Below are 72,089 nucleotides of genomic sequence, written 5' to 3'. Positions count from 1 at the left end.
GGATTTACACCAAATTTGCAAAAGCATGCTTTCGGGACCAGGCCGCCGCTCCTGACGCAAACTTGGTGTAAATCCGTCCAGCGGTTCGGGCTGTAGCCGTGCGCAAAGTTTTTTCCCATTCAGTCTATGGGAAAAAAAAAGTTTTGGGACCCCCCTATAACTTTTCCCCCCCTGGACGAATCCTCACCAAACTTTGCATAAAAATTCAGAGTGGGCCATATACTATTTTTGCAAAGTTTGGTGAGGATTCGTCATGGGGGAGCAAAGTTATAAGCCGCCCAAAAAGTGCTCTTCCTATGGAAACACCAACTTAACCATAACTACATGGCCTCTACCGCGGCCATGTAATATATATATATATATATACATATATATATATATATATATATATGCCACGGTAGTGGCCATGCAGTTATGGATAAGTTGCTGTTTCCATAGGAAGAGCACTTTTTGGGTGGCTTATAACTTCGCTCCCCCTGGACGAATCCTCACCAAACTTTGCAAAAAAAGTATATGGCCCACTCCAAATTATTTTGCAAAGTTTGTAGAGGATTTGTCCAGGGGGGGAAAAGTTATAGGGGGGGTCCCACATTTTTTTTTTCCCATAGACTGAATGGGAAAAAAACTTTGCTTGCGCTTACACCTCAAACCGCTGGACGGATTTTCACCAAATTTGAACCCAAAAGCGTACTTTTGCAAATTTGATGAAAATCCGTCCAGTAGTTTTTTTTTTAGATGACCAAAAAGTAGGTCAAAAAAATTAGTGATATCTGTGTTCGGTCCGCGGACACACTTCCCTGTTCGCTCCGCGGACAGTGTCCTGATTGGCCGAGCGGCTAACGTCATGTCCGCGGACATGCGACGGGTTCGACGATTGGACGGCGTGGAGCGTGAAGCACGTCAGATTTTCGGTGGCGCCCACCATCTTGTATTCGCGGACGTCCACGGACAGCGCGGTGAAACTTGTTTCAAAATTTGGATTTAGTAGAGTGTGTTGGTGTGTAGGAGTGTTTGGGGAGGGTGGGAGAGTATGAGATAGGTTGAAAGTTGTGTTTTTTTATGTGGTATACGTTCTTGTTGTGTTCGATTTGTCTGCGGACATCACGGGAGTTCTGAAATGTTCTAAATAAACTGAATGGGGGTGTTCTGAGGACTCAATATTTGTCCGTTTTGTTCGGAAGCAAGCTGAAACTGTTCTAAGAACACTCGCGGTGTCCGGAAATGTTCGTAAATAAACAAAATGGGGGTGTCCTGGGGACGCTGTCCGTATTGTTCTCTGGCAAGTTGAATGTGTTCTAAGAACACTCGCGGTGTCCTGAAATGTTTGCAAATAAACAAAATGGGGGTGTTCTGAGGACGCTGTCCGTTGCTGTCCGTATTGTTCTCTGGCAAGCTGAATGTGTTCTAAGAACACTTGTGTCCTGAAATGTTTGCAAATAAATAAAATGGGGGTGTTCTGAGAACGCTGTCCGTATTGTTCGTTGTGAAGTTGAAAATGTTCTAAGAACTCTCGCGGTCTCCTGAAATGTTCGTAGGGGGTGTCCTGAAGACGCTGTCCGTATTGTTCGATGGCAAGCTGAATGTGTTCTAAGAACACTCTCGGTGTCCTGAAATGTTCGCACATAAACAAAATGGGGGTGTTCTGAGGACGCTGTTGCTGTCCGTATTGTTCTCTGGCAAGTTGAATGTGTTCTAAGAACACTTGCGGTGTCCTGAAATGTTCGCAAATAAACAAAATGGGGGTGTTCTGAGGACGCTGTCCGTATTGTTTGATGGCAAGTTGAATGTGTTCTAAGAACATTCTCGGTGTACTGAAATGTTCGTAAATAAACAAAATGGGGGTTTTCTGAGGACGCGGTCGCTGTCCGTATTGTTCTCTGGCAAGTTGAATGTGTTCTAAGAACACTTGCGGTGTCCTGAAATGTTCGCAAATAAACAAAATGGGGATGTTCTGAGGACACTCTCCGTATTGTTCGTTGTCAAGTTGATTGTGTTCTAAGAACACTTGTGGTGTCCTGAAATGTTCGTAGGGGGTGTCCTGAAGACGCTGTCCGTATCGTTTGTTGTCAAGTTGATTGTGTTCTAAGAACACTTGTGGTGTCCTGAAATGTTCGTAGGGGGTGTCCTGAAGACGCTGTCCGTATTGTTCGTTGTCAAGTTGATTGTGTTCTAAGAACACTCGTGGTGTCCTGAAATGTTCGTAGGGGGTGTCCTGAAGACGCTGTCCGTATTGTTCGTTGTGAAGTTGAAAATGTTCTAAGAACTCTCGCGGTGTCCTGAAATGTTCGTAGTGGGTGTCCTGAAGACGCTGTCTGTATTGCTTGCTGGAAACTTGAAAGTGTTCTAAGAACACTGATAATGTCCGCGGACATTAAAAGTTTCCATAGGCCATAGTTGAAATGTTTGACTCTATGGGTGTGATATGCTGCAGTGGTTGTGGCCAGGGCATAGAGTGTTGGGTGCATGACCAAATGGTCATGCACCCAACACTCTATGCCCTGGCCACAACCACTGCAGCATATCACACTTATAGTTGCTTATAACTTTGGGTCAAAAACAAATGTATAAGGAACAAAGTTATAAGATATTATGGGTGTGATATGATGCGATGGTTGTGGTGGCCATGGCATAGAGTGTATAATATACTTACTGTTTGGTTTAGTAACTGGAGTACATGTATTTCTTGTTAATTTCTGTGATAAAAGAAAATAGCATGTTAGTATTAGTATTTTGTAATGACGTATTACATTGTATAATCAACATTTTTTTTTGGGACCCTCATATTTAATAGATTACAAGCCAGAGTACTGTGCAATTTCCTCAGTTTCTGTGTTTGTTTCTAAAATCATTGGGTCGGTGGGAGAAAAAAAAAATCCATGTTGGATTTAAAAAAAAAAACTTTTTCTGTTATGCTACAGTTTATTTGTTTGTTTTCAGTGTTCATTTGTTGTTTCTGGCTAATGCTTTATACATTGGGTTGTTGCGTTTTTTTTGGAGCAGTAACATATTATTTATTTGTTTGGATATTATGAAATTTGGGAGCAGTTAGATACCAGTAGGCGTATTCTAACTGTCTATTTTTTGCTCTAATTTAGTGGTATTCATTTATCTGATTAGTGGTTGTAGAATCTTTGGGCAGTTAGATAGATTTTGGAATATTCTAACAGTTTATATTTTTTACTACAAGTTTACTTAAAGTTTAAGTACAGTTTAGGTATAAAATTCTGGTTTTAAGAACATTAAATAAGCATTTGTAAGATTTGCTGGTAATCTCTGCTTTAGAGTAATGGTACTATCATTACATTCAAACCATCCACATTTCTTTTTTATATATGCAGTGTAGTGCCCTTAATTGGTTGTGGTAGATTATACCTATTGTTGTGAAGGTTTTCTTACCAAGTGATATTTGACCATGTGTGAATCCAGTCAGCTTGCAGTTGTTTTTGGTACCATCTGCATTGTAACGTAGAAGCATTAGTATTACGTATTTACTGTGTGTTTGTATTACTAACGTGGAGCGATTATCTGAATTGCAGGTAGAACATAATCTACCATGGTTTGCATTTTGTACAAGTTGCTGAAATGGAATTGATTCACAATTAGGTATTGATACATACACGAAGCGCTCATTGGGGATTTGTTCTTGTGTCACATTGTTGCAGAGAGTGCATGTATGTTTCCACATGTATGAAATCTGCAAGATTTCATTTATAGGTATGTTTTTGTTTTCCAGTACTTGTAGTAAGTACATTAGAAATTCTTGTGGATCTTCCTGTGAGTTTATAGTGAATTTCACCATTCCAGCACAGTAGTCCAATTGTTGTCTTATTCCATGAACACTATACGTGTTGTCAGGATTGTTTGTTGCATTTCTATGAAGTACTAACATTTGCAAACACAATTGGTCTGTACTGTGTAAGTAAATGTTGTCAACAATTGGTGGTAATTGAAATAGAATATTCATTGCTACATTTGTGTAGCAACTTACACCAATTTCATTTCTAAGTTTAAATGGACCAGGTAGTTCTGTATCTGAGTGATTTTCTTTTATTTTGTCTTCCTTCTTTGACGAAGTACCTGGTTTACTTTCCCTAATTGGTTCTTTTTTGCTTATGGTACTTGATGAAGTTTTAGATTCTTTTACTCTCTTTGGAGGATTTGCAGTGACATCCTGTTGCATTTCTGTTTGATTTAGTTTTCTTTTAGAACATTTTCGTTTTTGTGGAACAGGATTTGTTTCTAGATGGGGGGTGTATAGTGAACGAAGTCCATTGCATTCTAAAATGCAAGGAATATCACTGTTTACTTTTCTTGCATCAAAGTTGATTAGAAATAGACCGTCAAGTATACGTAAGCATGATAGTGCTATGTAGCTCATGCCCTCTTTAAAGACTGTGTTACCAATGTCTATCATTGCTTTGTCTAGGGTAAGACCTTGTGATTTATGAATGGTGACTGCGTATGCAAGAGTTAGAGAAAATTGTTCTCTGCATACATACATGTCTTTGAAGAGAAGGAATCGATCTGTTGAGCCTCCTATCCTTTTTACTTCTGAAAGTTTGTCAAAGAGAATATTGACAAACTGAATGTTGTTGTCACGTGGGTATGTTTGAAAGCCAACAACTGTACCCAGTACTCCATTAACTAGTCCTTGCTCCACGTCAAGGTTACGTTTAAGCATTAGTCTGCAATTAAAGGATAATTTTAATATCTTTTCCAAGCCTGCTGTGTTTGAGATTGATTTTTCTAAACTATTTAGTCTTGTTGTGGCTTGGTCACACATGGGTAGTGTCATACCATGTACATCTAGTTTGTCTGTGGCGCTAATTTCCATTATTGGTTGCATTTCTTTACTTAACATTATATCATTGAATTTGAAACAGCTTGCAAGAGTTGGCATTAAGGCCTTACAATTGACATTTTTGTGGGCTAATTGTTCCATAACATCTGTAGCACATGCATTATCACCATAAAGTGCATGAATGTGCCGGGTTTTCAATATTGTTTCTGCTTCTTTAGAAAGTATACCAACTCTGATATTTTTTAAGATGTTGGCATAAGTGAGAACTGCAGATTGCCGCATGTTTTCTGTTAATTCTCTGTATTGGAAATGTTGCCAAAGGTTGACATTTCCAATACTGCCAACAGTTTCACGGCAGAGTTTGTGTCCTAAAGTTTTAAAAATAGGCTAACCTTTTACTGGTGACAATTGAAGAAGATCTCCGAAAACAATAATGTGTTTTCCTGCAAAGAGCTCTTCATAGTTTGTTTTGAGTACTTCTTGTAATCTTAGGTGAATCAAAGCTAACATTAGGTTGGAGACCATGCTCACTTCATCTATTAGTAGCATTTTCATTTGTTTCAATACTCTGCGTAGTTCCATTGCAGCTTCTGCGGAAAGTTTGTAATGGTCTAATTTGTTCTGGTGTTCTACTGGCAATAGTAGTAATCGGTGTAAAGTGACGCCACCTATGTTGTAGGCAGCTAAACCTGTGGGGGCAGTGACAACAGCTGACAGTTTGTTGTTTGTCAATTGTTGAAGGAACATACTGATGATTTTGATTAGGAATGTTTTGCCAGAACCAGCTTCACCACTGACGTACAATAGTATAGGTTTATAATTATAGCAGGAACATTCTTTATTTTCATGTTGTACACCATGTGCAATTTGTTTTGTTACTTCTTGAAAAATGCTACGTTGTTCATTGTTTAGTTTTGATTGTAGTATAGTTAAGTCTTCTTTATCTTCATACTGACACATGGTGTTTTCTACTTCTATCATAGCTAATTCTGCCTCATTTATTATTAGTCGTTCTCCCAGTGGTTCTTGGCTTCCTGTTACAGAAGGTTGACTACTGTCGGGAGTGTCCTTATCTAGTTGTGCCTGGAGTCCTTCTTCGTGTTGCTGTTCATTGTGCAACATTGTTTTTTATTGTATAAAGTTTACATCAGTTGTAGTGCTTTCATTTGCTTTGAAAGCATCTTCATATGAGTCATAGTTATCTAGTATTTCTTCTTCTTTTCTCCATGGTTTAAAGAGTTGTAGCAGGGACATGTAATATACTTCTTTATGTTGAGGAGTCTTTAATGACAATTTGATATGATTAATTAAATTTGGTTTAGTGAGTTTAATTAAGCTGCCTTCACAGTTTGTCACTCTGTATTTGCCTTTTTTTCATCAGGTTTTATATTATTTTTGTATGTGTAGTTTTGGGCTATGTGGTATAGACACATGGTTTCCAAGGTATTACCTCTGTTTGGGTAGTATGTGTCGAATAAATTGTTTTTTAAAATGTCTTGGCTGTTGGGATCACGTTTGGCTATTGTTTCTATATCTTCGTATGATTTTAGAACTCTTTTTCTAGATTTAGCTGGACCAAGACTTAGCCATACTATATTTTCAGATTTACCATACAATGTAGTACTAGTTAAACGATCAGCTGCTTCATATGATCCACATTCTCGTTGGGAGAGCATTTTTATGCCCAAGCTGTATAATTTCTGAGACACTGTTTTATCTGATGACAGGTCATTCCAGAGGTCTTGGAGCTCTGTCTTTTCTGTTTTGGTTAAGTATGCTGTGACATATTGTGCAACTGCAGTAGAATTGTCCTCAATGTACTGCACATCTATGTTTGCATTCCATAAGTGGGCAATAATTGCATTATAATCATTGATACATTTTTCTTCTTCTTTTCTTTTTATGCAATATGTATTTTTAGGTGACTTACCTTTAACACTATGTCTAACTGAAGACATGAGGTTGTTCACTTGACCTGTATTTGTAACCGGTCTAGGGAAACCAAATCGGCATTTGGTGTAGTATTTCCCTTTGTTTTTGTATTTGCGACAACAATATTTTCCACATTTGTGTCTTTGAAATTGTAAAATGTGTACATGAAGATCACTATTTGTGGCTTATGATGGAATTTCACAAGTGACATATTTTTCAATAAACTTTAAAACAGTGGCATCACTGTCTTGACCAAATTTAGGAGCATCTTTAATCCATAGAAGCATGTGGATATGTGGTGCTCCTCTGGCTTGGTATTCTTTTAGAGTGTTGCACTTCTCCAAGGGGAGGAACAGTTTTATTACAAATAAAATGTAGCATAGCAATGAAGCGATGGTGAAGATATCTTGAAACATTAAGAGGATCCAAAGAACAAAGTTCTCCTGGTGTTAGTATAGCTATGTTTGTTTTGTTTTTGTTTGATATGAGTAGGAAATCATGTAAATCTTCCCATGCATATTCTGCACAACTTAATGTAACAAACCAAGTGGGTGGGCCAACATTTCTGATCATACAACGTACATCTCAATGACGTAGAAACCAGTACTCTTTAGTACCACGCATATTTGCTAATAGTTTTGTAATATTTGATTGTAAAACCTCATCCTTTTGTTGCACATTTTGTAATAATTGTGTAGCTGTCATATTTTGAAAGTGTGATCCTGATTTTAACATGTGTGCAACTCTGTAACATAAAGTTGCTAGTTCACTTTAAAAGAGTAGGTGGAATATGTAGTCCACATTTTGTCTAAATCTGGGATCTTCAGAATACATCCGTAACGAGCGGTATTCTGAAGCTGATATTTGAATAGGTCTATCATCATACCTTCCTCCTTTGCAGGTAGGAAAGAGTAGAGGAAAAGCATGTGCTTCTATACTTTTTTCCCATATGCTGATTGGTGATCCTTTTGTTTGACACATTTGATATGTTTCCAGTGCATCTTCTATGGTGTCATTAGAGTGCATAGGATGAATTGTATAATGGTCTAAAGTATTTGATATTGTAGCAGGATCTAGTAGCTAAAATTGACCAGCTTCTTGTGTTTCTTGAATTATTTCAGTTGTATCTTTCAAGTTTTCTTCAATATTAATTTCTTTGTAATATTCATTATTCTCTTTAAGATATTGCAAGGCTTGTCTAACTTCATGTAAATCTACCAGCTGTTGCCATATTTATTTGTCTTTTGTAGGTACTCCATTTACTAAGATAATTAAAGATTGCTGCATTGGACGTTGCACTCCTAGAGTATGCACATTTTCTTTTAGATCTAATGGTAAATAAACTACTTTTCCACAAATGCCTTTTACCAATTCAGAGGGAGGTAATTTTGCTGTTTTTGGTTGAAGGCGTATTATTGCTTGAAATGGGTGTACTGTTTGAATTATGATGCTCTCATATAAATTAAGTTATTGTAGGGGTTTTGGTAGTGGGTATAATTCCAAATTATTTGTGATAGCACGTGAAGGAGTTTGGTTGTTGTCAAGTTTTGTAGTGCAGTAACTGCAAAGTATTAAGGGGTCAGTTATTTCATATTTGTTTTCTGCCACAAGGTAGAGAGCTAATTCAAACCATTTAGAATCTTCATTGTCTTCTATTTTGTATGATAGGTGTACAGTTTTTGTGTTATTTTTATAAAAAGTTCTGCGGCAACATACACATACATGGTTTGGTACTTCAGCAGATGTACTTTTAAATTTTAGTATTTCTTTTTTGTATGTATTTAGCAAAAGGTTGCCATGTGTAGAATTGTTGCTAATTTGGTTTAAAGCTATTTCATTATGTAAATGGGTTTCACTTCCAAAATATTTTTTCTGGATATAGTCAATTTTTTCAAGTAGGTCTTTTTCTGTACCATGTAGAAGAATGTTATTTAAATTTGCTAGTGCTAAAGCAGAACTTTTAGCATAATACAGTTTATAGACTAGATTTCTTGTACTTGAATGATGTGTTGATATCCTTTTGATATCATGGAAGGTGTTTTTACAAGTAGGTCCTGTAATGAAGGCCAATGAATGTCCTTGTAGTCCTGTGTATTTGCGCACTGGACAGGTATCCATATTTTGCAGTAGTTTAATTTTCATTTTGTCTTTGCTTTTTACATATTCTCAGGTTTGGACTGTATGGTAACACCAGGTTCCCCGACCCCCTCCTCACCTGAACTGGTATGAGTTGTAGAGGATTCTTCCGATTTGTCTGAGGAGAGTCCTTTCCTTCTTTGTCGCCAAGTTTCGCTGATCTCTTTCTGGTAAATCCTTCCCTTCTGCTTGTAGTTGCAGGTATGGGCTCCACCGGAAGCCACTTTGCCAGAAACGTGGGTAAATCTGGCAGCGGGGACCCCAGGGAGCCCACCCCAAACCAGGGAAAAAGCTTGTCGAAAAAACCCTGGCAAGTTGTAACGGCGTATACCTGCTGAAGACTTCAATTCCCAGGATGCACTGTGATGCGGATGCGAGTATTCGCAGGAGTTCGGCGAAATGGAACAGCAACAGTACAGCAAAGATTGTCAGGCGGAGAATCCAAGAGAGGGAGAGGTCAGGCGAAGGTAAGCATAGCACAAGGCTAAATAAACAGGGAAGCACGGAACAGGTAGAAAGTACGAGACACAGGGAACTACGTACTGGAAAGAAGTCAGAAGGAGGGAAGGGCAGGAAAGCCGGGAAAGGAGAAGGAAGGGATCCCGTCTGAAAACGGGAAGAAAAACAAACGCACCGGAGCGTTAGGAAAAACCTTCCCGTAGCACTGGAAAGTTGCAACGCATGCGCGTTAGCTTCTTCCGGGTTTTTATAGGCTGGAAGACTAGAATGTGCCTGATGTTTACAAGGGCGGTGTCCGTCTACCATTTCCACCTTCTCCATACCCGCCAGGGTCGGCTGCTCATGACAGTATGACCCCTCTTCAGTGCTCTCCCTCCCGATTTTCCCGGATGGAGATAATGAAACTTCCGAAGCAATTTAGGAGCAGAAATGTTCCTAAGTGGTTCCCATGTGCATTCGGTCTTTGGATACCCTTTCCAAAAGACCAGGTACTGCAGAACTCCCTTCTTGTATCTGGAGTCGAGAATGCCGGATACTTCATATTCCTTTGTAGAATCCGGGGTCTTCTGCGGTGGTCTTTGTATCTTTCTAGAATGGGGATCTTCACGGTAGGCTTTAAGAAGCGACGTATGGAAGACTGGATGAACCCTCTTGAGACTTGATGGGAGATTTAGCTTGAATGCTACTGGATTGATCTTAGCTGTTATCCGGAAGGGACCCAGAAATCTGGGTGCAAACTTTCCTGGACGAACCCATCTGGGTAAGTATTTAGTAGACAACCATACGCGGTCTCCTATCTCCCACTGAGGGTTTGGGCTCCTTTTGGGATCCGCCCATCTCTTGCAGTCTTGTCGGGCCTTCTTGAGATTAGTTAACGTATCCCGATGCAATCTTTGTATCGTGTCCAGTAATTGATCCACTGAAGGTGTATTGGTAGGAGGCAAACCAGACAGTGGTATATGCTTGGGTTCCTATCCGTAAGTGCACTTAAAGGGACTCATTCCAATGGATGTATGGATGGCATTGTTATATGAGAATTCAGCCAGCGGCAAAAGATGGAGCCAGTTATCTTGTTCCTGGTTACAAAAACACCTAACATACTGTTCTAAGGTGGCGTTTAGACGTTCTGTTTGTCCGTTGCTTTCTGGATGGAATCCTGAAGAAAGTGCTCTCTTTATTCCTAACATGTTGCACAGAACGGTCCAGAACTTGGACGTAAATTGTGTCCCTCTGTCGGAGACGATAATGTTGGGGAGCCCATGCAGCCTCACTATGTCCTTCAAGAAAACTTCTGCGGTAACACTGGCAGTAGGGAGTCCTTTAAGTGGAGAAAAGTGAGCCAGTTTACTAAAGGAGTCCACTGTGACCATTATGGCGGTGTATCCACATGAGTCTGGTAAATCCACAATGAAATCCGTAGAAATGTGTTGCCATGGACCACCTGGAGGTGCTTCTTGTTGAAGAAGACCCAAAGGTTTATGGCAGGAGTATTTACTCTGAGCGCACACTGGACAAGTCGCTACATATTCCTTTACATCTTTGATCAGAGAAGGCCACCAAAAATGACGGGATGTAAGTTCTATCGTGGCCTCTCTGACCCTTATGTCCTGCTGACGGAATATCATGGCACCATGAAACCGCCTGTGTTTGTAGGTCTCGGGTAGGTAAAACAAGGCATCGTTTTTGAAGAGAAAACCTGGTTAAGACTTGTTTCCGTGCTGGGGTTTCTTTGTTGTCCTGCCTGTACCTTCTGTAGAAAAGAGTTGATTGTGTTGATGAATGTCTTTCCTGCTAGTATGAGTTCCTGTTCGTGTGGCTCTTCTGCTTCTTCGCAAAAGCTGCGTGAAAGGGCATCTGCTAGAGTATTCTCTTTCCCTGGAAGATAGGTGATAGAAAAATCAAACTGTGAAAAGTAGTAGGCCCATCTGGCATGTCTTGAATTACGACACTCCATCTGTTGTAAGACCTTAAGGTTTCGATGATCGGTGCGAACTAGAAAGGGAACCACGGAACCCTGGAGAAGATGTCTCCATTCTTTGCAGGCCTGGCGAATAGCTAGCAGCTCCTTTTCTAGGACTGAATAGTTCCTTTCACTTGGACTTAACGTCCATGAGTAATAGGAGACAGGGTGTTCCAAATCATCTTCTTCCTTCTGTAGAAGAGCAGCCCCAATCGCACCTTGGGAGGCATCGGTCTCCACGATAAACGGTCTGGTCTGGTCCGGTTGTCTCAAAATAGGAGCGCTTACGAATGCCTCTTTCAATACTTGGAAGGCTTGTTCGGTGCTTGTGTCCCAAATAAATTTGACTCCTTTCTTTAGCAAATTCGTTATGGGTAGAACAATCATTGAGAAGTTCGGTATGAATTTTCTATAGAAGTTCGCAAGGCCTAGGAATCTTTGTACTTCCTTCACGTTGGAGAGTACGGACCACTGGGTGATTGCTTTAGTCTTAGCTGGGTCCATCTGTACATTGTCAGCGGATAAAACAAAACCCAAATAAGGTACCGTGGTTGCTTCAAAGACGCACTTTTCGGGCTTAGCTAATAGACTGTGTCTTCTTAATCTGTGTAGAACCTCTATAACCAACGTGCGATGTTCGTCCAGGTTTGTAGAATACACTAATATATCGTCTAAGTAGACTACTACTGAAGAGAATAGCATATCTGCAAACACATTGTCCATAAAACGCTGGAATTGAGCAGGTGCATTGACTAAACCAAATGGCATAACCCTATATTCATAATGACCTAGTGGTGTCCGGAAAGCAGTCTTCCACTCGTCCCCTTCACGGAGACGTAAGAGGTGGTAAGCCCCTCTCAGGTCTAGTTTCGTGAATATTCGAGCTCCCTGAACCGCTTCTAAGATGTCCTTAATTAGGGGCATAGGGTATCTGTCCCGCACCGTAAGACTGTTCAGGCCTCTGTAGTCTATACAGGGTCTTAACTCAGTCGTCCCTTTTTTGGACACAAAAATAAGTGAAGCTCCAGCTGATGACGACGACTCTCTGATGAGACCATTCTTTAAATTGGTTGCAAGATACTCCTTTAGGGCTTCTTTCTCGGGTAAGGACAAAGGAAACATTCTTCCAAAGGGAACGACTGCGTCTGGAATCAGGTCGATCTTGCAATCTTCCTTGCGATGAGGAGGTAGTAGGCGGGGTTGTGTGTCAGTGAACACATCTACAAACTCTTGATAGGGTGCTGGAATCATGTGAATACCATTAGAAGGGTGTAGTGCTGCTTGTACGCACCTTGAACTTTCTGCAGTAAGACAATGTTGTTCACAATACTGAGATCTGAAGTCCACTGTGTTAAGACTCCAATCGATATACGGGTTGTGTTTCCTCAACCAGGGTATGCCTAGTATCACTGGAAAATGTGCCACCCTGATCAAATCGAAAGTTAGATATTCTTGATGGGAAGCCATTGTGATCTTAAGATCCTGAGTTTCATGACTGATGGGACCGGAGGTTAATGGGCTACCATCTACCCCTTCTACGGTTATAGGTCGTTTCTTGGGGTGTCTAGGAATCTGCTGGTCCAGAGCCCATTTATCGTCCACGAAGTTGCCGGCAGCTCCGCAATCAACCATGGCTAGACATGTCACCTGTTCATGTTCGACCCACTCGATCTGAACCTTGATAACCAGTAAACAGTTATTGTTCAAAACCGGAGGCTGTGCTGGGTGACAGGGATTTACGTTATTCACCCCTTCTCTTTCCCTGTTTAAGGTTGGGGTCTTTCGTTTCCCTGTCTTCTGAGAGGGATTTCCGTACAGTCCCGTAACAGATGACCATTTGAACCACAATACATGCATAACCCAAGGTCCTTCCGTCTCTTGCGTTCACTGGTGGAAAGCGGTCCTCTTGTGGTGGATCCAATTTGCATCGGCTCTTCCATGGATCCTTTTTCAGGTATTGAGGAGGGGTTTGGACCTGGAACGAAGGTTCTTGGTCTTCTTCTTTCTGCTTTCCTTTCGGCCATGCGAAACTCTATTTGTAGAGCTAGTGAAATCAATTCTTGAAAGGTATTTGGTCTGGCTATTCTCGCCAGTTCATCCTTGATATCCTCACGGAGTCCTCTTCTGAAGATAGTTTGTTGAGCCGTCTCTGGCCATCCAGCTTCGGCAGCTATCCTTTGAAAACCCGTGACGTATGTCTGGACATCAAAAGAACCTTGGCGGATGTCCAACAGGTTTTCATATGCCGAATACCCTACTTCGGGTCTTTCAAATCTGTCCCGGAATCTTTGGACAAAACCGGAATAATCAGTGAGAATCGGATCTGCACTTGTCACCAGAGGAGTGGCCCATGCAAGGGCATTTCCTGTCAAATTGGAAACCAGGAATCCCACCTTTGTTTTATCTAAATCATAGGTTCTAGGCCGAAAGGTAAACTGGATAATACAAGCGTCCAAGAATTCTTTGATCTTTTTGGGATTTCCGTCGTATTTCCCACAAGGTAATGGAATGGGAGGCAATTCTCCACGATAGTTATCTTGTTGTGGGACATGCTGCCCTGCTTGTTGTATTTGTTGGACAGTTTGTCTGAGTGCGGAATTATCCGCTCTCAGGGACTGCACTTCTGTGGTCAGAGCCTGAATGGCATTTACCATTTCCTGAAACTGTTCAAGGGAGGCCATTTTTGGGCGTTGCAATCTCTCAGGTTTGGACTGTATGGTAACACCAGGTGCCCCGACCCCCTCCTCACCTGAACTGGTATGAGTTGTAGAGGATTCTTCCGATTTGTCTGAGGAGAGTCCTTTCCTTCTTTGTCGCCAAGTTTCGCTGATCTCCTTCTGGTAAATCCTTCCCTTCTGCTTGTAGTTTCAGGTATGGGCTCCACCGGAAGCCACTTTGCCAGAAACGTGGGTAAATCTGGCAGCGGGGACCCCAGGGAGCCCACCCCAAACCAGGGAAAAAGCTTGTCGAAAAAACCCTGGCAAGTTGTAACGGCGTATACCAGCTGAAGACTTCAATTCCCAGGATGCACTGTGAGGCGGATGCGAGTATTCGCAGGAGTTCGGCGAAATGGAACAGCAACAGTACAGCAAAGATTGTCAGGCGGAGAATCCAACAGAGGGAGAGGTCAGGCGAAGGTAAGCATAGCACAAGGCTAAATAAACAGGGAAGCACGGAACAGGTAGAAAGTACGAGACACAGGGAACTACGTACTGGAAAGAAGTCAGAAGGAGGGAAGGACAGGAAAGCCGGGAAAGGAGAAGGAAGGGATCCCGTCTGAAAACGGGAAGAAAAACAAACGCACCGGAGCGTTAGGAAAAACTTTCCCGTAGCACTGGAAAGTTGCAACGCATGCGCGTTAGCTTCTTCCGGGTTTTTATAGGCTGGAAGACTAGAATGTGCCTGATGTTTACAAGGGCGGTGTCCGTCTACCATTTCCACCTTCTCCATACCCACCAGGGTCGGCTGCTCATGACACATATTGATTGAGGAATTGGCTTAAAGACTTGAAAAATTGTTTGGGAATGTTACACATTGACGTGCATGGCCATTTGTACACTAGACATTCTGATTCAGTTGAATGGAGGGGTACTAAGTTTTCAGGGCATATTTTTGTAAGGAGTACTTCTTGTTCCATTATGGTATTATTCACTTTTTCATAACCTCAACCACTGCTATGTATGGCAATTGCATTTGTTTGCTTTTGTTTGTACGCTTCTTTATTAAAGTTTGGCTCTGTGCTCGTAGTGTGATTCCATTCACCTCTGCAGATACTTAAGAAGTTCTTTCTGTTGGCATTTCGTTTATTGAGAAGTCTTTTTTGTAATTTAGTTATTAGTTTTGTTAGTGGTTTCATTTTGTTTAACACTAAAATAAATAACTTTCTTTTGAGAAGAATTGCACTGTCTATCAACGCTTCTAAGATTAATTTCCTACGATAGGTTTTAAGCATTGAACCTGATTTCTCTCCTGTTTTTATAAGATTTTGAAGGACTTTGTGACGGTACATTTTGGCAAAAATATTTTTCTTGGTATGCTTACTTTGCATTAAATTAAAATTTAAAGAAGCAGCTTTATCTGTAGTGATAGCTGATTTTCTGTTAATTGTTTTTTGGTTTGTTTTACATTTTGATAGAGGAGGCAAAGTTTTTGTACTTGGAACTACTTGTGTTTCACTAAATGACTGTATTAGCTGTTTTGTTTCAACTTTTTTGACAAATTCTGCTAGAGATGGATGCTTATGTTGGACACTTTTATTTTCATTTGCTCTACTTCTGCGTTGATTTCTACAGACTTGACTTTTGGTAGGCATTCTTTAGGGTCTGTTGAAAAAAATAAAGATGGTATGGGTTGGGGTGTTCTGCAATGTATGTGTGCTGTGTGCATGAGTGTTTGAGTAAGATGATAAAGATGTATGTAATGGTGTGTGATTGTGCATTGGGAACTACAACTAGTAGGGATGGGTATTCTTGAATTTATGTGCTACTAAACTGGGGTTCAGATGACAGAAAATAGTAGCTAGTGGTGTGGAGAAGTACAAATAGTAAATCTAATGTATACAATTAAAACAGTTGTTTGTTCTATAATATCAAAATTCTAGTGGTTGAGTTGGGTAAAATGTGTGTCCAAAAATAGGAATTTGTGGGCCATTCTGGCTGTAAATCACTGTTTGAGACATGGGGATTTTTGGACAGAATGGTGCACAATCTTTATTTTTAGGCACAGAAATAGCATGTTTTAACTTTGCAGTATGTTTGAGTAATAATACAAATATTATGATCATATTATACTTACTTTTTTTCTAAAATGAACAGGTTATTTCTTAGTTCTTCTTTGTTCTTCAAATTCGGCTGCTTCTTTTCAGGAGAATGGCCTTCACTGCAATTGTAAAATAAACAAATTAGTAATTTTGTTTGTATATAGCACTGTTTTTAATTTAGATATTGATTTTCTTAATTGAAATCCTCAGCGCCTTCCTCAAAACCATTAAAACTATCTTATTTACATAAAATGCATTGCACCAGTTCAATACATATGATATGTTGTTAATGAACACATTGTATTGCAATGACTAACTGTAGCAAACAAAATATCTTTACTATGTCTTGTGAAATTCATAATGTACCACTGAATACCACTATTTCTGTAACTAAGCTGTTCTAGGTAATAGTGTCTGAATGTCATGCTTAAATTAAAGTAATTAAATAAATAAATAAATAAATAAATAAAAATTGTAATTGTATAAGTATTATTTTTTTAGATTTGAACATAGAGTGTGCATGTATGCTATTTTGTTTGAATATATGTAGTCTATATATTTCATTTCAAAAATGTTAGTTTAACATGATTTGAGTGTGTGTGTGTATAAAGAAAGTAAATAGTATAAAGGTTTATAAGTGATAGTTGATTTTAGGAAATTGAAAAGAAGACAGTAGATTCATTTTACAGATTACATAAACTAAAAGTCAGTTTGAAAATGTGTTCATGTACTGTACAGAAAATATGCATACCTGTAGTTTGTGTTCATGCATATGGATATGCATGGAGCTGCAAGTAGAAGTCTCAGAGACTTGTACAGTAGTTCTTGTAGATGGTGCTTGCCAATGATATGACACTTGTACTCAGAGAGATTCACAGTTTATTTGCAGTGCTGATCTATGATGATGCAGTTAGATGTAGAGGTCTTGATTGTGATTGGTGCAGGGTCATGTGATTTCTTAGCTACATCCAATGAGGGAATGGCACAGAGAGTGAAGTGGAAATGGTAGTAGGGCTGTTCATGTTACGATATGTCCGCGGACATGGCGGTAGTTCGCGGACATCGGGAGTTACATCCAGGGATTTTTGGGTTCAGAAGTCATGCAAATGAGAATGAGCACTGAAGGGATTGGTCATGAAAGTTTAGTGGGCGTGTTGTGTCAGGAGAGAGTTTCTCAGATACTCTTTTTGCTGAGAGAACAACAGATAGCTATGGCTGTGTGTTTCGGAAAACAGATTGTTTGGATTTTGGGAGACTCGTGGATACATTAGTTGAAGGTGCATGCAGAAAGCTGTGGAGTAGCTGTAGATCTTGGATTTCCACATGTGGAAATACACTGGCATGGAGTATGTGGAATGAAGTGGTTGGACTTGCTACCTCTCTGTGCTACTTTGGAGACAGAGCAACATCCAGACATAATTGTAATTCATTGTGGAGGGAACAGTTTAGGACATGTGACTGGAATTTATTTGCAATTTGCTATGAAAGAAGGACTTGGGAAGGTCATGAACATGTTTCCTAATTCTCAAGTGATATTTTCACGGATTGCGCAGAGACAAATGTGGCTTTGTTCTTCTTCATTTGGTCCACAAATGGAAAAAGCAAGGCACAATGTTAATAAGGCTGTTTGTGCCTTTCTAAGAGATTTTGGCATGTCCTCTTTTCACAATGAAAATATTATGTTTTGTAGTACATACATTTTTTGCAGAGATGGAGTCCATCTTACTTATGCTGGCAATCAGATTTTTCTGAGAAATGTACAAAATGCATTGCAACCTTTTTTAGAATTACAGCATCCATTTTGAAGTAGGTGTTAAGTAATTATAATTTTTGACATACAAACACCTCCCAAAGGCTCTTTTCAGAGCCACCACTTCCTCCCAGAGAAAAATGCAACGGTTATAATAGGGGAGCACCCCAATTTTTTAGATGTTCGCGAACTGTCCACGGACATCTAAAAAATACAAAGGGCCCTTCTTCATTTATCTTCACTTCTATTTTTTAACTGTGAAAGGTGGCTCTAAGAAGAGCCTTATTTTTTTTATTTTTGTTATTTTGTATTTTGTTTTGGTTTTTTATACACAACACACTAGGAGACGAGGGGAAAGGAGGGTAAGCGGGGGACACCAACCACAGGGATAAGAAAGGGCGAGCTGAGAGAGGAAGATGTAGAGTGGGTTTTATTTGGGTAGTGAGCAGGTCTTCTCGTGCCCTGAGACGATAGTCTCAAAAGCACTCCGAATTCGCTCCCCCCTGCGGAGTACTGTGTTACAGTACATACATACAACTGTGACCCTCGAAAGGTAAGGGTCATCAGAATTCTGTATGGCCTGTGAGGCAGCTTGAGGAAGACGCTGTCCCACAGAGGTGGTCCTTGTGGTGACAGGATCAGAAACGGAGGATGAAGTAGAGGAAATCAACCTACTACGTTCTTCGCAAGGTACAACCTTGCAAATAGCCCCAGAGTGAAATGACCTCAGGTGTCGCTTCATGGTCGTGGTCCCAAAGCTGTACAAACCGTGCCTCCCGCGACTGAGTATCATTTTGCACTCATTGCAGGTGACACGGTTCGCACAAGCCTTAGTACCATTCCCATGAATGGTAAACAACCGCCACACCCAAGACTCACGCCTAGTGCGGGTAGTAGAGATTTCCTCTACCTCATTCTCGTCATCCTCTTCTTCCTCCTCTGCATCCTCACTCCTGTTCCCCTCTTCAGGCCCTTGGGAAGGTGGTGGTGGTGAAGGGGGTGGGGGTGGTGCTAAGGCAGATACAGCACCAGGTGGCAGCAGTGGAGCCATGGATGCCATCAAAGATGGGATGGAAATCTGCAGTTGGCAGCAAAATTTGCTGTGCTCTGTAGAAAAGCCAGAAACACAATGAAAATTAGCTCTAGGGCGTGGTCTTTTATAGGGGTGCTTGTGTGCGGTCCGCAGACATGCGCGCTGTCCACGGACAGATCGAACACAAAAAAGGTTCAAAAAGTTTCAAAAGGTATGTAGAAACACAGGATTACTATGTGGGACTTGTGCCATGATGAGTTTTTATGGAAAAATATTGTGGATTACTTGAAAATTTACTTTTTAATTGTTCAGGGACACGAACAGTGTCCGCATTCAGAACACGCGATTAGCGTGGGCGTGGTCACATGATCCATTCGCGAACATGTCCGCGAAGGAAAGTGTTTCCTTCGTCAAACGAACATTTCTGGACACTGCGTGTGTTCTTAGAACAGCTCCAACTTGCTAGCGAACAGTACAGACAGGTATAGTGTTCTTTAGGACACCTTCATTTTTGTTTAATTACGAACATTTCAGGACACCTGTTGTGTTCTTAGACCAGTTTTAACTTGCTAGCGAACAGTATGGACATGTATAGTGTTCTTTAGGACACTTCCATTTTCGTTTATTTACGAACATTTCAGGACAGAAATTGTGTTCTTAGAACAGTTTGAACTTGCTAGCGAACACCACGGACAGGTATAGTGTTCTTCAGGACACTTTAATTTTCGTTTCTTTGCAAACATTTCAGGACACCGCGTGTGTTCTTAGCACACTTTCAACTTGCTAGCGAACAGTACGGATAGGTATAGTGTTCTTTAGGACACCTCCATTTTCGTTTAATTACGAACATTTCAGGACACCGCGTGTGTTCTTAGCACAGTTTCAACTTGCTAGCGAACAGTACGGACAGGTGTAGTGTTCTTTAGGACACCTCCATTTTCGTTTATTTACGAACATTTCAGAACACCTGCGCTGTCCACGGACACCTACATTGTTTTTTTAAAAAAATAAGGAAACTAAGTACAACACAATATAAAAATGTAACTTTATTTAAAATATATTAATCATTTATGACAGAGAAGGTGAGGCAGAAACGGAAACAAAAACAGGAGAATTAGGGGTTTCAACAAGATTGGTATCAGGTGAAGAAGGGTTGGAAGTCTCATCAAAACGTTTTGGTTCATGGAGAGGGTTTGGGGATAATTGACTGGGATATGGTGAGCGGGGACAAGTACATGTGGGGCAATGGTATGAGGTTTTTGTTTTAAAATGATTTTGAACAAAAGTTTTCAAATTATTAAAATTGGTAAACAATAAATCAATTTTTTTCTTTTATGCTGTCAAGCATGTTATCCATAACAGTTTCTCCAGAGGTATTTTCTATTTTGGTATGCTCTGTACAAAAAAAAATATATATGTTAAATGTATATGAAATAATAATAATTAAATAGTTTATATTGTAAAGTGTTTACCATAAGTTTCACTATCTTGTGACATTTCCTCATGTGGGAAATGCTCTTCTAGCCATTCCAGGGTACTAGACATTTCTGTGAGAAAAAAAAGATAATATATATTTTTTTATCTAATACAGAACGTTTATAAATATATGAGTAAAATGAAGTATACTTACTATTTCATGTTCTAGTACTCTGTAGGTCTGGTCTTGTTCTTAGTTCTGTAGTGTCTGTGAGGTAATTATGTTGGAAACCAATTTATCTTCTTGTGGTATATTCCATTTTAGAACATATTGTATTTAAATGAATGGTTAGTGTGTTACATATATGGGTTACATTTCTTATGTATTACTATGTGTGCTGCTTTTTGAATGTGTTAAATGTTCCTATGTTATGATATAACAATCAAACATACCCCCCCCAGAGTTTTTAGGTAGTGGAACATGTCCGCGGACATTAAAAGAGTTCGCGGACATCAAGTTCAGTAGAAGGGGTTCAGTATGTTCCATATTACATGTACATAAAGTCAAAGTTATTATTGTTAAATTGCGCTACTAAAAACCTATGAAATTCAGTAAAAAAACTTTGTTAAAGGGACGTTATGGTTAAGTTGTGCTACTAAAAACCTAGGAAATTCTGTGAAAAAGCTTTGTTAAAGGGACGTTATGGTTCCAAGTAAAACCGAAAAACCCTTGAAATTCGCCAGTTATGGTAAGCTAAGCAACCATAAATCGCGCCACCACCGTGCACTGCTAAGCATAACACCCAGGACATCAAAGATGACATCACAAATGTCATTGATGACATCACTGATGACATCACATGTCCATTTACCTTTCATGAAAAGTCTGTACAAGGGATTCTTATTGTAATGTTAATAAAAAAAGTGTCAAGGATCATTGGAATAAATATCAAGTGCTAATTAGGGCATTAAGCAGTGCATTGATATAAATAGCATTCTATTATGAAGTTCCATCCAGTATACTAAGGTACTCATGTATAAACATAAGCATTGTGTGCAGCATACATGATGGAGGCGCAATATTCATAATCTTGCCATGTTGAATAGTGAAATGATAAATGATTTCTTATTAGAGTTTTGCGTACTGTGAAAAATGTAATAAGTAGCTAATAAAACCCACTTACTATATAATTTCATTATTACAGACAAAACACAAAGACACAACAACACATACAAATATGTGCATATATAGGGAAAGTGAAGTAAGCAAAAAAGCAGCAGTAGTACCAGAAAGTCTTCATAACCTAACTGATTATCTTTATGCGCAGAAATGATTGCTCTGTTTCAAAGCTGCTACTTCCCATCTGTATATGTATCACATGATGTGACTGGACAATAAGGAAAGTAGTGTGAGTACAATGTATACAAATATGAGCATATACAGGGAAAGTACAGTAATAAAAAAAACAACAGAACTATCAGACAGTGCTGATAACCATACTCATAGGGCCTCATTACACGGATGGCAGTGAACCATGGCGCTATTGAAACAAATTCCTTTATGGCTCAGAAATCCTCCTTCGTCATGTTTGAAAATGCCAGCATACTCAGTTGTATACAACCTCTTAGCAGAAGTCTGCTAAGTAGGCTCACAGTGTGCAACCCCTCAACCGACAACTCAGTGGCATTCCTTTTGTAAATGCCTGTGCATTGTAAAGGTATGTGGACATTGGATCTATCAAACACCTGCGATGACACTTTTATCACAGTATTGCCAAGCAATATGATTTACCCATACCTTTTACCATCTCCATCTTACTAACATTACATTTAGTTGGTGCAAGATCCACATTTGTATAGTGAACTGTGGAATTGAAGTTATACTAACATGCCTCTTTTTATAACCAGTTTTCAAGAGAATGGATAACATATTTATGTTGGTGAATAATGCATTGTATGGTGGGAATATTCTGCAGAAAAGATCATGCAGGTCTAATCAGTTTATTAATCCTAAACATAGCCCACCCTGAATCACGCCCCCAAAATACTATAGTAAGAGGGTCTGTGCTCATCTGCACCCAACTTATATTTTTGTCATTTTTTGTTGTGGTGAGGGGTGCCAATGATGTTTCCTGCCTGGGGTACACTCAGGTGTAAGACCGGCCCTCCTAATGGAAGACACCACACTTCTCTATATAAACAAATTATTACCCATTACTTTGTGTGTACTTTCCCAAAAAAATGTTTTTAAACACACATACAGACATTAAAAATAATACAAAAACAGACCTTAGAAAATCATCTGCAGCGAATGCAGCAAAAAATGCATCTATTAAAATAATAGTGCACTCACAAATATTATTTTCCCAAGTGTTCTAGCATGTACTTCTAAGCATACATTGATCGATCGCACTAACATTTCCGATGCACCTTACCGTAATTTTCTTCTTTTTTACACATCCGAAATCAGGCAGCAGGGCAAGGCCATCTTGTGATAATCTTATCCATTCCCGCATCGCCCATGTTGGACTGCCCTGGCGGCACTAATGCATATGCCCCGCCCCTGAGTCTAACATCACCAAACCTAGTGATATGCTCCACCTATCTCCAGAACATTACTATACAGCATAGTAAAATGCAACCAATCATCACCTACGTGATAACGTTACTTGACCCAGAACCCGGAATATCAACACCCATCATCTCACAACACAGCATGTCCTAATTTGAATATTAAGCCATACTTTTGAAGGAAATAGCAAAACTGTACAATTTGTAAAGTACTTTTATTCCACTTTTATTCCACAATAAATGCTCCAAGAACATCCGGAGACATATGCAAGCAAATATTTAATTGTTTTCTTCGTTCGCAATCCACAAATGTTTATCGTGAGTCACACGGTATTCCTTTTGGAAATAAAAACGGATTGGGCGCACTGTGAATCGCAAGACTTTGGCATGAACTTCTGCTAGGCCACCACAAAAGGTATGAAACTGCTCCTTATCACTGGTATGGCGTACGGGCATATGGGCCCTTGTCGATCATCCCAAAAAAGCATCACTGTGATCCAACCACTGACGTATATCTGTAGTTGACAGTTAAAAAAACTGTCTGTTGGTATCTGGAATCCATGACAATCGCAGAAAGTCAAGATGTAGCTGTTTTAAAAAAAGATAACGAAAATGTGTCTCAGTAACCAATCTTATTACAGTTTATCATTTTAACCATCAATTTGGGCCCCTGTTACAACTATTGATAAACATGGACGTCAAACAATGATAACTCACACAAAAGAACGTGCAAATGACTCTTCAGTTTGCTGTACATGTTACTGCTATGGAGTATGGTGAGCTCGAAATGGGACGCTGCAATCAGAGAGCTAAATAAAACCAAGAAGAACAGATACACGGAATTTTAATTAAATATTAGCGTTCAATTACGTGTTTGTGAACCTGGGGGAACCCACTACATAACTACACCCATCTCGATGCTGCACTGCCCATATCCCCACGACAAAACAAACTACACACAGAAGTTTTAATTGCGTGTCATTGCAATATACCACACACAATACAATTTACCCCACCAATAATGTCACCGAATTAGAATTGGACTAGTTTGTGTATATAATCGTCCAAAGTAAAACTTACATAATATTCGCCATTTTCATTCTATCGGCGTAAAACAGGAACTTTGTGCACTGCAACAAATTTTCATAACATGAAATTACATGGTCCTTTGTGCAATTTTTGAATGGTGAACATTATCATATTTGCAAGTCTTACATCCTTCCCTTCATGCATTCCATTCGCAATCTTCCCTTTGTTTCAAAAAACAATTGAACCTTATACTGTGTACTATGCGTGGGTTTGCTCAGCTAAGAAACAAAAAATCAACAGCACTGACCTTCACTCAGAATGGCAGCCGTTAGTGCTTCACACCACATTGGCATTACATATATTTTATACCATTCACCAATGCGAACGACATTTGAACGGATTTATTATGTTCCTCTGGCGAACTTCGCACTCTCACAGCGACTGCCACAGTCAGACCACACCACTTGTAACCTCATTGCATCTTCTCTTCACACAGCAACTCATGTAAACATTTTTGAAAGGAGCAAGTCTCCAGCCCGGACAAAAAGTGGTCGTATGAGAATGTCCGACCAAACCCTGCTACAACCGCCTCCGGCCATGCCCCGGACCCTCACCTCCAATGACCGCACTTACATATTAATAGCCTATAATTTGCACACGTGTGTTTGTACTATTCCACTTTCGGTCACTAGCGAAATGAATGGTGTGGGCGTCTTACCACCTTACAAATACAGACACACAGTAAATTCATAATAGTAATGCTTTCACGTTAGAATGCAAATGGTACCAAAAACAACTGCAAGCTAACTGGATTTAAAAATAGTAAACGATCACTTGGTAAAAAAAACTTCACACCATTAGGTATATTTTACCACCCACAACCAACACACTTCAGTACACTGCATATATAAAAAGAATTGTGGATGGGTCAAATGTAATGATACCAACATTACTGTAAAACAGAGAATGAGAAGTTCTGCCACCTACCTCAATAAACTGCACCCTACATCTTCTTCTTTCCACCTGCTGAGAAAAAAAACTAAACTATTGTCCCATATTGCCCTAGGTACTAAACCATAAAAATAACCTTGACATTTGGAATTATTTCCATTACTGCCTGAACCAAGTATTCCAAATCTGCCAATAAAGTAGGGGCACTGACATTCTCCAAAAAGCACCACAATGCAAAACAACTGCATGTGCAATATTTACCCTGCCCATATCTCCACAGACTAGACCAATTCCCTGCACATTAAAACCAGGCATAGTGCTCCACACCGCCTCCACTCCTTTAACATCAAAATTGTTTGCCACATTCCTACATTTAGCATACCACTCCAAACCATGCACAAACATATCTCCATCCATCAACACCCTGATTTCTCCACTTCTACCATCTTCACTACACACAGCCTCTTTCAACTCAAACCACAACCTCAACATCTGATTGACTCATCACTACAATCCCCTTTACTTGCTGCATTTGCTGAGAAAACAGGGAATTGCAGGGAATTGGTCTAGTTTGTGGAGATATGGGCAGGGTAAATATTGCACATGTAGCTGTTTTGCATTGTGGTGCTTTTTGGAGTATGTCAGTGCCCCTACCCGGGATGTAGCACACTCTGCCAGCAGACACCCATGATGTTCGAGGAGCGTGTAACACTGGGGCAACCCTTCTACCCTTTCCACTTCACTCCCTGAACCATTTCCTCATTGATTACTGTTAAACAGCCACAAAATCATCCACCAATCACATCCAAAAACTCTACATCTAACTCTATCATCACACATCAGCACTTTAGATATACTATTGATCACTCTCAGTACAATTCCGCTGTCACTGCAACAGACCTAAAGCAACAACTAATTTAAAACTGGCCAATATTTCTACTTGCAGATTCATACACATCCACATGCATGAACACAGACTACAGGCATGAATAGTTTCTACACAGTAAATGTACAGCTCTTCTACGAATACATATAAACAGAGTAACTTCCACTTACCCTGTATAAACTGTATTTATCTCATCTGATATGATGAAGTATCAATTGCAAACCTATCTCCTCTCCAATTTCTTGTTTAATCACACAGCTATCCATTTTTTTAAATTTCATATTAAAAGATGGCAGAAATAACAGTATAATTAAGAAAAAACTGTACACTGTGTTATAAAATGACACGCAGCCAGGATGAGTACATGCATGTTCATTCAAGCACACACACAGCCAATATAATTACAAAGGCTCCAAGCTCAAACAACACCACTGCCTCTATATGAAATCCTACTGATATAGTAGCAACTAACCATACCAAAAATACATTTTACAAAAATGTTTCCACAACAGACTCATTCAGAACCTTATAAAAACAGGAGAGAAATGATAGACAACCCTTAAAACCTACCACAGAAAAGTAATCCTAAAAGCTCTCATAAACAATGCAATCCTTGTCGGGGGGAAATTCTGCCGGGGTCGGCCGGGCCGTCCGTAGACCTCCGGGCAGGGAGGCCCCAACTCCTCCCGTATATCCCAAAACAGATAGAGTATGAGACACACGCAAGAAGCAAGGTGACTCTGCTGTTTATTATACAAAACGGCAGGGATGGGTCAAGGACCGTACGCGTCTGTCCTGACACACACACAATCGTGGGGCTCGCAGGCCCTTTTTATCTTAGTATGACGCGCTACTTGCGTCACCTTAGAAAGTTTAGCAAAAAACCTATTTCCACTCTGGATTGGTTACTCGAGTGGTAGAGTTAGTATAGCATACATATAGAGAACGGTGTTAGTGGTTGAGGGTTAGTCAGGTGATATACTTGGGCTGTCCCTTCAATTTGATACATGAAAATTGTTACATGAAGACCTCTGAGGATTGGTCAATGTTAATGGCGTCAGTGATAAGAACCCCATGTTCTGATTGGTCCGCTCGCGAGCCTCCCAGTCTGGGACTATCGCTGTTCCCAGCTCGCGGTGCACCTGTCATTTGCAACAATGTTTTACTATGGGTAGGTGTAAACAATGTGAGGATTTATTCATATGATGGGAGGTCGACTACTCCCACTGCTGCAGATGTCCAATGAGTCTTTTAATTGTATCTGCCTGTGTCTTGAAACGTGGGATTCAGGCGTCTCCTTCCTCCTGGGCTTGGCATCCTGTCAGGTTTGGCTTTGTCACGTGAGGTGGGAACGTGTTTGAGGCAAAATTCAGCGCAATTAATATTGTTTTTCCCACTGTGTGCCTGGTTTATCTTGCAGGTGCGACCTTGGCGTCGGCTTGCGGCATGCGAGATTGTAACATCGTGCCCTTGGCTGTGTGCTTTCGCCGGGCTCATTCTGCAGGGTCAGCAACCGAGCTCTTGCTCATTCAATGTTCATGGAAGCTTTTGCTTGCGGCCTACTTGGGTCTGGTGCATAGGTGGAACCGTTTGATGCAGAGCGCTTTAGGTTACAGTATCATATTGCTCTATCCTCAGTATCGTGTCTCCGTTATATTCTTCATTATGGTACATGGTTCTTAGAAGAAGCGTGAGCAAGCCTTTTTAGATAAGTTCATTATGCGTCTTGCGTTTCTGCATTTTGAGAGCCTATGTGAAAAATAATAAAGATGCACGTCCGTGGGTATGTCTGTCGCCTACGTCATAGCACTGAGTATGTTCTTCGTGTGGATTGGTATGGGAGTGTCCGGTGTGCATGTTTGCACAGGTGTGCTGACCGTTGGCTAGGTCGTCATGGCATCTCTAACGACGTGTAGGTTTAGTCGAGTTGATCCATGCCGCAGGTGTCGGCATGGGCAGGGCGGGCTGCTGAGCAGGTAGGTGGGCACATCCGTATGTTCCTGTACCAGGGTATTTGGTCGTCTGGTAGATAGGCAAACTCCTCTCGTGGCGGGTGTCTAGGCCGTGATCCTCTAGGCCAAGCGCGAGAGGGGAAGGGCGGGAGTCTGTTCTTCCATTCTCCCACTTCAGTCCCCCCTCTGGTCGACTTGTCGACCACAAACATATCCTTTTCTTTATCTCCTCTTACTCTCCATATTTTAGTTATTCCTCCCAAATGTCCATAGTGGTTAACATGGTCTTCAAATGACCAATACATATATGCAGAGGTTCCTCCAGGAGTGCAGTATACCCATTTCCCTATGTAGCTCCTTGGGTTTCTTGGGTTTTCGAGCTTCACAGATGGTGGGTCCAGGTGGTTGGTGATGATCTGGTTGCGCAACTTCTCTCTCTCCTTTATGATTGTGCCTGTGTTTTGGCCGTCATCTGTTGGCATCAAGAGGTGCATACCAACCATTTCGATCATCTCGTCTGTGGTGCGTGCCTTCCGGGCCTTCCAAAATCTTATTATGATCAGTGTAGCCCCAGCCAAAATAGTACATCCAACTATAATCTTCAGTCCATCTGAGAGCCAAGATGGCATCCATGACCATAATATTGAAAACCAGCTCTCATCCTTTTTCACACCTTTACTTTCATCCATCATTTTTGAGTGCATCTGGGCCAATTGTAAAACTGCTTCTGTCAGTGTACCATTGTCAGCATCGTTGGCAGGAATGAATGTGTAGCATGATTGTCCTATCTTAGCGCAAACTCCTCCTTCCATTGCTGTGAGGAGGTCCAGTACATATCTGTTCTGAAGTGCTACCATCCTCACAGCTCGCAGTTCCTCTTTTATTGCGTTGAATCCATTTACCGTAGAATTAATAGTCATCATTAGTTCCCATCGAGTTATCTGGAGCCATTTTGCGTTTGCGTAAGCCTGTAGTCCTGGATGTATTATTGAGGAGAAGAACATTTCTGCTCTGCTGAATAGTCTGTGTTCTGGTGGAATTGAAGTGAGTGCTGTTTCCGACCTTCCCCATAGGTAATTTCCTGTAAGAGGTTCTCCTTGTCTTTTCTTTCTCTTCAGGACAGTATTATTGCCGTCGGTTTTGCTCTCTGGCCTCTTCTGAGGTTGTACATATCTCTTCTTCCTCTTGTTCCCTTCATCCATTTTGGGGAAGTTCGCCACATTGACATGTTTCTGGGGTACCACTAGTGATGGTACATTAACGTGCACCATTGTGCATATACCATTCCACAGAGGGGGCAGTGTGTGGTATGCTTTTTCTCCACATGCCCAGTAATGGTCCATTACTACTGCTGTTCCTGCTCCCCCCTCAGGTAACTCCATCACGCTCTCACAATTGGTGTTGTATCCTACATCCACCTCCCCTTTATGTTGGTAGCATACTTTAGGCGCAGTTAGCGGCAGTATTGTTATTGGGTCTTCATCCTTCTCCATCCACGTGAGCATGGGTACGTACTTAACCCAAGTCATCCAACATCTATGGTTATGTCCATCAATAGTTGAAATATTTTCTCTTGTTACCATGTTGCTACCAACCACTCCTATGTCCCATTTGTTGTTCATGTACACCTTCCCTGTTATTATCACCAGTGGTCTTTCCCAACATCCGTTCTTACCAGGGACTTCAGTGGCGTACCAATCACATGGTAGGTACTGTAGTATTACTTTCTTTGTTTCTCCTTTTTCAGGGCCACTTGTTATGTATCTGAATCCTTCAGCATGTAAACTGCTCTTGTGGTAACTCAAATAAGTCTTGAGGAAGTTGTTTTCATATGGATATGTATCTCGTGTTTTCCACACCAGTTGCACCACTGTCCCTTGAAATCTTCCTTTCGTCTGGAACAGTGCCAGGTATATTATACATCGTGCTATTTTTTCATCTATCTCCGTGGCAACAAATGTTCGAGAAGTGCTCATGGCGTATGGGATTAATGAGCAAACGTAGCAGCTGTCTTCTGTTGTCTGCTTGCCTATGCGGGTCATGTGTTGGTACCATATGTTGTTTGAGATGTGTGCTGAATCTTGTATGTAGTTGTCAATACCTTTATTATCTAAGTATGTGCTGCGTTTAACTCTATTTTCCTTGTGTGGGATTTTACTAGTACCACCTGACGTAACACCTGTTGCAGCTGGGGGTGTGGGTGTATTAGGTTTGGGTACAGCAATAATATTGATAGCATAGCTGTACTGCCATACAGATGCAGCCAAGAATCCGGTGATCATTAAAATCCCTATCAATTTTATTACAAATGCTAATTTCACCGGCATTTTGCTCTTACCTTGCTGCAGTCCGGCAGCTTATTCTTGCGACGTTACAGTTGCCCGCCTGAACATTCTTAATATGCTTGTTATTAATGTTAGTTTAACCTCTCCCTATAAAATAGTCATTCAGTGCCCAGGCAAAGAGCTGTTCCCACGCCAATCTAAGCGATCTATCTCTTAGGGCAGGCAAGTATGGTTGGAGATGGGGCATTGAATGTTCTATGGCCAAGAGGAATGCTATGTAGTAGACACGTACCCTCCTTCTTTTCAGGTACGTTGGCCTTTTTATTTCATATACAAATTGGTGTGACAATTCTTCCGGGTAATTATCGTCTGAGGGTACCATCTACTCCTGGGCAGTGAATTTGTTAGTTATTTACTTTCTTAGTAGTACAATAATACGCTGTACCTGCATGTGCGAGAGAAAAGAAAGAGAACATTCATGTGTTTACATGTGTATATGTGCAAGACAATGTCCTTCAGTTCAGTTATTACTGCAGTGGGTAGGGGGTCAATGGGCAGAGGGTTTGGGGCTCAACTGGCGGAAGTCTCTTTACTCTTTAATCGTGTAACCATGGGGTGGGCGATATGGGGATCACCCCTTTCTTTTCTGGTAGTTGTCTCTGGGGAATCTGAGGGGTCGCAGGGTATGGGGACACTTAGGCCGTTAGTTGTGGTAGAAGTCTCTTCCTCCGTTGGTGACGCTGTTGTTGTTCTTCCAGTGGCCCTGTCGGTGGCGCTGGGGCGGGTCTGGAGTTTGTAGATCTTTACGTCGTGTAGGTGGTTCCAGGCACGTTTGTCCTGTAGCTTTACTGCTCTCGTTGATACCTCCTCTACCAGATGGGGGCCAGTGAAGCGTGGGCTGTTCCACTTTCTGTTGAAATTGCGAAGTAGTACGTGGTCACCTTTAGCAACTTTGCACAGTCTTTCCTTTTCCAATTCTTTATCCGCGTCTTCTTGTTGATCGCTGTTAGACCCGCCCCGCGTGCGCTCGAGCTGTTGAGACACAAACACTACACTAGTAATCAAAGAAGACACATATTGGTACATTTCATCACCAAGGACATTTGCAGTACTCTCGTGATCGGTAAATGCTCTTGATGTTGGCGTTAGGGGAAGGCGCATTTGTCGTCCGGTAACCACCTCGTGAGGGGTGAGGTGGTGGTCGGAACCTGGTCTATTCCTTAGCTCAAATAGGGCTAGTGGAAGGCAATACAACCAACTCTTCTTTGTTGTTTGCTGTATTTTTGCAATTGCCTCCTTTAATAGGCCATTCAGGCGTTCACATAAACCGTTAGCCTGTGGGTGGTATGCACATGCAAATTTATGCTTGATGTTCAGTAAGGATGTGATGTGCTGGAACATTTCGTTTGCGAAATGTGGGCCATTATCTGACCGCAGTACCTCGCACACTCCCCACCTGGGGAAGACCTCCCTCACTAGGAATTTAGCTGCTCTGAATGCATCTGGGTGTGAACAGGGCCCTGCTTCAATCCACCTCGAGAATGGGCATACTACTACAATCATATACCTATTTCCTTGACATACGTTGATCATATCAACATAGTCAATATGGAGATGTCGGAAGGGTCCCTCTGGCCGGGGTATAGTACCTCTTATCACCTTCAGAGTGTGACCGGCCGTAAACTGTTGACATGTGAGACAATTGCTGATAAAATTTGACACATGAGAATTTAACTCGGGGCAGAACCAGTCTTCTCTAATTCGTGCTGCAATTACTTCCTTGCCTGTGTGGGTTGGGTGGTGTAGTTGGCTCAGGGTGGTGTTCAATAGTGCCAGTGGCATTACAATCTTTCCAGTGTCACCCTGGCGCCATAGTGCGTCAGTTGGTGACATTGTTCATCCTCTTTTTACCCATATTTCTTTTTCTGCCATTGGTGCAGCCGCTTGAAGCTCCATTATCTGTGTGGCTGGGAGATGGGTGTACCCTTCTCTTATCAACATCTCCTTAGCCATTCCCCTCCCTCTCTTTGACTCTGGGGGGTTCCATATCTCACCAAAATATGCAGCATACTTCGCATGTGCGTCTGCTGCTGCATTCCCTTTCAAAATATGGTCTTCACCATTGGTGTGTGTGGTGCATTTGACCAAAGCTAATTCTTGGGGGTCATTTATTGCTTCAATTAGTTCAGCCAATAGGAGGGCATGTTGCACTGGAGTGCCATCAGCTCTCCTAAACCCTCTTCTTCTCCATTTCGACAGCCCTGAGTGGACAGTGGACGTAACATATGCGCTGTCGGAATATATGGTCACTCGTTTGTCAAAGCTTTCCTTCAACGCCAAGATTAGTGCAATTAATTCTGCTGCCTGAGCGGAATAATGCTGTGGTAGTTGTACACATTTCATTGCCACACACACCGGTACCTCCATCATTTTTACCACTGCTGCCCCAGTCCTCCTTATACCATCCCTTTGGTCGATAGTTGATGACCCATCAATGAACAGGAGCTCACCTCCCTCTAGTGCGTTCTCTTCAATCTTTCTAGTACATGAGTACATTTCAGTGATTTGCGTACAATCGTGTGCATAATCTCCTTCCTCAATTACTTCTGCTAGGAACCTCGCAGGGTTGACCGTGCTACATCTAACAATTGATAGTTCAGCTCTGGATAAGATGATCTCATAACCTGATGCCCTTTGCGTGGTTAGGGTGGACTTAGGTTTATTCAATATTGCAAATAGTGCATGTTCCACAAACAGTGTAGTTGGGCACCCCATGGCGATTTCTGATGCTTTCTCTACCGCAAAAGCAGCTGCGGCGAGATCTTGTTCGCAAGGGAAATGACCTAACATCACAGGATCTAAGTAGCCGCTGTAAAATGCTACTGGTTTGTAGCCCATGCTTGTTTTTTGAGCCAACACTGCTTTCATTACTGCTGAGTCACAATGTGAAAATATAAAGAATTGTCGCTCATAGTCTGGGGTTGCCAGTACCGGAGCAGTTGATATTGCATCTTTTAGTTCATCAAAAGTCTCTTTCATTTCCATTGTCCACCCCAACTTGTTCTCCCCTTTATTAGCTTCTTTTAACGCCTCAAGCAATGATCCTATGTATGAGCTGTAATCAAATATCCATGCTCTACAGTAGTTGCACAGACCCAGGAACTGCTGCAGTTCCCTCACTGTTTGTGGCACTGGCGTTTTTGAAATGGCCTGTGCTCTTTGTGGTGCAATCTTTCTTCCATGTTGGGATATGAGCTGACCAATGTAAAGTACCTGTTCTTGACAGTACTGTAACTTTTCCATGACTACCTTGTAACCTTTTTCAGCCAATATTGTCAGCATCTTCAATGAGTCCTCTCTGCATATTCTTTCGTTTGTACTGCAAATTATTATGTCGTCGACATACTGCAATACTGTGCTTTCCACTTCAATGTTACCCAAATCCATCTGTATTATTCTGTTGAAGATTGAGGGTGACTCGCAGTACCCTTGTGGCAATCTGGTGTGTTTCCACTTTGTGTTTCTGTAAGTGAAGCTTGTCAGATCTTGTGAGTCTGGGTGCAATGGTATTGAGAAAAAAGCATTTTTAAGGTCGATCACTGTAAATCGTGATGCTTCTGCTGGTATGCCACACAATATTGTGGCCGGGTTTGCGGCTATGGGGTATTCTGCTTCTACTATGTTGTTCAAGGGCCTGAGATCCTGTATGAAGCGCCAAGACCCCCCTTTAGCCTTCCGCGCTGGGTATACAGCCGTGTTGCATGGTGATTCTGAGGGGACCAATATGCCATTATCTATAAGGGCCGTTATGGTTTCATATATGCCCTCATCTGCCTCTTTTGATAGTGGGTACTGTTTTACTCTGGGGAGTATTGCACCTTTTTTCAATTTTATCCTTACTCCCCCTATGCTTTTTATGCACCCCACGTCATAGGGGCTAGTAGTCCATAATGACGTGGGTACTTTTGTCATATCCTCCTCAAAGAAGGGAACTGGGGTGGATGTGGGTGCCTCAAGTGCCATTGCAATTTTCTGCGCCACTTGTTTGTACGCCACTCTTAGCCATATTTCCACACTCATCATAAACACCATTTCACCTTCCTCCTTTTCTTCTGAGAACAGCTCCTCATCTGACTCCTGGGTGAATCTACATCCTTCTGCTAGTGCTATTACTGCCTTCCATGCTCTTCCTTCTCTGTCTTGGGCATGTACCGCAATGTAATCAGATGTTGCTATAATGCTCTCAATGTCCACTGGAACCACCTTTCCTTCTGGTTCATTGGCTGGTGTTTCTGGTCTGAACAAATAGGCTGCCGGCCTCCTCCAGATCTTTCCCTCTATCCCTGGCATCCATGCAAATGCCATGTGTGTCCCGTACTGGAATAGTTCGCCATCTACTGGCTCAGCCCTAATCGCTGTCTGTCCACAGTATGCTTGCATAATCTGTCGTGCTGTGAGCATGTTAATTCCTGGAGTAGAGCAAATTATGCCGTCCTCCGTAAAGGAGATCGTCATATTCAACCTGTTCATGATGTCTCTCCCCAGTATATTTACTGGTGAGGCACTATAATATAAAAGTGGGACTGACATGTTATAATCTCCTATAGATAAGGGAATGTTATCAGTAAAGGGAACCAACCCTCTAGCCCCAGAGAATCCTTGGGTGTTCATGGCTTCGCCCGACATCTTAAATTTACCTTCCCTTATGCAAGACCGGGTCGCCCCGGTGTCAACAAGGGATAATTTTTTGTCACCTATCGTTACCTCTATGCGTGGTTCCTCCGCACTATTAGGTGTTACTGACAGGATGGGACACACCAAGACCGTCTGTGGGCTGTCCTATTGAGGGTACAATGATTGACCATTTCCTGTGTAAGGATTGTGTCCCAGGACCGTCACCCTACCCAGTTGTGTTTGTTGTACTTGGGGTTGTTGTGTTATCGCTACCTGTTGTTGTGGCAGTGAATACGTCTGTGGCTGTTGTTGTGTTATTAGTTGTTGCTGTTCATTTCCCTGTTGCAACGTCTGCTGTTGCTGTATGCCCTGCTGTTCCTGTGTGGGCCTTGGTTGTCCCTGTTCGCTCCATGATGGTGTTCCTGGTCTTACTCTACACGTGCGTGACATGTGCCCTACTAATCCACAACTCCAACACACCGGTGGTTCCCTACTCTGCCATGGAAAGCTTCCTGTGTTGTCCTGGTATACTGGTTGCCCGGTGGGGTAGGAATTTCTAAGTCCTCCCACCTGCTGTTGTGTGTTATATCCGTACCCTCTCCCTCTCATAATTCCTTCTCTTCCCCTGTTATAATTATAATACCCAGCTCCTGGCATTGAGCATCCTCCTCCCATGTTGGTTGTGTATGGTTGGAGTGGCGGCACCTTTTGTGTTATAGTCTGTGAGGGTGGTATTTGGGAGGGATTTTGTGCAGCCACTACTTGTGTGGGGCTTTGGGTCATTGTTGTAGGTGTAGTTATTAGTGCCCCTTCCATTGTGTATTTAGTAAGTTTTTTCTGTACTAGTTTAGCCTCTTCCGTTTTCCTGTCCTCTTCCTTTTGTTTCATTTTTCCTTGCCATGTCCTGCAATGATGCACTATTGTCAGTTGTATTTCTGGCCATGCTTTTGCTTCCATTCCCACTACTTTCTTCAGTTGTTTCTGAACTTCTCTTGTATTTCCTGGATATAATCAACAGGATCTTCCTCCTCACGTGAGGTAATTGCTCCTATGTCTGATGTGTCTGGGTACTGTACCCTCAGTGCCTGCCATAGTGCATGTCTGCAGTTTGCGAATGGTGCCCCATCGTGCGATGTGTTTGCTATTGTTACCCCAGTGAATCCCGCTCTCTTCCAAATGTCATCCGCTGCATCCCCTAATATTGATATTAGAAGGCCCTTTACATCTCCTACTGCCAGTTTCTGTCCTGCGGTGTGTTTTTCCATTTCATATATCCATTTACCCGCACCCCCACTTAATGATGGGAGCCTGCACTTTATATTTTCTTTGTCGGTATGCTTCCAAGGGACGTATTGTGGTCTAACCCCTCCCCTCTCCAGAAGTGGCATTAAGTTGTGTCTCGTTTTACCCCTTGGGTTTCATAAAATCGAGTCCTCACACCCCTCCTCTTCTTCCCTCTCTCCCTCATCGTCAATTTCGTCCGTATTTCCCCTGCTCGTAACTCTTTCTTCTCCATCTGTTCCCCTTCTTCCATCATTTCATGTATTTAATGTGGGTGTGTGTATTCGTCCTTCCAGCCTGCGTCTAGGGAGGTCTCTAAGCCTACCTGCATAGGGTGTCAGTTCGTTTGTGAAGGGCGTGAGTTTGATTGTACGTAATGAGCGTGAGGTGGTTGAGCATGTAGGGTGGGATGGGAGAGGGTGTGATGGTGACGGTGTGACTTCATGTGTCTGTCTTTCCGCTATTCCTTGCTCTTCCTCCTCACTTCTCTCCAGTTCATCCTTTCTCCTACAGATCCATGGTGAGTCTGCATTGGTCTGGGTGGTGTATAGATTATCTAGGCTTTCCCTTTCACTGTTTCTTCCTTCCTTCTCCGTTCCTTCTTCTCCCTCACTACAAAAGTCATTCGTAAATGGCAGCCCCCACTCTGTCTTTTTCCCCTTGATTGTTACTGTTTTTAAGTCTATTAGGTCCGGTTCTCCCTTTTCTCCTTTACCAACCGCTCCCCTTTGCGCTTATGTTGTTGCTACCTCTGTGTCTCTATATACATACCCCCTTACATCACTCTCCCCTCTCCTACCTTCTCTTTCCCCTTCATTTCTCTCCTCCATCTCTCTACCAATTTCCTCCCTTTTCCTTTTTAATTCCTCCATTACTTCACTACTCATCTTTTACAATATCCTTTCATCCTCTTTCTTCCTTTCCCATCTCACACTCTCCCTTTCTAATATACTCTTTATCACCCTCCCTTCTTCGTATTTCTTAGTCGTTTCTGATAGTAATCTCTTCTTCCATATTGCCATTTCTTTTTCTTTCTCTTCTTCTTCCTTTCTCCTCTCTCGTAGTACCGCTCTTTATACCCTTTCTGCTGCTGCTTTTACCCTTTCAGCTTCTCTCCTTTGCTCCTCAGTTTGTTCCCTTATTTTTTCCAATTCGTCCTTACCTTCTTTCCTTTCCCTCGCTCTCTCTCTTTCCTCCCTCTCGAGCTGTTTGATCAGTTCATTCTGCTCATCCCTTAACTCTGCCAGTCGTTCCTCCAAAATCTCTTCCTTTTGTCGTAACAACTCTTCCCCTCTCATTCCACTCTCCCTGGTATTATCCTCATCTATTTTCCTTACTACCTCCTTCTCTTCTCCTGTTAATGAACCTCGTAATTTTAATAGTATCTGCGCAGCTACCCACTCATCATGTCCTATTTCCACAGCTTGCTCTTCTCCAGACCTCCCCTCCCCTGCTAGCATCTTCCTGTGGGCCACATATAGTGGCGGGCTGTATGCCGGGTTCGAGTACCCCTCAGCCGCCCTTAACTGTCCTCTTTCTATTTCTCCTAATTCTCTTAAAGGGTACAACCCCCCTCCCTCTGTTTTCACTACCTTTGCTAGGGGTATATCGTTGCTCTGTTCCTTTTTTATTTCATTTTCTCTTGGGTTATTATTCTTTTCTCATCCCTCTTGTCCGTTCCCCGTGTTCTTTGGGTCTTCACTCCCCTTTTCCCCATTCTCTCCTTCCTCCTTAATCTCTTTTTCTTCCGGTATTTCCCCCACAGTGAACATTCCATTTGGTCCTGGTCGGGACCCTTGGAACATCCTCCATAAGTTAAACACCTCCACGTGGTGTGTCAACTTCTTCCCTTTGTATGTATTATGCAGATGGTTTAATAGTGAATGTTGGGTATATGGATCGAAGCTACCATTAGGCGGCCATGGTGTTATCATTTTGTTGTCCGTCCCCTGTGTCCATTCTACACTATACTTCATCAGTTTCTCCCTATGGGGTGACAGTGTTGTACATATGTGTTGCAGCGGAGTAGTGAGGGTGTTCTCCCACCCTCCTGATCCTGTCCCGTATGACATAGTAGCGCTTCACTTGTTATCCTTCCCCTATTTGGTAGCTATTATCTTACTAACACTTACAATACACAGCCTTATACCTTTACCTGGCCCCGTAAACTTGCGATAGTCCGCTAAGGAAAATTATTAAAATATAGTATTTACATTTGTATATTTTCTTCTTTCCTTCTTCCTTTACACAACACCCTTACGGCCCCCTGCGGCCGAGGCGCACGTAGCCCCCTGCGGCTGCGTACCCCTTGTGACGTTCTTATACAGCCGTCCTATTTTCACTTGCTCCTCCTCCCTCTTCTACACTTACGTGGCCGGCGTTCTCCGTGCGCAGCCACGTCCCCCGTTTAGCCTTTCCCCGATCAACTCATTACCGTTTATCTCCGTTTCCACTCCCTTACCACAGTTCTCTTCCCCACCACTCTCAGAAAGAAAGATGCCTTGTACTCGGGATATCCTATGAAAGCCCTACTGGTGACGTCACCGATCTCTTCGAACTACTGGTAAGTTCTTCTTATATTTTTTAAGTCCAAAATACACTTGTAATCTACCCCCGTTAACCTCACAGCTGTCTTCCTGTCACTCCTGGAACAAGGTAATCAATAATATAATCTGATTGCGCATGCTGCGTCGCCTCACGTGTGATACGCCCCTAGACAGGAGGGCTTAACCAGCCAATTATCTTCCGTATTGAGCAACTAACTAGCTACCGCCTACAGGGAAACGTCATCTACCTATCGAGTTTCTTGCTCGAACAATAGGGATCCTCATCTACTCATTGATCAATAAATGCCAAATTGTAGGAAACCACACACACACCCTTACGCATAGTCGCGACCTAGGCCAATCAGTGTCTACGAGCGGCCGCACGTGATGTTTTCGTGCTCCACCCCCTCTCTCGCGTAACGTAGCCGACTGCTCTCGCACTCGTTCGGCTATCATTCATTTCGTTGCCAACACTAAATTGTCAAACCTTCGCCGCGCACCTGTGCAACACCTCCCACCTCCGTATTTAATTCCTCCCCCCTCCCTCACAGTTTCACATTGCTTGTTGTGCGTGGCATGCTCACCAAGTTCTCTTGATGCGGGGCCGCTCAACTGCGTGCACCCCTCCAAGCGGCTCGCCACCTCCCCTCGTCTGGACCATGTCTGGACACTCGCCAACCGCGGGCGGGATACTTCTCAACCGGCTCCCGAAGGCCAATATCCGGATTGCGCTGTCCGGTCTTCTCGCAGTTCTGCGATGGTCCTGTAGTCCTCAGAAGGGGGCAACGGCAGAGGGGGCCGCGCCGCCGGGCCTCCTCGCAACGGGAGTACCTGGAAAAATAAAAAAAAATAAAAAGCAGATCTTAAACAGATCTCAGCAGTGCCTCCAACTTGTCGGGGGGAAATTCTGCCGGGGTCGGCCGGGCCGTCCGTATACCTCCGGGCAGGGAGGCCCCAACTCCTCCCATATATCCCAAAACAGATAGAGTATGAGACACACGCAAGAAGCAAGGTGACTCTGCTGTTTATTATACAAAACGGCAGGGATGGATCAAGGACCGTACGCGTCCGTCCTGACACACACACAATCGTGGGGCTCGCAGGCCCTTTTTACCTTAGTATGACGCGCTACTTGCGTCACCTTAGAAAGTTTAGCAAAAAACCTATTTCAACTCTGGATTGGTTACTCGAGTGGTAGGGTTAGTATAGCATACATATAGCGAACGGTGTTAGTGGTTGAGGATTAGTCAGGTGATATACTTGGGCTGTCCCTTCAATTTGATACATGAAAATTGTTACATGAAGACCTCTGAGGATTGGTCAATGTTAATGGCGTCAGTGATAAGAACCCCATGTTCTGATTGGTCCGCTCGCAAGCCTCCCAGTCTGGGACTATCGCTGTTCCCAGCTCGCGGTGCACCTGTCATTTGCAACAATGTTTTACTACGGGTAGGTGTAAACAATGTGAGGATTTATTCATATGATGGGAGGTCGACTACTCCCACTGCTGCAGATGTCCAATGAGTCTTTTAATTGTATCTGCCTGTGTCTTGAAACGTGGGATTCAGGTGTCTCCTTCCTCCTGGGCTTGGCATCCTGTCAGGTTTGGCTTTGTCACGTGAGGTGGGACCGTGTTTGAGGCAAAATTCAGCGCAATTAATATTGTTTTTCCCACTGTGTGCCTGGTTTATCTTGCAGGTGCGACCTTGGCGTCGGCTTGCGGCATGCAAGATTGTAACATCGTGCCCTTGGCTGTGTGCTTTCGCTGGGCTCATTCTGCAGGGTCAGCAACCAAGCTCTTGCTCATTCAATGTTCATGGAAGCTTTTGCTTGCGGCCTACTTGGGCCTGGTGCATAGGTGGAACCGTTTGATGCAGAGCGCTTTAGGTTACGGTATCATATTGCTCTATCCTCAGTATCGTGTCTCCGTTATATTCTTCATTATGGTACATGGTTCTTAGAAGAAGCGTGAGCAAGCCTTCTTAGATAAGTTCATTATGCGTCTTGCGTTTCTGCATTTTGAGAGCCTATGTGAAAAATAATAAAGATGCACGTCCGTGGGTATGTCTGTCGCCTACGTCATAGCACTGAGTATGTTCTTCGTGTGGATTGGTATGGGAGTGTCCGGTGTGCATGTTTGCACAGGTGTGCTGACCGTTGGCTAGGTCGTCATGGCATCTCTAACGACGTGTAGGTTTAGTCGAGTTGATCCATGCCGCAGGTGTCGGCATGGGCAGGGCGGGCTGCTGAGCAGGTAGGTGGGCACATCCGTATGTTCCTGTACCGGGGTATTTGGTCGTCTGGTAGATAGACAAACTCCTCTCGTGGCGGGTGTCTAGGCCGTGATCCTCTAGGCCAAGCGCGAGAGGGGAAGGGCGGGAGTCTGTTCTTCCATTCTCCCACTTCATCCTTCTGAAAGGGAAGTTATTTATTTTATTTTAAACAGAATGAAACCACTAACAAAACGAACTACTAAATTGCAAAAAACACTTATCAATAAACTGAATATCAACAAAAATAACTCCTTAAACATCTGTGGTGGTGAATGGAGTCACACCACGACCACAGAACCATATTTTCATGAAGAAGCATATAAACAAAAGCAAACACACCCAATTGCCATACATAGCAGTGGCCAAGGGTATGAAAAACATAATAACACCATTATAAACAAGAAGCTCTGCTCACAAAAATATTCCCAAAAAACTCAGTATCACCTCTCCATTCTAATAAACCAAAACATCCAGTCTACAAATGGCTGTGCACATCAATGTGTAACATTTCCAAAAAATCTTTCAAATCTTTATGCCACTTCCTCAATCAGTATGTAAAAAGCAGAGACAAAATCAAAATGAAACTACTACAGAATATGTATTCCTGTCCACTGCGCAAATACACAGAACTACAAGCACATTCATTAGCCTGCATTTCAGGACCTATTTGCAAAACCACCTTCCATCATATCAAAATGATATGAACACATCATGCAACTATAAAAATCTGGTCCATAAACTGTACTGTGCTAAAAGTCCTGCTTTAGCACTAGTCAATTTAAATAATAATCTTCTGCATGGTACAGTCAAACAACTACTCGAAGAAATAGAGCATATCCAGAGAAAATAATTTAGAAGTGAAAGCCACTTACAAAATGCATTACCTTTACCACAAACTACCAACTACTGTACAAATAGCAACCTCCTATTAAACACATACAAAAAAGAAATACTAAAGTTTAAAAGTACCTCAGCTGAAGTACCAAACCATGTATGTGTGTTGCATAACACACCTATAATAACAAACATTTTGACTATAGTATGTGAGCTCCTTATAGGAGATATTAACTATAATCAATCCTCTAACAACCCAAAACCAACATCATACTAAAGTGAAATAGTCAGTAGTGCATTGACTATATCCACGGACAACCACTACGTCCGCGGACATGGCGAACACATCAGGGGCACCTGCCACCTAAACAAATACAGTATTTGACCCATCTCTTACTCCCCAACCCTCCCCAAGCACTTCTGCACACCAACACATTACTCAAAATTGCATTTTGCCTCTGTTTGCCGCGGCGCTGTCAGTACGCCTGCAACAAAAACAGCAAAACTACCTCCCTCTAAATTAGTGAAAGGCATTTGTGGCAAAGTAGTTTGTTTATGATTAGATCTCAAAGAAAATGTACACAATCATACACCGCAATACAAAATATTTACTTCCAAAGGTATCTTATAATGCAGTCCTACTACAAACTCTACAATCTTAACTGCATAGCCTAGCAAAACTTCACATACAAACTCTACAAATAAAACAGTACACAAACCTTTGCATTCTGGATATTTGAAGGGTGTTTGATTCTATGGGTATGTTATGCTGCAGTGGTTGTGTCTAGGGTGTCCAGTCTTGGGTGCATGGCCTACGGCCTTTGGCCATGCACCCAAGACTCTAGGCCCTGGCCACAATCACCGCAGCTAACGCACCAATACTACCAAACATTTTGACTGTGGTATGTGGGCTGCTTATAGGGGATATTAATTACAATCAATCCTCTACTAACAACCCAAAACCAACATCATACTAAAGTAAAATAGCAAGTAGTGCATTAATACCAAACATTTTGACTGTTGTATGTGGGCTGCTTACAGGTGACATTAATTCCAATCATTCCTCTACTAACAACCCAAAACCAACATCATACTACAGAAAAATAGCCAGTAGTGCATCCATTATGTCTGCGGACAGCCGCTACGACTGCGGGCATGGTGAACACATCTACGGCACCTGCCACCTAATCAAATACAGTATTTGACCCATCTCTTACTCCTCAATCCTCCCCAAGCTCTCCTGCACACCAACACACTCCCCAAAATTACATTTTGCCTCTGTACGCTGCCGCGCTGTCGGTGGTTCCAAGTTGGGGGGCGCATCAAAACAATGTGACACACCTCACGCCTCACCCCAGCCAATCAGAGAACACGTTGTGTGTCCGTGGACATGACGCAAGCCGATTAGCCAATCAGTGCCCTGCCCGCGGAGCGAACAAGGAAGTGTGTCCGCGGAGCGGACATAGATATCACAAATATTTTTGCCTTACGTTTTGGCCATTTATAAACATAAAATACTGGACGAATGTACACCAAATTAACAAAAGAATGCTTTCGGGACTAAGCCGCCACTCCTGCCGCAATTTTGGTGGAAATCCGTCCAGCGGTTTGAGCTATAGGCGTGCACAAAGTTTTTTCCCCATTATGTCTATAAGCCTCCCAAAAAGTGCTCTTCCTATGGGATTAGCAACTTAACCATAACTACACAGCCGCTACCGTATAATATATGTATATATTACACAGCCACTGCAGTGGCTGTATAGTTATGGTTAAGTTGCTAAGTTATAAGACACCATTCTGAATCACTTGGCATCTCGCCAGATCTTTCGCGGTAGCACCAATCATCAGAGCATTCCCGTAGTCCAGCCTGGACAGAATGATGGCTCTGGCTATGGTGGCCAGGTTTGTTTCATTCAGGAATGGTTTAACTGCTCTTATTAACTTGAGGTAGTAGGCTGTGTTTTTTAAGAGGTAATTGGTCTGTGCTTCAGAATTAACCTCTGCATTGACCATCATTCCCAAAGTTTTGACCTGTGCCGAAACTTTTTTTTTTTTTAAACTTATGTTTATTGATTTTACATAAATAACACAAAAGAGATAAACATTGCAACTTAAAACATCCCTTCCCCCTTCACTCCCCTTGGATCGGATGTTGTGTTGTGGGGACACCACTGTTCCATAAAGTCTGATATACAAGATATTGTAGGGTCCCTTCCCACTCTTTTGCAAACTTGTCTCCAGTTCCTTGGATTTTGTAGGTGATTTTCTCCATTGTTATATGGGACCATACTTTCTGTAGCCAAGTAAACGTCATTGGGGTATTCTTATTTTTCCAATTTTGTGCTATGGTGGTCCATGCTGCTATTAGTAGTCCCGTAAAGCTTCTCCATTGTGATGTCCGATATTGTCTTGCTGTGTCATCTCTGATTCCGCAGAGCCACACCTCCTCCCCCATCAACCCCACATCTGGGAAAATTTTGCCCATTTCGTTTTTCACTTCTTCCCAGAATGGTTGTATACCCCTACAGTCCCACCATATGTGTCTCCACGTTCCCACTTCATCGCATCCTCTCCAGCATAGGTTAGGTGTGTTTGGGTACATTGAGTGGAGCTTCTCTGGGGTATAATGCCACTGTGTCATGATCTTGACCCACATCTCCCTGGTTTGTGCCAATCTGGTCATTCTGGGGATCTGTTTCCATAGGTCTGCCCATTGACTGTCCGATAGTTCATTCCCCAGTGTTCTGCCCCATTTTATTCTGTATGCCCATTTGATGTTTTCCCCCTGTGAGTTTATGTATTTGTATAGAGTTGACACCCACTTTTTTTCCCCTGTGTTGGAGATGATATGTGTCTCGAACCCTGTGAGATCCCTGGTTGCTGCCTCTCTGATCATCGGGGAGTTCAGCCAATGTTTTAGCTGGCCATATCTATATCTGTCCCTTCTGGGTATATTCTTGCCAGTAAAGCAAGATTCAAGGGATATGATTTCTTTATCTGCGAACATCTCCCCAATTTTAGTGATACCCACCTTCTCCCAGCTATCGTATGCCCCCTGTTCCATCCCTGGTGGAAATAGTGGATTTCTACAGATGGGTGTAAAGGGTCCTATCGCTGTGGACATTATGCCTTTTTTTGTTTGGGCATCCCATGCTTATAGCGTGGATTTCATAATTTCACTTATTCCTAGGTTCACATGTCTGTGCTGCTTCTGTTTCCAGAGGAGTTCTACCAGTGGGGTCCTCGCGACTGCTCTGTCTTGTTTGACCCATATCTGCTGTGGGTTCTCCCCCACCCACTCCCTCAAGACTCTCAGCTGTGCTGCCTGATAGAATTTTTTGAAATGGGGGAGCGCCAACCCTCCTTCACTGGTTGGGGCAGTAAGGACCATCCTGGCTGTTCTAGGCGTTTTCCCCTTCCATACAAAGGACAAAACCAGTTTTGTTAATGATTTAAAGAACGAGTCTGGGACACCCACCGGAAGAGCCTGAAAATAATACAGTACCCTTGGGAGGACGGTCATCTTGACGGCTTGTATTCTACCCCACCAGGAAATCTGTAGTGGGTTCCATCTGCCTAGCTCCTTTCGGATGTTTATGAGAAGCAGTGGGTTTTCCCCATAGAATTGCTCTATTTTTTAGGTACAATTATCCCCAGATATTTTATACCTTTCAGTACAATCTTAAGGTCCAGAAATTTTGCTTCCCTTTCTATATTCGCTCTGTCCCCTGCCAGGATTAGTATCTCTGATTTTTTTCTATTTATTTTTAGGCCCGAAATGGCCCCATAATTTTCTAGTTCTCTCACGGCAGCTGATAACGTGGATTCTGGGTCCTGTAGGGTTATTAACATGTCGTCCGCGTATGCGATCACTTTGTGTTGTTGACCTGCCATTTCTATCCCTTTTATGTGCACTGATTCCCATATTTTAATTAGGAGGGGTTCTAAAAACAGAGCATACAGCAGAGGTGAAAGGGGGCATCCCTGCTTCGTTCCTCTCGTTATCCTCACTGTGTTCGTAACCTCGCCATTAATGACTATTCTACTGGATGGGGAATTGTAGTTCGCTCTGATGCTCGCAATATACTGTTCCCCAAACCCCATGCGCTCCAATATTTTGAACAGAATTGACCACTCCACCCTATCAAAAGCCTTTTCGGCATCTACCGACAGCAATATCGCTGGGGTGTGATTTATACCTATTTTTTCCACTAAATGGGCTAGCCTCCTTGTGTTGTCATGAGTTTGTCTGCCGGGAATAAAGCCTGATTGATCTTCACTTATCAGTTTAGGGAGAAGCAGGGATAGCCTCATTGCTAGGATCTTCGTATAGATTTTTGCATCTAGATTAATTAGGGAGATTGGCCTATATGATGCTGGGTTTTTAGGATCTTTACCTTGTTTGTGAAATAGCAGTACCTTCGCTTCATTCATAGTGGGGGTCAGATTACCGCTGTCCTTAAAGGAGTTTAGGAGCCTCGTTAGGATCGGGGTCAATATGTCTGCATATTTTTTATAGAATGGGGCCGTAAACCCATCTGGGCCTGGGGCTTTGTTACTTGGGAGTCCTTTTATGGTTTTTCTGACTTCCTCCTCACTGATAGGTGTCTCTAGTGACTGCTTGTCCTCTTCTGATATTTTCGGGAGGTTTATGGCTTCTAAGTATGAATCTTGGGCGTTTGTGTCAGGGAATTCAGTGGAGTAGAGAGTTTGGTAGTAATGCCTCAATGATTCCCCCATGTCTTGTGTGCATGTTTGGGGGTCTCCATTGGTGTCATATATGGCTTTAATCGTTGTTTCCTTCTGTTTATCCCTCAGTTGTCTCGCCAGGAGCCGGTCTGCTTTGTTTGCTCTAATATAATATCTTTGCTTCAGATAGAGTAGGTTCTTCTCTGCGCCCTTCGTGCGGAGCATCTCTAGTTGGCCCTGTGTATGTTTCAGTGATTTTTTTAAAGCCTTTGTGGGGTGTGTCAGAAGTTTCTCTTGGATATCTTCGATTGTTTTTTCCAGCTCTTTTTCCCACCGAAACCTTTGTTTATCTCTTGTGTTTTTCAACGCAATAATTTTCCGACTCAACACTGCTTTAAACGCATCCCAGACTGTTTGCAGCGCTACCTCCCCAGTGTCATTTTGTATAAAGTATTCCTCTATCATTTCCCTTATGGACTCCCCTGTGATTGGGTCCAGGATCAGCTCCTGCGGTAGTTTCCACCTCCATAGCCCATTCTTCCTCCGTGGGAGAGTCACCTCCAGCCATAGTGGGGCATGGTCCGAGAGGGCTATTGTGCCCTTATCCAGCCCCTGGATTTTCCCCAGTAGTCCCACTGAGACCCAGAAGTAGTCAATTCTTGACATGGTGTTGTGGACATGTGAGAAGTAGGTGTACCCCCTCTGTTCACCCTTCAGTTCCCTCCAAACATCATTCAGGGCCATTTGATCCATTTGCTGCCTCAGACGTTTTGATGGTGCCCCTTGGCCATGCATGTTCCCCGTACTTCTATCTATATGTGGATTCCATGCCATATTGAAATCTCCCCCCATGATCACTTCCCCTTTAGCATAGTTTTCCAGTTTCGATAGAACATCCCTAAGAAAGCCGTCCTGTCCTTGATTGGGCGCATATATTGAGGCAAGTGTAATGTGAAGACCTTCAATTACTACATTGACGAAGGCAAACCTCCCTTCTTTATCCATGCTTGTATCTAGTAGTTTAGTGTCCATTCCTTCTCTTACTGCAATCAGTATCCCTGCTTTTTTCTCCGTTGTCGTTGCCTGAGCCCATATTTTGTAGCCTTTTATCTGCATTTTCTGCTTATCCCTCGTTCTGATATGGGTCTCCTGGAGAAGTAGTATGTCCGCCTTCTCCCTTTTAAACTGCTTTTCCAGTTTAGCCCTTTTTGTTGGGTGATTCATGCCCCTTATATTGTATGTCACTATGCGTAACATCCCCATTGTTTTATATTTGTTTGTCGTCGCCTCGGGTCCCCTTCTATTCTTGTTTCATTTCTTTGATTCCTCCGATCCCTTCCCCGCCCTTGAACTTCCCCACCCCCCCAACATTGAACTTTAAACCAACCAAACTGTCCCCCGAGTTGGGCGAGGGTTCCTATTGATGCTAGAGCATTGCGCCCATCGCTCCCTGCCCTCCTTACCCTCGGGGGGTATGATATGGGGAGTCCTAAACCCCAAAGATCCATTGGTCTTTGCCGAGTTCCAAGCCGTCGGTTCTTCCCCCGACCGCCACCTGCGTGTTGTCCGTTCCGTTTCGTTCTCCTCCCTCACCCCGACATTGATTCCATACTTGCTGTTCCTTGTTCGTACCCCTTGGTTGCATGTTCCTGGGTTCTTCATGTGACTTTTCTCCGGGATTCCCTCCCTGTATTAGTCTTCTTTTGCGTAATTGTTTCCCAACCCATTGGTCTTCTCATTCGATCCCTCCTGTTCGAGGACTCCCCCCTGTTCACCCTCCTCTTCCTGTAGACCCAATGTGCTCATACCTTCCTCCACCGTGGTTACTCTTCTCTGTTTCCCTTCCCACGTAAATAGCAGCCCAAATGGGAAGGTCCATTTATAGCGGATTTGCTTTTCTATCAGAACTTTCACCAGTGGGGCCATTGCTCTCCTTTTTTGGAGGGTTATCAGAGCGAGGTCTTGGTATAATTGGATGTTTTGACCGTTCATTTTAATGTGTTCCAGTTCTCTGGCTCTCCTGAGGATCTGTTCTTTCTGTGGGTAGGAGGAGAGAGCCGCTAGGACATCGCGTGGTCTTTCCCCTGGGGCCCCCGATCTTTTTGGTCCTACTCTGTGGATTCTATCGCTTCTGATTTCATCAGTGTCTTGGGACCCCAAAATGTCTCTAAACACCTCCTTTACCGCCTCTTTCAGATCTTTGTCTAGCACTGTTTCCACCATGTTCTTGATGCGGATGTTGGAGCGTCTAGAGCGGTTCTCCAAGTCCTCACATTGAAGTTCTAAGTTGTGCGTAAGTGACACCAAGTGTTCTTGCGTTTCGCTTTCTTGCCTCGTGTCTTCTTCTAGTCCCTGCACCGTTTTTTCCACTATGTCCGTTCTTTCTTCTAAGTTGTTAATATCGGTTCTAATGTCTTGAACCACTTGTTTCATTTCGTTTTTCATAGTTATAAATTGTTCTTGGACTGTGGACATGAATTTTTCTTGCAAGTCCATGAACCAGGTTTGCATATCTTCCCTGGTCAGTGGTTGCAGCTGTTGGGATGGTGACTCTGACTCCCCCATGGATTCTCCCTGGGTTCTCCCCCTCGGTTGCGATGATCCCTCCGTTGACCACATTTGCAGAACATCTGCGCCTTGCTTCGCAGATTGGGATATCTGTTGGATGGGGTTCCCCTTTCCTTTTGCTCTCGACATGGTGGCTTGATCTGTTCGAATGCCTATGGGGCTACTGTGCCTTCTTGTAGCCCTCCGGATGGCCCTTCTCCCGATCCTATCCTCTAAGATGTCTCAGGGGCGGGGGGGTTCTCGATTTAGGCAGATTAGTAGTCTGCGTATCCTCTCCTACCCCCGTCGGATCTCGATGTCTGTCTGTTTGAGTCAGGGACTGCTTACCCTTACTTTGGTGTCCCCCCGCTCTTTGCCCCCTGTTTAGTGGGGGAAGAGGATACTACGGCCCACGTGGGGGGGGTTCTGCGCAGAGGATTCCTTCAGGCCTGGGGGGATCCCCGATCCATTTGATGCCGGGGGCCTCTCGCGTAGCAGGGAATATCTTGTTATATAAATCTCCCCGGCCTGCTTCCCGCTTTTTTTTTTTTTTATTTGTTCTGAGTCCCCCCCCTCCGGGGTGTAGATAAGCAGGCGGGTGGTTTTCTCCCCCCCCCTTGTTGGATCACCTTTCTTCTTCCGCGCTATGTTTCAGGGCGGCCCCCGCTTCTCCTCACCAGCGGTCCGCCCTGTTCGCGCTGCTCACTCCCTGCGTTGCGGCTCCTCTCCGGTGCCACAGCTGTCGCTGTGTCTCCTTCTCCTTCGGCGCTCCTCGGCATCGGCTCCTTCCCTCGGGGTTCCGCCCCCTGCCCTCGATCCGGGTCCCACACCAGCCGTCGCCTCCTGGCTGCGTGGTCCTCTATGGCGCTGGAGCGTCTCCTTCGGCACTGATGGGGGAGGGGCCGGTCTGCTCTCTCCCCGGACCTCGCCCGCGTTCATCCGTGGTGTCGATTCCTCGCCGGGGGGGAGGATGCACGGGGGGCTCTAGCAGTCGGGGGCGGTGAGCGACGGTCGGTCACGGCTTCTGTCGTGCTGTTTTTTGGTGGCCCGGGTGGAGCGCGGATTAGCTGCGACTCCTCACCCCGGCGGCCATCTTGGAATCTCTGTGCCGAAACTTTTATAATGGCGTCCTTTATCTTAAAAATCTTATATTCGCCTCCTAGATTTGATAGCTGGCGATTTGAGCTGAAAGTCATCAATTCAGTTTTTGCGTTATTCAGGCACATCCAATTGGATTGCATCCATTCATCAATCATGCCATATATTTTCCCTATTGATGCACTATCTTCCTCATGGTTTCCACTCAACTCAACAATGAGCTGTGTGTCATCTGCGTAGTTTGTAAAAAACACCCCAGCCTTGATCAGGATGCTACACAAAGCCCGCATGTATATATTGAAGAGCATGGGGGACAAGCTTGCCCCCTATGGAACCCCGAAGAGTATGGGGCAGTAGTCTGAGAACGTATTACCCCAGTGAATCCGCGCCTGGTGGTCTGAGAGAAAAGAAATCAGCCACCTTATTGCTTCTTCTGAGCAACCAACATTTTCTTTAAGGGCTTTGATGAGAAGCTGGTGATCCACTAGATCAAAAGCTGCGCTCAAGTCGAGCAGCATTAGTATCGCTATTTTGTTGCCGTCGACCAGACCCAGCATGTGGTTTTGGAGATCTAACATCGCTGTTTCGGTGCTGTGTGATTCTCTGAAACCTGATTGCTGTTGGTGAAGAGCATTTTGTTCTTCCACATACAATTGCAGTTGTTGTGTGGCTAATTTATCTAGAACTTTGAGTACAAAGTTTGAGTTGGTTATAGAGCGAAGATTGGCCGGATCTTTAGGGTCTAAGCCCGCCTTCTTTATTAATGGGGTGATGGTGACCTTTTTTAAATCCTTCGGAACAACGCCTTCACTGAAAGAGGCATTAACCAGTTCTAGTAGGATTGGGGCAAAGAGTTCTTTGTGTTGCAGGATAATACTAGAGGGCAGAATATTTTCTGCGCACGGAGTGGGGTTCATTTGAGAGAGAGCTTCTAGCAATTTGGCTGCAGACACTTTCTCAAAAGTGAAGAGAGCCCCACTCGGCCTGGAGATGTCCTCTATTGGCATAGTTGACCGAGGTGCCGCTTCTCTGGCTTTCATTATGTTGCACCTAGCTTTGTCAATTTTGGATGCGAAAGCCTTTAGTACCAATTTACACTCCTCTTCATTAGGTTGAAAAGGCGGTGTGAGGTTTTCTGGTTTTTCAATATTCTTCAGGATGTTAAAACGTTTTTTTGTTTTGTTAGCAGCTTTTTCAATTTCTTCATTGAAGACATTTTTTTTGGCCATCCTTATCCTATCTCTATATATTGTATCCTTTTGTTTCCAGTTGTTTTTGTTTTCCTCACTTTTTTCCCCTTGCCATTTCCTTTCCAGGGTCCTTTTCTCTCTTTTCAGAGTTGCCAACTCAGCCGACAACCATTTTTGGTTGTTATTATTTTTCCTCACAAGCCGAGTCTTCAGCGGAGCCTCACGCTCTACCATATCTGCAATACACGTAGTGTATTTTTCTAGGAGTATAGTGCAGTTATCTTGTTCCTGAAAGGATAGCCTCAAGGCATACCTGAATTTGTTCTTTACCCAAATTCTTAAAGTTCCTGCTGCTCAGTTGAACATGAGGATTCTATTGTGGAGCTTGCGTGTGAAGTGTCACTGTTGATGACACCAAATGGTGGTCGCTCTAGACACACGGCGTGGTTTTACAATCCGTGGTCTGGGTATTAAAAGCACACAGCCAATCCAGCTGGGTCCCCTGTGGGGTGGTCGCCTCGTCATCGATGACTAGGAAATTAAGATTGTTGAGGTTTTTTTCTAGGGTGATGGCACCCTTATCATTTTTATTGCCCCGCCAGAAGTTGAAATCACTGACTACCATGGTCGATACATTTTTTGTTCTCAGGGTGGCTAGCTGAGAGCATAGTTCACTCCCAAAGTCCGAGACCAAAGCCGTTGGTCTGTAGACTACCACTAGGTTGAAACAATAATTATGGGCAAATATTAGTTTCAGGTGAATGGATTCGCACCCACTACAACTGAAATTGGCTTTGAAAAATTTTAAATTGTCTTTGGCAATTATTGCAACCCCACCGCCCCGTCTTTCCTGTCTGTTTTCATTATTAATTATGTATCCATCAGGGATTGCCTGCTCACAAGTAGGCCGAATAGGGTCTTTCATCCAGGTTTCAGTGATGCATAGAATATCGAAGTCATTGTCCGTAATCAGGTCTCTAGTATTAGTTGCATGTTTGGTCATGGATCGGGAATTCAGGAGTCCCACTTTTAGGCTAACACCTTTGTCCTGAGGGTTACCTTGCCGACTTATATTTATCTGGCATGTTAGTGGGTGCGCCGGGTCTATTGGGCCCTCCATACCTTGTATCCCTAAATTAGTGCTAGTAAATGCAACTAAATTGGAGGTTGTTGGCCTCATACCTGTTGTCTCGAGATGCTCCTGGCAGAAGGGTGGCTGAGCAGAGCACCCCGGAGCAAACCGGAGATAACCAGCCCCTACGCGCCGGCGCTTATGCGCCTGACGTGATATTAAATAGTTGCTAGGACTACAAAAATGCTAGGAAATGTAGTCCTTCCACACCCGGTCTCCACAGTGACAAAAAACAGCTGTCAAGCGGGTCGAGCGTGTGCATACAGCACGAAAGAGGAAGCCAACTTTAAAATTTCGAAATTTCGCCTACGCTACAGGCAAAATCACAAAAATTAAGCCCTTAACTAACAATTTTCTTAAAATTGAAACGGAAGATTTTCAAAGCTGACTGAACTGACAAGTCACTGAAATAGCCTAAACAGCAACCTAAATTGTTTAAAAGCCAAATAAAACACAATTTCAATTACAACACAGACCTAAAATACAAAACTTTAACAACAAGGACACTATGGCCGCAGGCCGTAGGCCATACACCCAAGACTCTAGGCCCTGGCCACAACCACCGCAGCATATCACACCCAGAGACCACACCCATGTAATCAAATATCTATCAAATATTTGCAAATCTACAGTTTGAGTAGTTTGATTTGTATAGTGTTTATGGGAAGTTATGGCTACGTCATGCCATTAAGATTGTAGAGTTTGGTAACAAGCACTGCAGTATAACATATCCATGGAAGTAAACATTTTGTATTGTGGTGTATGGTTAGATGTTTGCTTCAATGGTTCTGTTATGCAGCAGTATTTATGCATTCTATTAGAATATACTTACTGTTTGATTTTTTGAGATTGGATATATTTTTTTCATGAGTTGGGTAACGGGAGCACATATTCTTTTTCAATTTCTGTGATAAAAGAAAAGAGCATGTTAGTGTATGTATTTTATAAAGACTTATTACATTGCATAATAGACATTTCAGCTTTTATTTTACCCTCATATTTAGTAGTTTAAAAACCAGTGTACTGTGCAATTTGCTCAGTTTCTGTGTTTGTTTTTCAAATCATTGGGTCTGTGGGAAGAAAATCCATGTTGGATTAAAAAAAACCCTTTTTTGTTATGCTACAGTCTATTTGTTTGTTTGTTTTCAGTGTTCACTTGTTTCTGGCTAATGTTCTATCTGTTGGCTTGTTGCAGATTTGTGGAGCAGTTAGATGCCTGTTGGCGTATTCTAACTATCTATTTTTTGTTATAATTCAGTAGTATTGATTTATCTGTTTGGTTGTTGCAAAATCTTGGGGCAGTTAGATACCTGTTGGCGTATTCTAACTGTTTATTTATTGTTATAATTTAGTGGTATTCATGTATCTGTTTGGTTGTTATAGAATCTTGGGGCAGTTAGATACCTGTTGGCGTATTCTAACAGTTTACAGTTTTTTAATTGAAGTTTTGTTAATGTTTAAGTACAGATTAGTTATAAAATGTTGGTTTTAAGAAGATTAAATAAGTGTTTGTAAGATTTGCTGGTAATCTCTGCTTTAGAGTAATGGTACTAACATTACATTCGAACCATCCACATTTCTTTTTTATATATGCAGTGTAGTGACCTGCATTGGTTGTGGCTCCTGCGTGGTAGATTATACCTATTGTTGTGAAGGTTTTCTTACCAAGTGATACTTAACCATGTGTGAATCCAGTCAGCTTGCAGTTGTTTTTGGTACCATTTGCATTGTAACGTAGAAGCATTACTATTACGTATTTACTATGTGTTTGTATTAGTAAGGTGGAGCGATTATCTGAATTGCAGGTAGTACATAATCTACCATGGTTTGCATTTTGTACAAGTTGCTGAAACTGAACGGATTCACAATTAGGTATGGATACATACACAAAGCACTCATTAGGGATTTGTTCCTGTGCCACATTGTTGCAGAGAGTGCATGTATGTTTCCACATGTATGAAATCTGCAAGATTTCATTTATAGGTATGTTTTTTTTTTCTAGTACTTGTAGTAAGTACATTAGACATTCTTGTGGATCTTCTTGTGAGTTTATAGTGAATTTCACCATTCCAGAACAGTAGTCCAATTCATGTCTTATTCCATGAACACTATACGTGTTGTCAGGATTGTTTGTTGCGTTTCTATGAAGGTCTAACATTTGCAAACACAATTGCTCTGTACTGTGTTAGTAAATGTTGTCAACAATTGGTGGCAATAGAAATAGAATATTCATTGCTTCATTTGCGTGCAACTTACACCAGTTATATTTGAAAATTTTAATGGACCAGATAGTTCTGTGTCCAAGTCACTTTTTTTCGGAGACTGTGTTGCTTTTTTGAAGAAGTACCTGAGTTACTTTGAGTAATAGGTTCTTCTTTGGTTGTGGTAATTGATGAAGTATTAGCTTCTTTTAGTCGCTTTGGAGGATTTGCAGTGAGATCCTGTTGCATTTCTGTTTGAATTAGTTTTCTTTTACAACGTTTTCCTTTTTGTGGAACAGGATATGTTTTTAGATGGTGGTACAGTGAACGTAGTCTTTTGTATTCTAAAGTGCAAGGAATTTCAGCTTTTACTTTACTTGCATCAAAGTTAATTAGAAATAGACCGTCAAGTGTACGTAAGCGTGATAGTGCTACGTAGCTCATGCCTTCTTTAAAGACTGTGTTCACAATATCTATCAATGCTTTTTCTAGGGTAAGACCTTGTAATTTGTGAATGGTGACTGCGTATGCTAGAGTTAGAGAAAATTGTTCTCTGCGTACATACATGTCTTTGAAGAGAAAGAATCGAGCTGTTGAGCGCCCTATCCTTTTTACTTCTGAAAGTTTGTCAAAGAGAATATTGACAAACTGAATGTTGTTGTCACATGGGTATGTTTGAAAGCCGACAACTGTACCCAGTGCTCCATTAACTAGTCCTTGCTCCACGTCAAGGTTACGTTTAAGCATTACTCTACAGTTTAAGGATAATTTTAATATTTTCTCCAAACCAGCTGTGTTGGAGATAGAATTTTCTAAGGTATTTAGACTTGTTGTGGCTTGTTCACACATGGGTAGTGTCATACCATGTACGTCCAGTTTGTCTGTGGAGCAAATTTCAATTATTGGTTGCATTTCTTTTTTCAACATTGTTTCATTGAATTTAGAACAGCTTGCAAGAGTAGGCATTAAGGACATACAATTGACATTTTTGTGTGCTAATTGTTCCATAACATCAATAGCACATGAGTTATGGCCATAAAGTCCATGAATGTGCCAGGTTTTTAATATTGCTTGTGCTTCTTGAGATAGTACACCAACTCTAAAACTTTTTAAAATGTTGGCGTAAGTGAGGTCTACAGATTGGCACATGTTTTCTGTTAATTCTCTGTATTGGAAATGTTGCCAAGGTTGACATTTCCTATGCTGCCAGCAGTTTTACGGCAGAGTTTGTGTCCTAAGGTTTTAAAAATAGGTTAGGCGAGAAGCCCGAGTGGTGAAAAGGGCGAGCTGTTGTCTGCTGTGCGGCTGCCTTACGTGAACTGTTTTTCCTTACATGAAGAACTTGGAACTATTTGGAAACAGTACCTTGCTGCCAGGAGGAGGATTATATTGAAAGCATTCCTTTCGCTCCAATTCGCATAAGACTCTCAGCTCAGCTGAGAGCAGTTCGAAGTGAGTGACATTTCCCTGCAGCACGTGACTCGAGTCACGTGATTTTTCGAAGCCACTCCTCCTGCTGCAGCCCTAAAACCAGAACAGCTCGACCCTTGCGGCGAGAAGCCCGAGTGGTGAAAAGGGCGATCTTTTGTCTGCTGTGCGGCTGCCTTACGTGAACTGTTTTTCCTTACATGAAGAACTTGGAACTATTTGGAAACAGCACCTTGCTGCCAGGAGGAGGATTATATTGAAAGCATTCCTTTCGCTCCGATTCGCATAAGACTCTCAGCTCAGCTGAGAGCAGTTCGAAGTGAGCGACATTTCCCTGCGGCACGTGACTCGAGTCACGTGATTTTTCGAAGCCACTCCTCCTGCTGCAGACCTAAAACCAGAACAGCTCGACCCTTGCGGCGAGAAGCCCGAGTGGTGACAAGGGCGAGCTGTTGTCTGCTGTTTGCGGCTGGAGGTGGCTAAAGACTTGGTAAGGAACTAATTCATAGCACGCGCTCCCAAAAGTGCTGCTTGCTGCTCTCACTCAAAGTCCCGTGCCTGCTGGGCCTAGAGACCCAAGCTACTCCTCACTGATGAGCCCCAACAAGGGCGAAACATGTTTGGGGATGCTTGTGGTCTCGTGCAGAGGGGATGTGGCCTAGCAGTTCGGGCTGGACTGCCCCTTTTGGGGTGGGGCCAAGCCTGATTTGCATATGGTCTTTCCCTTCTGTAATGGCTTGGCAGGCGAAGAACGGTGGTCTGGAGGGTTGCCCAGAGCATTGCCAGTGGTTAAGATTAAGTCTAAACCTTCCAGCCATCACCTCTTTGTTTTTGCTCACTCAAAGGCGGACAGTCTGAGAGATCTACATACACTGTAATGGTGAATGGTTTAAGAAGTTTAAAGGGTAACTTGATCACCCCCAATTCACTTGTTGTTAGCAAAATCGATCTGTCTACAGGGCCTGGAACTTCGGCACACAACAAACTAGCATCTCTGACTGCTCATGATGTGACTCCTACCAAAGCAGACCTATCTGCTTTAATTGAGCCCTCTTTATTGACAGATATTGCTAAAAAATATAGGCAAGACTCTTTTTCTTCTGCTCAGTCCTCTTTACCATTTGCACCGCTTATTTCCGGTGCTGCCGACCCCTCCATTAGTCCGGAGGTTTGAAAGGCCATAGCTGATTTCCGAAGCTGTTCCGTTTCACCTCTGGCTTACAAAAGGAGTAATGAGCACTTAGCTGCAACAATTGAGAAAATGGAGGCTTTGGATAAGGCAGTTTGCCGTTCCATCGGCACCTTGACTCCAATTGTTTGTAACTCAGTACAAAAGCATCTACTACTACAGTCACCTGTGTCCCTGCATTCTAAAGGTTTTTTGAGCATGAGTCCTGAAAATAATGACACGACAAGCAATGCACCACTTTTAGTTCAAACTATTTTTCCAAAGGAATCTGATGTGAATACTATTATATCCTCTCACCTCTCTCGGTCTTCGGAGGCAAGTCCCATTCAATATTCCCCAAATTCTTTTCCTGTTATCATACGAATTCTTGATCTTCTTGATAAGGGCCACGATTTAACCCATCTTGAATTGAAAGAGATTAAATCCATGCTTGCAATCATGTCATCTAAGATGGATCGAATTGAGGGCTTTATTATAGCAGCTGAAAGTTTAAAAGATCTCAAAGCCGCTCCTATTGTTCATACCCCCTATTTGAAAAATGTTGCCACCCAATGTAGCTCGGAATCTGTTTCCCTTTCTTCCCCAAATTCAGCACACGTTGTGCCGAACCGTTCTATTTGCTCTTGTCAAAATGTCCAACCTGAATTAAAACTAGCCATTGAGAAAATGAATGTGATTACAGCTTTACACATTCCTTGCCCTTCTCATGCTCAAGATGGCCCTGACAGTCCCTCCCAGTTGCTTAATGTTATGGAACAAATGTCTAAAGATGCACCAGAACTATCTCCGCCACCAGGTCCTTCTGTCTTTATGTCTCGAAGAGCCAAAAGACTTCACCAAAAGGCTCAAAGAAGGTATGCCAAAAGAAGAAAAGCTGCACTGATTAAAAAATCCAAATTTCAAAGTGATTCCTCTGGTGTAATTCCATGTACTACTCACGACTCTCTGATAGAGGCTGACTCTATTGATGTCCACCAACTCTCTAAGGAAAGCCAAGATGCCTTAAAATTGCCTATAAATTCATTATTGCCACCATGTAACAATGCTACCAACAACATCATGATAAAGTCCTCAGCCATCAACACAACCTCATTGAAAGCGATCTCAGCTGTGAATACTGAGATTAAAGATCCTACAATGGGCTATGTTGAGAGTACCATACCTTCACTTCTATCTAAACGGAAAAATTAAAAAAACAATGTGCCATTAAAAAACAAAGTAACAGATATGGACTTACAAAACGTAGTTACGCCTGTTAAACTGCCTGGCGTTAGATTGGATTTAGTCAAATAGTTCCCAGTATGTGGCAGGATTCGTACTACTCGCCACCATGATACTGCATGCAACACTTCTGGCACCACACCTAGAACTTATAGTGAAATTTGTGCTTCGAATCCCACTGTTATTTCTATTGGCATGGGTGTTTCTGATTGTCATAACGTGACAGATTCAAAGGCCTTGGCAAACCATCATATCACACATTCCTTGGTACCCACATCAGTGGTAGCACAACCACTTCCTTCATGTCCGATTTTGATTGTTGATAACGGTCCTTCCCTATCTTCATTTAAAACTCCTATTACATTAAATAGTCTTAGCATTGACACCAATAACACTGATCCCTCTAACTCCGATAGACCAGTGATAGTGGTTAATGGGCAAGGCAAACTAAATGCTACTATGTCATCGTCCACGAGTGTACCTTCTCTGATAGCAAAATTTGATCATGATTCTCATAATGTACAACCAGCATTTGAATGTAACTGTATTATGGTACACGGTCCAGCATTGCATAGATCAGTTCCAGAATCTAACTTTCCCGCCCTGGTTACTTTAAGGAACGAACCCTACGAGGTACCTAATTGTTCTCTTGTAGCTAATGAACTAATAAACTCAGCATAAATCAGTGTCTTTTGCTGATACTTTCACTGATCCGCACACCAAAACATTTGATCATCCATCCCACAAAGTAGCTAAAACCATTGGGGAAAAGCATTACCTTGTGGGGTTTGAAGGAAAGCCCGACCTCCTTGGGGATAATCGTGTTAATCGATCTTTTCTTCTAACGCTGTTTAGTCGTATTGCATAGCTACGGATGTTTAAATCTGAGGACATACTAAGGGTATCCTTGGCTTCGGAAAATAACTATCGTGCGGCGTGTCATCTATCCTCGGATTCCATTTTAAAATATCTATGGTTAAACAGTGAAAGTATAAATGATGAATGCTTGACCTTAATCCCAATGGAGAATGAACAAGAAGCAATTGAATTTGTTCAGCATAAACATTCCTTAATACCTGATCATGATTCAATTCTTGAAACTAATGCAGAGACAAGTGGAGCCATCAGTGACTTACTTACTAAAGTGGGTAGTTTACGGGGTATACCGTGGTTAGCCCCTATGTTCAATTCCATCCTTAAATCTAATGAAGTGCATTCTTCATCGTAGCCGGCATGGAACTCCGGCCTAACCTTTCTATCTTGGAATTCATGTGGCTATCACAATCTTTTGAAATGGCACGCAATGATTGATGGTGCTCATCGTCCTTCGATCATCATGATCCAAGAAACGATGAAAACTACTACTTTAACATTGTCAGACTATACCACCCATTGCATTCCGGCTACGCGACTGGTCGTCTGTCTGGAGGCATTTTGATAGCAGTGGATAATGCTTTAGGGCTTGGTTCTAATATTGTTTGGAAAGCACATAATTTGGTTGCGGTTCTTTTAAGGACAAACTTTGATTAGTTTAATCATTTAATTTTAATTAATATGTACTGGAATCCAGCCTTTGTCTCTATAGATGAAATGATCAACTCAGTTGAGAATTGTCTTGAACATGTAACTTCTGAATTCAAAAATACGGAAATAATTTTCTGTGGCGATTTCAATGGTGACTGCAGGTCACCTCCCGAGCGCAAAGGCTCCAAATGCAATAGTTTATCGATAAAGATAGGAACCATATGGAGAACTTTTCTGAGAGATTATACCTACTGATACATTACTCTGGACCACTTGGTCCAGAGACTCTAAAGTTTCAACTATTGATTTTATATTTGTAACTCAAAATTTACTCCGTATATCTCTCCCGTTAATAATTGCACCATTGCCCTTTGGAGACCACGCTCAAATTTTTGGTAAATTGAAATTGAATTGCCCTTTTCTCGCGGTTGATTTATCAACCACGTTATGTGAAATTGATCGCCCTTATCTTTCCATAAAATGGAATTCAGCGACTTGTACCCGATTTGTGCAATATGTAACAACGGCTATTGCCAATCGCTCTATTCTTGATGAATCTTCTATTCACGTAATAGAGTCAAATTATGATGAAGTAATTAAGATGGCTCTAATGTATTTCAGTAAAACTAAAGAAAATGCTATAACACATCGACACTCATTTCATCCTCTGTGTAAAGTTCAGAAGCGGGAAAGAAATAAAGCCCTCAGAGCTTTAGCAAAAGATCATAGGTTATCTTATTGCAGCGGAAAAGTATCATTGCTTCTTATAAGCAAAAACTGAAACATATACGATTACTAAGATACAACCAAATTAACTGTAATATTATTAGAGCCATTATTACTCATGATACTCGGACGATCTGGCGAACCCTCAAAAATGATCAGAGACAAGATCTGTCTCTTCAAATGAATGCTATTTCTGAGTTGACATGGCAAACTTATATTACTCACAAGTTTCAGATGCCCGAACAGTTTAGAAATATGACTTTCATATTACCGAGTTATCAAAAACTTTAACATCTAAAGTGGTCGATCGCTGATATTAAATGGGCCATCTCTAAACTTAAATATTCTAAAACAGCGGGCCCGGATGGTTTTACCCCATGTCTATATAAAACCGATCCGGATTTATAGGCTACGATTTTGTACACCAAGTACCAGTCTATTCACAACTCAGGCATTATCCCGGCCTCTTGGCTTTCGGCTAATATCATACCGATTTTTTAAAAAGGTGATCCTTCACAGCCTCAGAATTACAGGCCTATCGCTTTAATTAATACGGAAGCGAAATTATTTGCGACACTTCTTCTTTATGACCTCGAAAAATTTATTGAGCTTCATGAGCTTTATTCTATATGCCAAACTGGCTTTAGAAATGGGATGAGTACTTCTCTCAATGCCATGATAATGGCATTTACTATCGCTGGAGCAAAGCAAAAATCTACTAATCCTGTCTATATTGCGCTCATTGATATGACTTCTGCTTTCGATACGGTGATTAGGAACCTGTTATGGGGCAAATTAAGAGAAATGGGTATACCGTATACCGTTAGTGCTAATTTATTGGTTTATAGCCCTCCATACCGCTACTTCCTACAGAATTAAACTTACTTCTGAAGGTCGGACTACTAAACCAATCAGCACTGAAATTGGCCTAAAACAGGGTTGCAATTTAGCTGCCACCTTTTTCAACTTATATCTTGCAGATCTTGGAAAAGGATGGGAATCTCTTCTCTGTAAAAATAGGCCTTATGCGCTTAAAATGGCTCGCCTTTGCGGATGATATCATCCTCTTTGATCCAACTCCAGGCGGCCTGCAAGCTAAATTACACCTTTTTGAGGAATTTGCCATATCTCATAATTTATCTCCCAATCCTGCTAAAGCCGCAGTAATGAAATTTGGCGTCCATAAAAACACTGGAAATGCCAAATGGCATATTATGAAAAATACTATTCCCTCAATCACATATACCATTTATTTAGGGTATTATTTAACAGAAAAAAATTCTATTAAAATGTGGACAGAGCTACTCAATTCGAACATTCGCCCATTGGTCTCGCAATTAAAAATCATATTCTCGAAATACTGTAAGTTCTCATTAACTCCACTCATCGAATTTCTTCCATTGAAAATTGAAAGTGTCTTGCTTTACTCATTGGACATCTGTCTAAATGATATGGGAACTATTTTAGACAAAATACAAGGGTCAATTCTGAAGTGGGCCATGTATCTTCCAATGTCCTTACCCAACTCAGTTTTAAGGCATGAGTTAAGTCTCATTGCCTTATCGACTCGTTGGAAATGGCGGCTTCTGTCAAATTATGCAAAGATTATTTACCCTAAACCTAATTCTCTGTATATTGATATGAAGCAATCCATTGAAGTTAGACCCACGCCCGCCATGACTCACTATTCGTCTAGAATACACGACATCTTGAATGATGTCAAGATCACTATAGAAGATGTCCATACTAGACCTGCCTTTGCTAAAAAAAAATATTTGAGTTGGACTGGCTGACTACTATTGATCAGATTGGATCATATAAACTCTACACAGAATACCACCTTTTCATAAAAAACGTCTACCGCGATATGATTATATCAATATATATCCATGTAACCATGTCCGTGATGCTTTTATACGATTCAAATTTAATTTGCTTTATACCAAAGAACGTACCGCAAACTGGGCTGGTACCAAGATGCATAGTGGAAATAAGTCCTGTAGATTTCCCACTTGTGATGAAACAACAGAAACACTCCAGCATTTGATTCTATATTGTCCTCACTTCAAAGATCAAAGAACGGTTCTTCTTTCAGATTTTGTAAATATTAATTATACTGATTCTATACCCTTTCTATGGGCTCGAATGATGCAAGGCAATCACAATCCGCTTATTTATGCTTTAGTGCGATTTTGTGATTTGATAGAGAAAGAATTAAAAATTTACACCGATTCTAACATTATCAATATTGACATGTAATTTGATGCCATTTTCCTTTATTCCTTTTCCATTGACTTTTATATCCATTTTTTTTAATCCTTGTTATCTTTGGCATCTATCTCTCTTTTACTTAAACAAAACAGTTATTTGTTATTACATGTCTTTACTTTTTATTCATTTGTTATATGAAAGGATGTTTTTATGTTTTATGATGTATATTGTATGTTTATGTGCTGCTTATATTTTGTAAAGGCCCTCTTATTTTTGTAACAGAGCCATATACAAATAAAAAAAAAATATATATATATAGGTTCACCTTTCACTGGTGTCAATTGAAGAAGATCTCCGAAAACAATAATGTGATTTCCTCCAAGGAGCTCTTCGTAGTTTGTTTTAAGTACTTCTTGCAATCTGAGGTGAATCAAAGCCACCATTAGGATGGAGACCATGCTCACTTCATCTATTAGTAGCATTTTCATTTGTTTTAACACTCTGCGTAGTTCAATTGCAGCTTCTGTAGAAAGTTTGTAATATTCAAATTTGTTTTGGTGTTCTACTGGAAGGAGTAGTAATCGGTGTAAAGTGACACTGCCTATGTTATAGGCAGCTAAACCTGTGGGGCAGTTACAACAGCTGACAGTTTGTTGTTTGTCAATTGTTGAAGGAACTAGCTGATGATTTTGATTAAGAATGTTTTGCCTTAACCAGCTTCACCACTGACGAATAGTAGTATAAGTTTTTTAATTTTGACAGGTACATTCTTTATTTTCATGTTGTACACCATGTGCAATTTCTTTTGCAACTTCTTGAAAAATGGTACGCTGCTCTTTGTTCAGTTTTGATTGTAGTACAGTTAAGTCTTCTGTATCTTCTTCATAGTGACACATGGTGTTCTCGTCTTCTGTCATAGCTAATTCTGCATCATTTGCTATTAGTGGCTGTCCCAGTGGTTCTTGGATTCCTGTTACAGAAGGTTGACTACTGTCGGGAGTGTCCTTATCTAGTTGGGCCTGGAGTTCTTCTTTGTGTTGGTGTTCATTGTGCAATATTGTTTTGTACTGCGTAAAGTTTATATCGGTGACAGTGCTTTCATTTGCTTTGAAAGCGTCTTCATAGGAGTATTAGTTTTCTAGTATCTCTTCTTCTTTTCTCCATGGTTTAAAAAGTTGTAGCAGGGACATGTAATATAGTTCTTTATGTTGAGGAGGTTTTAATGACAATTTGATATGATTAGTTAAGCTTTGTTTGGTAAGTTTCACTAAACTGCCTTCACAATCTGTCACTCTATATCTACTTTTTTTTCATCGGGTTTTATATTTTTTTGCATGTGAAGTTTTGGGCTATGTGGTATAGACACATGGTTTCCAAAGTGGTACTCCTGTTTGGGTACTATGTGTCTAGTAAATTGTTTTTCAAAATGTCTTGGCTGTTGGGATCATTTTTGGCTATTGTTTCTATGTGTCGTCATATTATTTGAGAACTCTTTTTCTAGATTTAGCAGGACCAAGACTTATCCATACTATATTTTCAGATTTTCCATACAAAGCAGTACCGGTTAAATGATCTGCAGCTTCATAGGAGCCACATTCTCTATGAGAGAGCATTTTTATGCCTAAGCTGTACAATTTCTGAGATAGTGTTTTGTCCGATGATAGGTCATTCCAGGGGTCTTGAAGCTCTGTATTTTTGTTTTTATTAAGCAGGCTCTAACATATCGCGCAACTGCAGTGGAATTGTCTGCAATGTACTGCGCATCTATGTTTGCATTCCATAAGAGGGCAATGATTGCATTGTAATCATTCATATGTTTTGCTTCTTCTGTTCTTTTTATGTAATGCGTTTTCGTAGGTGATTTACCTTTAACACTATGTCTAACTGAAGACATGAAGTTGTTCACTTCACCTGTTTCTGTAACTGGTCTAGGGAAACCAAGGCGGCATTTGGTGTAGTATTTCCATTTGTCTTTGTATTTGCGACGACAATATTTGACACATTTGTGTCTTTGAAATTGTACAATTTGTGCATGAAGATCACAATTTGTTGCTTCTGATGGAATTTCACAAGTGACATATTTTTCCATAAACTGTAAAACAGTGGTATCACTGCCTTGACCAAATTTAGGAGCATCTTTAATCCATAAAAACATGTGGATATGTGGTGCTCCTCTGGCTTGGTATTATTTTCTCCAAAAGAAGTCTTGCACTTCTCCGAGGGGAGGAACGGTTTTATTACAAATAAAGTGTAGCATGGCAATGAAACGATGATGGAAATATCTTGAAACATTAACAGGATCTAGCAAAGTTGTCCAGGTGTTAGTATATCTATGTTTGTTTTTCTTTTGTTTGATTTGCGTAGGAAATCATGTAAATCTTCCCATGCATATTCTGCACAACTTAATGTAACAAACCATATGGGTGGGCCAAGTTTTCTTATCATACAACGTACATCCTCGTGACATTGGAACCAGTATTCTTTCGTACCACGCATGTTTTGTTAACAGATTTGTAATGCTTGATTGTAAAACCTCATCTTTTTCTTGCACTTTTTGTATTAATTGCGTAGCTGACATATTTTGAAAGTGGGTTCCTGATTTTAATGTTTGTGCAACTCTGTAACATAGAGTTGCTAGTTCACTTTCAAAGAGTAGGTGGAATATTTATTCCACATTTTGTCTATATCTGGGATCTTTAGAATACATTCGTAACGAGCAGTATTCTGATGCTATTATCTGAGTGGGTCTATCTTCGTAACTTCCTCCTTTGCCAGTAGGAAAGAGTAGAGGAAAAGTACGTGCTTCTATACTTTTTCCCATATGCTGATTGGTGATCCTTTGGTTTGTCGCATTTGGTACATTTCTAGTGCATCATCTATGGTGTCATTAGAGTGTAATGGATGAATTATATAATGGTCTAAAATATTGGATACTGTAGCAGGATCTAAAATTTCAAATTGACCAGTTTCTGGTGACTCTTGAATTATTTCAGCTGTTTCCCTGAAGTTTTCTTCAATATTTAATTCTTTGTAGTATTCATTATTGTCTTTTAGATATTGCAAGGCTTGTCTAACTTTATGTAAGTCTATGAGTTGTTGCCAAATTTCTTTGTCTTCTGTAGGTACACCATTTACTAAGACAATTAAAGATTGCTCTATTGGACGTTGCACTCCCAGAATGTGCACATTTTCTTTCAGACCTAATGGTAAATAAACTACTTTGCCATGAATGCCTTTCACAAATTCAGAGGGAGGTAATTTTGCTGTTTTTGGTTGAAGGCGTATTATTGCTTGAAATGGGTGCACTGTTTGAATTGTGATGTTCTCATATAAATTGAGTTGTTGCAAGGGTTTTGGTAGTGGGGATAATTGCAAGTTATTTGTGATAGCACGTGAAGGAGTTTGGTTGTTGTCAAGTTTTGTAGTGCAGTAACTTCAAATTATTAAGGGGTCAGTTATTTCATATTTGTTTTCTGCTATAAGATAGAGAGCTAATTCAAACCATTTGGAATCTTCATTGTCTTCTATTTTGTATGTTATGTCTACAGTTTTTGTGTTACTTTTATGCAAAGTTCTGCGTCAACACACACATACATGGTTTGGTACTTCAGCGAATGTACTTTTAAATGTTAGTATTTCTTTTTTGTATGTGTGTAGTAGAAGGTTGCCATGTGTAGAATTGTTGCTAGTCTCTTGTTCAGCTATTGCATTTTGTAAGTGGCTTTCCCTTCCAAAATATTTTCTCTGGATATGGTCAATTTCTTCGAATAGGTCTTTGGGTGTACCATGTAGAAGATTGTTATTTAAATTGGCTAGTTCTAAAGCAGGACTTTTAGCAGAGTACAGTTTATAGAGTAGATTTCTTACAGTTGAATGATGTGTTGATATCATTTTGATATGATGGAAGGTGCTTTTGCAAATAGGTCCTGAAATGCAGGCTAATGAATGTCCTTGTAGTCCTGTGTATTTGCGCACTGGACAGGTATCCATATTTTGCAGCACTTTCATTTTGATTTTGTCTTTGCCTTTCACATACTGATTGAGGAACTGGCGTAAAGATTTGAAAGATTTTTTGGGAATGTTACACATTGACGTGCATGGCCATTTGTATACTGGACGTTCTGGTTCAGTCGAATGGAGAGATAATTCTGAGTTTTCTAGGGATATTTTTGTAAGCAGTATTTCTTGTTTCATCATGGTATTATTAATTTTTTCATAACCTCGTCCACTTCTATGTATGGTGATTGTGTTTGTTTGGTTTTGTTTGTATGCTTCTTCGTTAAAATATGGTTCTGTGGTCGTGGTGTGACTCCATTCACCTCCACAGATATTTAAGAAGTTATTTTTGTTGACATTCCGTTTATTGAGATTTTTTTTATTTAGTAGTTAGTTTTGTTAGTGCTTTCATTATGGTTAACACTAAAATGAACAACTTTCTTTTGAGAAGGATTGCACTGGCTATCAATGCTTCTAAGATTCATTTTCTACGGTAGGTTTGAAGGGTTGTGCATGATTTGTCTCCTGTTTTTATAAGATTCTGAAGGACTCGGTGGCGGAACATTTTTGCTAAAATACTTTTTTTGGTATGGTTACTTGCTAGTATATCAAGAGTTATAGGAGCAGTTTTAGCAGTAGTGGTAACCGAATTCTTGTTAATCATTTTCTGTTTCGTTTTACATTTTGATAGAGGAGGCAAAGTTTCTGTACTGGAAGCTTGTTTTGTTTCGCTAAATGACTGTATCAGCTGTTTTGTTTGAACTTTTTGTACAAACTCTGGTAGAGATGGATGCTTATTTTGGACACTTTTATTTTCATTTGCTCTAATTCTGCTTTGCTTTCTAAAGACTTGCTTTTTGGTAGGCATTTTTTGGGGTCTGTTGAAAAAAAAAGAAGGTATGGGTTGGGCCGGTCTGCAATGTATGTGTGCTGTGTGCATGAGTGTCTGAGTATGATGGGAAAGATGTATGTGGTGGTGTGTGATTGGGCATTGGACAGCTACAATTAGTTGGGAAGGCTATTCTTCTATTTGTGTGTTACTAAACTGTGGTGTGTTACTAAACTGTGGTTCAGATGAGAGTAGAAAGTGAGCTAGTGGTGAGGAGAAGCATTAATAGTAAACCTAATGGTATAAAATTAAAACAGTTCTTTGTTTTGTAATACTAACATTCTAAGGGTTGAGTATGTTATTTGTGTTCCAAAAAAACGGGGATTTGTGTCCCATTCTCCCTGCTAATCCCTGTTTAATAAATGGGGATTTGTGGGCGGAATGGTTCAGAAAACTCTGTTTTTTTGGTGCGCAAATTACACAAATGAACCACACAGTGTGTTTGAGGAACAGTAAGAATAATAAGGTACTTACTATTTTTTTTGTGGAATGAGAAGGTTTCTTCGGATATGTTGTTTGTAGTTCAGATGCTGCTGATTTTCAGGAGAGTGGTCTTCACTATAATTGTGAAAGAAAGAAGTTAGTAATTTTGTGTGTTTATAGCACTGATGTTAATTTAGACGTTGACTTTTATGTTTTTGTAGTAGTATTCTTGTTTGATATCTGAACATAGTGTATGCATGCATTTCATTTGACTATGTGCAGCCTTTATATTTTATTTACAATATGTTAGTTCAACATGCTTTGCAAATTAGTAGAATTTTAAGTGTATGAAATTCACTTGGTTTTTTTAAAGCTTTGATGTAGATAGCAGACAGGTCTGGAAGTGACAGTTGATTATAGTAGATGGGAAAAATGTCAATAAGTTCATTTAATAGGCAGACATGCCAGCAATCGGGAGCCCCTGAGAGGGAGATTTCACCACAGCAATCGGGAACATTTATTTTTCGCAAAGGATTGTATTGGGATTAGCATTAATTTAGGCGGGAGACAGTAAAAAAAAGTGAAATTTTTCAATGTAAAATCGGGAGTCTCGCGCCTAAATCGGGAGGGTTGGCATGTATGTATAGGTTATGCAGGTTTAGTGGTATTACTCTGTTTATATGGATTCATAAGAGTTGTACATGTACTGTGCATAAAATATGCATACCTGTAGTTTGTATTCATGCATGTGGATATGAATGTAGCTGTAAGTAGAAATCTTGGAGACTTGTAGAGTAGTTTTTGTAGAAGTTGCTTTCCGATGATATGAGACTTATACTCAGAGTGTCTCTTGTGGTGAGAGGAGTGGAAACAGAGGATGTGGTTTAGGAACTCAACCTACTACGTTGATCACAAGGTACAACCTTGCGAATGTCCGCACTGTGGAACGACGTTAGGTGTCGCTTCATAGATGTCGTACCAAAGCTGTATGAACCACGTCTCCCACGACTCAGTAACATTTTGCAGTGTTTGCAGGTGACCATGTGTGCACGTGCTTTTGGTACGTTACCATGAATGGTAAACAACCGCCAAACCCAAGACTCCCGGCGAGTGCTGGTAGTAGGGAGTTCCTTTACCTCATCCTCTTCAACCTCTTCATCCTCGTTCTCTACATCCTCACGCCTGTTCCCCTTTGCAGGCCCTTGGGGAGGTGGTAGTGGTGGAGGGTTTGGGGGTGGTCCTGAGGCAGATGTAGCGACAGCAGCCATGGATGCCATCAGGGTTGATGAAATAATCTCAGCACGATCAGCAAAGGCAGCAAAAGTCAATCTGCAATAGCCAGAAGTACAATGAAGATCAGCTCTGGGGTGTGGCATTTTATAGGGGTGGAGGGGTGCACTTCGCGGACAGATCGAACACCCAAAAAGGTTCAAAAAGTTCCAAAAAGTATGTGGAAAGGCAGGGTCATTGTCTGGCACATGTGCAATGGTGAATTTTTACTGTAACATAACTTGGATTGTCTGAAAAAGTTATTTTAAAATGTTGGGGAACCGGACAGTGTCCGCAAATTAGGACACACGCTCAGCTTGGGTGCGGTCACATAATGACATCAGGAACACGTCCGCGAAGGGAACAGGTGTCCGCAGGACACACAATGCACGGGAACGGTTGTGCGCATGCGTGCAGGTTTTCTACGGACAGTGTTCGGGTCCTCAAACAAATTAAAAGTGCGACACAAGTGAGACGGACAGTTACGGACAGGCGAGATGTTCACAGGATTTATGGGTGTGGTGCGCATGTGCGTAGATGTTCTGCAGACTGTACGGACAGGTATAGTGTCCTTAAAACACCTCCATTTTGTTTGCCTACAGACATCCCGGAAACCGCGCGTGTTCTCAGGACAGGTTCAACTTGGCTGCGGACGGTACGGGCAGGTAGTGTCTTTAGCATACCTCCATTTTGTTCACTTACGGACATCCCGGACACCGGGTGTGTTCTACGAACAGTTCCATCTTGGTTGCGAATGGTACAGACAGGTATAATGTCCTTAGGACACACCCATTTTGTTTATTTACGGACATGGTATTTAATTGTTTCTTTTATGTGGTCCTCCACAAACTGTTTCAAAACATTTAAATTTTTCTTGAGCATGTCAATTTTTTGTTCCATGCGTTGCAGAGTCTTTTCCAATGTGTCTTTTGCTGTATTATTTTCAATGTTTGTATGGTCTGTTAAAAATAAATAAATATATATATATATATATATATATATGTTAAGTACAAATAAATGATTATTAATTTGCTTATATAGAGAAGTGTCTACCATTAGTATCACTGTCTTCAGACATTTCTTCACGTAGAAAATTTTCCTCAAGCCATTCTGCACATTTCTGTGTAAAAAACAAAAATGTGTTAATTTTAGTGTACCTAATACAAAAGGTTTAGAAATATATATGAATAATGAAGTTTACTTACTAGTTTCTGGTCATTTGTATTTGTACTGTTGTGTAGGTCTACTGTTGCTCCTAGCTCTGCAGTTTATGTGAGGTAATTATGTTGGAGGCATATCTTTTTTGTTTTGGTATATTTCATTTGACTACATATGGTATTTAAATGGATGGTAGAAGTGTTAGATATATAGGTTCCACTTCTTATTTATTATTGCATCTAATGTGTTTATGTGCTGCTTTTTGAACTTGTGCAGTGTTTATATGGCATGATAGAACAATTTAAGATACCCCCTGAGTGTTTGGGTAGTGTTGATGTCGTCCGCGTCCATTCACGGACAAACGCACACTCCGCAGACATCAAAATCATTAGCAGGGGTTTCAGTATGTTCTATGTTACATATAAAGTAAGGGAATCCTAGTAAACATCTATCAAATTCACACTATGCAAATATATATTCAGTAAAAAAATGTTGATAAAGGGAGGTTATGGTTAAGTTGTGCTACTAAAAACCTATGAAATTCAGTAAAAAAACTTTGTTAAAGGGACGTTATGTTTAAGTTGCCCTAATGAAAACCCATGAAATTCCGTGAAAAAAACTTTGTTAAAGGGATGTTATGGTTCCAAGTAAAACCGAAAAACCTCTGAAATTCGCCAGTTATGGTCAGCTAAGCAACCATAAATCGCACCACCACCGTGCACTGCTAAGACTAACACCCAGGACATCAAAGATGACATCACAAATGTCATTGATGACATCACTGATGACATCACATGTGCATTTACTTTTCATGAAAAGTCTGTACAAGGGATTCTTATTATAATGTTGACAAAAGGTGTGAAGGTTCATTGGAATAAATATGAGGTTCTATCCAGTATACTAAGCTACTCATGCAGAAACATAGGCATTGTGTGCAGCATACATGATGGAGGTGCAATATTCATAATCTTGCCATGTTGAATAGTGAAATGATAACTGCTTTCTTATTAGAGTTTTGCGTATTGTGAAACATGTAATAAGTAGCTAATAAAACCTACTTACCACCTAATTGCATTATTACAGACAAAACACAAAGAGACAACAACACATACAAATATGAGTATATACAGGGAAAGTGAAGTAAGCAAAAACGCAGCAGTAGTAGCAGAAAGTGTTCATAACCTAACTGATTATGTTTATGCAGAGAAATTATTGCTCTGTTTCAAAGCTGCTACTTACCCTATGTATGTGTATCACATGATGTGACTGGACCCTAAGGAAAGCAGTGTGAGTACAATGTATACAAATATGAGCATATACAGGGAAAGTACAGTAATAAAAAAATATATATAGATATATCAGAAAGTGCTGATAACCCTACTGATTATCTTCATGTACAGAAAGGATTGCTGTCTTTCAAGCCTGTGTCTTCCCCTATGTATATATATGTTTCATATGATATGACTGGACCCTGAGGGAATTACTGTAAGAACATACTTGAAGGATAAGTCTACAAATATAGTACCTTTTCAATTTTTAGTTCCTGGCTGTTACTGAACAAAACCATGTGGCCTAGATATGTCAGTAAAGGAAAAAAGGGGGAGCCAGACATGTGATGTCATCAGTGATGTCATCAATTACATTTGTAATATCATCTTTTATGTCCTGCG

This window comes from Ambystoma mexicanum, chromosome 3p (assembly GCF_040938575.1).
Source record: "Ambystoma mexicanum isolate Mex_15411 chromosome 3p, UKY_AmexF1_1, whole genome shotgun sequence".
Classification (NCBI taxonomy): Eukaryota; Metazoa; Chordata; class Amphibia; order Caudata; family Ambystomatidae; genus Ambystoma; species Ambystoma mexicanum.
Note: the sequence above shows the minus strand (reverse complement) of the source record.